The sequence below is a fragment of the Amblyomma americanum genome, chromosome 9, assembly GCF_052857255.1.
Source record: "Amblyomma americanum isolate KBUSLIRL-KWMA chromosome 9, ASM5285725v1, whole genome shotgun sequence".
Taxonomy (NCBI): domain Eukaryota; kingdom Metazoa; phylum Arthropoda; class Arachnida; order Ixodida; family Ixodidae; genus Amblyomma; species Amblyomma americanum.
Genome location: NC_135505.1, coordinates 82,010,432 through 82,082,520, shown reverse-complemented (window position 1 = coordinate 82,082,520; position 72,089 = coordinate 82,010,432). Strand labels below are relative to the sequence as shown.

General features: G+C 47.3%; 2 protein-coding genes across 2 annotated transcripts in view; both read right to left on the bottom strand.

Annotated features, from left to right (window-relative positions):
* The window catches only part of LOC144105089 (uncharacterized), a 1,842-nt gene extending 1,390 nt beyond the window's left edge, over positions 1-452 (bottom strand). The window contains exon 1 of the mRNA XM_077638279.1: positions 1-452. This exon is cut by the window's left edge and continues 1,390 nt beyond it. Coding sequence (XP_077494405.1) covers positions 1-452 — 452 coding nt within the window.
* Positions 453-27,855: 27,403 nt separating this feature from the next.
* LOC144103465 (uncharacterized) lies at positions 27,856-71,661 on the bottom strand. The gene is made up of 9 exons (XM_077636175.1): positions 71,328-71,661; positions 69,512-69,618; positions 67,746-67,919; positions 66,620-66,747; positions 62,448-62,562; positions 52,945-53,221; positions 52,187-52,360; positions 29,779-30,105; positions 27,856-28,391 (listed from the first exon to the last, which is right to left on the bottom strand). The coding sequence occupies exons 1-9, from the start codon at positions 71,659-71,661 to the stop codon at positions 27,880-27,882; spliced, it is 2,148 nt and encodes a 715-aa protein (XP_077492301.1). The 3' UTR covers positions 27,856-27,879.
* Positions 71,662-72,089: the final 428 nt, after the last annotated feature.

Here is a 72,089-nt window from a genome sequence, read left to right as displayed (position 1 = left end):
GCGTCGTCCCCGAGGATGCTGCGGACTGCAGCGCCGGCTCGTCCAGGACCAAAAGTTGCCTTGAGGTCTACCGTGTTTCTTGGTTTCAGCACCACGACGATGTCATCTTTTTCAATGCGCGGAGTGTTCTGCGGCCGCCACCGGAGTTGTTTGGAGCTCTTCGAGGATGCGTTCAGCGCACACCCGCCGTGCGTATGCGCAGAGCTAGCCGGCGCCTGTTGCTGGGTGGCACCAGCACCAGCGTCCCTCGATGCCGCCGCCGCGTTCTTCTTTCCGTGCCAGACGCGGACCATATCTTGGAGGTAATCGTCCTCGGTTGGTAGAGGATCCTCGCCTTGAGTCGTATCCTCTGATTGATGGGTATCCATTGTTACGATCTGCAAGGACTGCGGGTCGTATCCTGTGACTTTATTTGGAGCCGCCAGAGCCGAGGGATCCCCGACCGGGACCATCGCAGGCCCCGGCGCCGTTAGGCTTAGCACCAACGCGGCGTGACGAAAGCTTCAAATGACCGCAAAGTGGCCAAAAATTAGCCCCACCTTAACAAACGTGGTGTAGACGGGTGCCGCTGAGGTTCCTGGAGACGATGATACCAGGCTTGCAGAAAAAAATTGGTGTATCGCAATTGATTGCGATCTGTCATGGAGCCGACGCGGTATGCGACCGCTCCCGTCACCGCTCAGGTTTGTCACCAACTGCATGCGGCTCTCCAGTCGGGTATGAGTGTACCATATAGAGCATCTTGGCCTTAAACCTATTTGGCAAGGATTCAGGAACCCACTATCTGAAATCATTGAAATTATTTCGCCACGCAACACCCGTCCAATTAACCTAAGGAGATTCGGAATTAAAGCAATCGTTGTTTCATTGTCTAACACTTAGCCTTCTCCCTCCTTTTTTTGGCAAAGGGACAACATTCGCTAGACGCCACTTGTTTGAGAACCATGCACCATAAAGAGAGTAATTTATAAGTGCCAGTAAGCCGTAAGAAGTGACACCGTCAGTGCCAGAGTTTGCGAGACCTCACTGAGGGAGACCTCCCTAAATCCAGCTATGTGCTGACAATTCTTGAAAATTTGATCCGTTGTCTTAACTTGGAAGACTGCGTTCATTGCGGTCGTGGTGAGCTTCCTTTTGGTTAGGAAATTCAATAACGGTCGTAGATTAGCTGATATAGAAAGAAATTCAGAGCATTGTGTATCGTACACCTTTCCTGCGCGAGATATGGTGATCTTCAATATAGGCGCAATGAAACTATAATCGAACCTGTCTTTGGGGCATTGGTTACGTAGATTTTTTCCATGCAACCTTCCAGCGCCTATAGTGCCATGTGCAATCCACATTCCACCAAAAGCATGGCGAGGTGCCTGTAATGACCTGGATCAAAACGTTTTTTCAAGCTCCGTCCAAAATTAAACAAATGTGGAAGGCCTTGTCCCCACTGTTTGAATTAGACAATGCTTCAAGATCTGATCCGAAGATGTCTTTAAAGTTGTTGTATTTAAAGGAGGTGTGCCGGTGGCTGTTGGGATGATCAACGGGCACGCAATCTGGAAGCTGATCGGAAAGTAATCCCTATTGGAGGCACCGTCAACTCGAGCCCAAGTAGAAAAATCCATCCTAGTGGAGGAAGACTTTAGCTCTAATGCAGAGGAAGACTAGCCTCGGAGGAATTTGGGGAGCCCAGAATATAGGTTGCGAGGTTATCGTAGCAATCTGTTCTATACTCCCACGGAACATGATGCGACTTAAAGACACCGAGAATTCAAACTTGTGGCCTGCAACTCGATAAAAACGAGTGTAGAGGACGAATATCATGCACACCTGTTGGAAAATGTAGATTAGCTAAGGTGATAGTTGGTATCCAGGACATTCAGAACCACAGCCTGTATTTTCGCACTGACTATCGATGTATTCAAATGATATATGTGCCATGTGGCAACATTGTGAGGGTATGAACCATTCAAAACCACCACCTCTTGATGTACGATAAAGCGTGGAAGAGGTATAACTGTTTGTATCATACCTGTAATCTTGAGTAAGCCACATTTCCAGAAAGCGCAATTACATCTTGAGTTAGACTATTGGCTTAAAAAAATAAATCTTGTGAAGCGGAGAGAATTGACAGGCGGTTCCACTGCGACACTGTGAGCGACTCTGTTTTTTCGGTAGTGCCGCATCGGATACCATCTCTTCCAAAATACTCACTTTAGGTTAGAGCCACTATTTATTTTGTCCACTTCAGAGGACAAGTCGTGCCAGCAACAGCTAATGAATGCCCGCAGTTGTTTTGAGCTCTAATGTCACACTTCATGTCAACGCACTCGCTGACACTTCCGCCAGATTGTGATTTGGATATCTTGTTGAAGTAGACAGAGCTAATGGATTGGTAGCGAATGGAACACATGATTGGGAAGGTGCAGTGAAAGCTGATACCATCGCGCCACAACGAGGAATAGAGGAGGCTTGCAAGAAATTGTACAGATGAGTACTCATCACATGCGAGACGAACACAGATTCCCTACTATGAGATCCTTGGCACTCGCAATTGCGTTCGTGGATCTCTCCGCACCCGCAGCAACCAGGTCCCGATATACAGGTCTTGGCACCATCGCTAGAACTCCATTATTTACGGCACTGTGGAGGCCCAGATGTGAACTGATCAACGAGAGAGACCAATGGCCACACCTTGATTTCAGATGGGCAAGTGGGCCCCGTAAATGTAGCTATGACTATGCCGTTGGGTATCTGCGTCCTATCCGTGACGCGACTACATTGGTGAATAGTTTCTCTACCGTCTCGGAGGCACTAAGCCGTGGGTCTACGCCGTGGACTAACCCTTCTGAAGGCGCCAGCGGAGGAGTTACAAACGCGCTCACCGGGTGATTGGCGAAGGAGGCGAGCGTGAGCAAGACTGCCACACATGCCGGTATGGCGGTCTGCAAACTACTCCGCGAAGGCCGAACTGCCGTCCATCAGTGGTCCCCTGTCGTGCGGCGTGGTGCATCTCAGAGCTGTTTGTACCGCCTCCAAGTAATTTCACCGGAGACGAAAGCAACGGGGATGCAGCTTACTGCGCGACCCAAGAAGCAGCCAAGTAACAACTTATCAGGGGAAAGAGGCCGACCAGGTGAAGCTCCCGTGGCCAGGAGCACTTGTGGACACCAGCCGATGTTCACGCTCTCAGCTAACCCGGAAAACAAGAAGAGAATGCAGGAAACTTACAAGAAATTGAGGAGCTAGTGCAGCAGAAACCGTGTACTGAGCCGGAACCGACGGGCGCGCCGAGATCGCAGAGCAGCTCGAGAGTCAGCACGCGTTCGAAGCGCAGAGAGACGGACAGCGGTTGTACTCCATCTACGTCTTCCCTCCACCTGGTGGCCACGAGCGACTGACAGAAGCACGCGCTCTCTCGGTTTTGCAATACGTAGAAAACGACGATGCGCGGGCAATGCCGTGGGACGGAGCAGATGGAATTATGTTGAGGAAGGCGACGTTCTGAAATGCACGGCGCGAGAGTGTGGTGTAGCCTGACACAAGGCTGAGGACATCAACATCATGTGCGGAGATAGCCTAGTCAAATTTTTGAAGCTGTTCAAATGTTCGGGTGGCCCGTGTACGAACTCACATCAATCGAGCTTTATTTGCACTATGAGGTGTCGCCACGTGGCTACCAAGCGGGTCTCTCAGCTCTACTCTGGTGGCGTCCTGGTGAAGTGCAGATGCGATAGTTAATGAGATTTCAAATCAGTACTCCTTTTTTTTTCTCCCACTGCAAGGCTGGTAGATGGCGTTCATGTTGCGCGGTGGTTGTCAACCGCTATTCCACTTTCTGAATATGAATGCGCCTCAGTAACAGGTCACTAAAGCTTGGGCGAATAAGATGGAATTGAGCGATTGTCACCATCGAAAACCCCGGGACCTTACGGGCTCTCAGGCCAATTATATAATATAAATATTTTTTATTTCCTATTCGCTTAAAATATTGTTGCAACCAGTGTTGATGGCGACGGGATTAGAGGGCAAAACCAATTTTAATGACCGCCGTCTTGGATTCGAGAAACCGAAACTATGCCCTTCTTTAGTCGCCTGACGCCATACTCACATAGTTCCACATATATGCAAAAAGTCGTCGCGACAGTAATAGGCTCAGGCTATAAGGACATAGCTTGGGCGTCGGCACGAGACTGCACGGTAACCGAGGGAGAGGAAATGGCTATTGCTCTAGCGGCCGGGGAGGGTTATCGCGCGAATAAGTCGTTAATAATCCTACCAGATTCGAAAGAGGCACGCCGTAACTACATTAACGGCAGAAAAGGTCATAAAGCGCTTCAAATCCTCCTGCGCGCCGGCTTACCCAAAGATCACGTTAGACACACCATTTATAGGATACCGGGACGCACTGAGATAGAAGGCAACCAAAGGGTCGATAGAGTCGCTTGCGAGTACACTAACTCAGCACTTTCGAACGAATACCCGGAGGACTTCTTGAGGGTAATCTCGACGTACTCCGACATTCTAAATTATTACAGAGGGACGAGACTACATCATCCTCCTCCTCACAAACCAATTAAATCAACAAGAAGCAGTTTACTGGCGGAAGCTGCGAACCGGAACCTTCCCCAATTTACACGTCCTTAGCAAAATTTTCCCGAACCAATACAGGGATTTCTGCCCACGGTGCGGTGCAACACCCACCCTATACAATATTACTTGGGAATGTGTCAGAAATAAAGCCTTCCATGGCTCAGATAATCCGACTGCGGAGCAGTGGGAGAGTGCTGTCCAGCTGCATCCAAATCCTCCAAGAGGATTGGCCATCCATGGCCAGCGAGCGGCCAAACTCAGCGGTGCCCTGGAATAAGAGCGCCGACCTCTGCAAGACGGAGGGAGACATGCTTGAAGAGGAAGACCTCTGTCTGACCGAAAGACCTCGTTAGAGCATTAAAGCGTACCCTATCCTATCCTCTCCTATCAACCTCTATACACCATATTGGACCGCGACGTCAGCAATGCAACGCGGCAGGAGTCTGTTTCTATAATGCTATTTTAGATGGCACTACAAGTCTCAGTGTGAGATGCGCTGCTTTCTAGATGCAGCCACAGATGGCGCTTTGATCTTAGGGTGGTAGGAAACCTAACGAAATCTCGAAACGTGATAAGTAGTTGCTGCCACAGATGGCGTTGTGATCAAGGGTTGTTGCAGACCCCACGAAATCTCGAAACGGGAAGGTTAAGAGCTGACGCTCTTGAAAAATGACAATATACATAGTTTATTGTCACTTCATCTCTTGAAGCGGCATGAGATGAGTGTAGTAGTTAATTAAACCTGTGTGTCTGCGATTCAGTTTTAGATTTTCGTGCCTAGCATGACTTAACCATCAACTACACCTCACAGCCATCATTCGGTTGATGAAACCGAAACTGAGAAACCAGAAGAGATTCGATTACACATTGTTTAGCGTTCACAGGCGAATACGAGGCGCTGAATCAGTGAGGAACGAAAGCTCAGGGAGGGGTCTCGCTATCCGAGAAACGCGCCAAAAAGTGTGTCTGATGTCAAGCGCTTTCGCAAGCAATACTCAAAATGCTTAGCCAAAATTGCGTGCATGGTATGGTTTGTCGGCACACCGAGGCGTCGTCTGAGCTTTAAAGCATTAGTTCTTTTGGCACATGACCGGAGCCGACGGATGTTGTAGACGGAAGTGTAGATGGAAGTTGTCCGCAAAAGAGTCCACACGAATTTCCACATTTGTATTAAATAGTAGTGCTAGTAAATAGTAAAAACATTGACAGATAGTTACATTGTTCGCTACTAATAGTGGAAGTGCTAGAGATAGTGATAGTGATAAAGAACATGATAGCTGCTGAGGGTGAGAGTTAGTGCTAGAGATAGATAATGATAGTGATGATGACGGCGATAGTGATAGCTGGAGAGAGCGGTGACGAAAGCGATTTAGAAATAATTAAAATTAAACTAAAAGGTAAAACTGAAAACATAAATTAAAAACGAATGTAAAAAGAAATAAACACTAGAAATAAAAATAAAAATGTATAAATAATTGTACAGAAAAGGAATAGACATAAAAGAAAAAGAGGAAAAATGTAGGGAGTCAGAGACGAAAGGGAAACGCTTTCGCATTGCCGCTTTTAAGCACACTTAAGTGCATAGCTGTATTGAATTATTTCTTTAAGATATACTTTATGGACCTCAGAAACGCTTGAAAGCTGACGAGTTAAGCGGGTGGTAAATGTTATTGCCAATGTTTTATTTGCCAGCAATATTCAGCGAGCATGGCAGCTACAATCTTGCAACCTCTGCAGTGAATCGCTTTCAGGACCTTGGAAGTGAAAGGAGCACCGCCTTCATATCTGGTCAAATGAAGGGCGTAAACGTATGTATGTAAACGCTGGGACCTATGTGTTAATAACGATTGCTCAGCACACACTACTAACGAAAAGCGCGATACTTTTATGCGTGTATGCTCCTGTAATCGCATGCCTCATTACGGATTGAGTGCAAAGGGACTTTCTAATCAAGAAGAATGCGGGCAGGGTGGTGCGGGGGGGGGGGGGGGGTGAGGGGGCAAAGGGGTAATATAATGAATTAGTTAAGATCAATTTCGCAATGTTTCTCCGTGCACTTCATTGTAATCTCATGTGTTTGCCGTGACTGGAAGTATGACCTCAGAAAGGGGCGCATGGTAAGCATAGATTAGATTACGACGATAAGATTGTATCATTGTGGGCTTTGATTCAATACTTTCCTTCCATCGGCTGCTTACGAAACAAGTTTGAAGCTCTATTAGCTTGGCTTATACCCCAGTCACATGGTAGCTTTGAAAGCCTATTGAACTGAGCTCACAGTGCTTGAAATTATCGATTGCTATCGAACACGAAGAAGCTGTGTCACTGCTAAACAAAGAACCCGATTACCGCCCGGAACCTTCATCTCACACCGCGGTGTTACGGCGCCCCCGACGCAGCCAATAATTTGCAGACATGTAAGCAATCAGCATGTAAGAGTGGAAGTAAGTCAGACCTGGACTGGTTAAAAACGAAGTGTTCATTTGTTACTGTAATATTCTTTACTCTTCAAAATGCTTCTGTTCTTTCGGACAAGCTGTGCACTAGGATTAATGATCTCATGAAGAAATTGGTGCTTATTATTTGAGTTTCGTCGGTAGCAATAATGTTCTGCTTGTTCCAGTGTTATATATGCCGGCCTGTCTTGTTTCCTCAAAAAGAAGTTCTAGATTTTGATGTTTCCAATTCTTCAAACTTGATACTGCTGCGACTCGTTTCCCAGTGCCCCGCTGAGTGTGGCTCTGCGTCCGGGAATGCTCAATAGGCTGCTCGAAGGCCTTCGAAATCAAGATGGCGTTCCAGGCCGGTCCGTTGACGCGACAGACTGCTATCCCGGTGACCGTCGGAGCCGCCCTTGCAGCAGCGCTCGGTTGACCTTTGAGACGACAGACTATCCTTTCGAGGGCATTCGAAATGATCCTGTGATAGGGGGACCACTATGCGAAGCTGCCATAAGAAATTTATTCAGGTTGATAGCGCATGTGGACTGCGTGGTAAATCAGATGTGGCTATAATGGGGCAACACATATCCACATAATGCAGGCACAGTCCCTGTCCCGAGGTCAGTGCTTAAGGAGGGTAATGGCAATATATATTTGCTGCAGATTGTAAACAGCGGTCGAGGGAGTGGTGCCTTAAAAGGAGGGGAGATACTTAATGATAGAAGTTCGCGACATTGAATTGGCAAAGGCTGGACGTGAAAAGTTTTTAGAAATAAATGTTATCATTCCTATTTTTGAATATGCCAGAATAAGTAGAGATATGTTACTAAAACAATAACGTGCATGACAGTGCCCGCCACTGCCTTGTTTCAAAAGCGACACTCCTTACTTCAATCCAACCCCATGCTGCACGATGTGACCACATGGAATAGCCAGGTTTTTCAATAAGAGGTTCTGGACTGGTTTTGTCAAGGAGCTCTTGGTCATTTATCCACAGCGCGGGTGGCTTTCAGCGGGGATGTGCACCGGACAATTCGTGTGAGTAACAACGCTGCAATAATTTCGACCTCCTACATTTCATTTGAAATCTTGATAGAGGGCTTTTTTTTTTGCTGTGTATCCTGGGAAAATACAGGATTTTAAGCAGGAAATTGCCAAAAAATATCTATGATAATTGTAGGGCAAGCTCTTTGTTTTTTGAGGCCAGGACGGGAGTTACTAAGACACAGTCAGGTTCCACGAGATAGACACGTTGCGCGTTGCGAGCGGAGAGAAGGAGGAAACGGTTGAACACTTGATACTTTTCTGTAAAGGGCTTCACCCTATAGTGGAAAGCAGCGGGGCTGATTTATCCAATACATTGGGGTTTAAGGACAGGGAATGGAAAGTAGATTTTAAGTGGGTAGTAGTAGCCGAGCGAAGGTTATCTGATCGGTGGCTAAAATCAAGAGAAGTGCAATATTTCATGTCATGGCTAGGTGGCTTCAGCCACAGCCCGATTTAAAGGGTTCAGCTGTATCCATCCATCCATCTATCCTTTAATCGCTTCTAAAATGGGGCAGTGGCCTGAAAGCAATCAAGAGTGGTTTCAAAAAGCAACGCACAGACACTTTCTCTTACGCGACAGCACAGGATACAGCGCTGGTTTCGGAACAAAAGAACTGCTTCAACATGAGATAACACAGGACACGTCCGTGTGTCATGCTTGTTAGTTTTCTGCCTACATCTTTGTGAAGCTACCATAATACGCATATCTGGCACATAAGTCGCAGATTGCAATTTTACGACATGCTCACAGATTATCCCACGTTCACAGTTATAAACTTGTTTTCAGAACTACGGATAATATATTTACTACATTGGCATCATTGTGAAAGCACGCATTCTGTTGTTGACTCAAGGGGATAATGGAGCGTACCCATTTGGCCAAGACAGAAAGAGGGCCCGAAAAGTGCTCAGAAACTCAAAAAAAAACGAATGCAGATCTGGCGATTTATTTTTGAACAAGTCGAAAACTGTGTGATCTGTGACTGATACTGAGAATGTGGCCTTACTTGTAGTCATTAAAAAACTTATAGTTACCAATAATGAAGAGCACTAGCCGGATGACGGAATTCGGAAAACAACGTGCATGACATGGCAGCGATTTCTTGTCTCAACGAAGCTTTAAATGGCGGAAAACACATTCCTGCTGCTTGTCCCAGAAATAGAAGAAGCAAGAGACAGAAACAACCTCGAAAGAAAAAGTTACACCATTCTGTCGCAACAGGTGCAGGAGCAGGCGCCTCCATATAGAGGAGAAATAGGGGCAGGTCACCAAGAAATGATCGATAATTTCGCGTTAGCGCCCACGGGGCGCAGTGTAGAAACCGCCAGACCAGACCTACGCCGGTAGAACACAGGTAGCGGGTACGTACGTGACAACGCAGACACGTGAAAGAAACCTGAAGCTTGAGCGATCGCCAATCTGTACTGCACCACGGAAAGAGAAGTTACGGGAAATCGGGTTAGAAGGTAAGTGTTGAGGCTAACAATTCCTTCAACAGTAGACACCTGCGAAACTGGCTGCTGTAATATATGCGCAAAGCGGAAGCATAGTCATGACGAGGCCTTGATAAGGGACCCTCGCCAAAGTATCAATAAACACACACGGGGGGGGGGGGGGTGGGGGGGGGTACCAACATTTTGAGCGAGCGGTGTGCCTGTGCCTCCGTAGACGCAGTTAGAGACGAACACAGGGGCAATGAATTCGTCAAAATTACAGCAGAAGAAAGAAAAGCTGTGCAACTTACGCAAAACCAGGACTACTGATAAATATTCGCCCAAATAAATGGGGGAGTCAGGAGGGCGGAGCGAGAAAGACCAATCGAGGCTGAGAAAAATACGGACAGCGGTCTTTTTCACGCAGTGAGAAGTCTTTCGCAAGGAGAACATTAGAGCGAGAGGTCTAGATTTGGAGGCATTGGCACTATGGCTAAGACTCCATTAATTACGGCACTTAGACGCCCAGATGTTGATCAGCGAAAAAGACCAATGGCCACACCTTGGGTCCAGGTGGGCAAGTGGGCCCCGTAAACGCATCGATGACTATGTTGGTGGGTGTGTCCCTCCTATCCTCTACTCGACTGCATCGGTGAATGGCAATTCAAAGTTAGTTTGCCCAGCGCCTCAGACGGCCTCAGTCGTGGGTCTACACCGCGGACTAACCCTTCTGAACGCGCCAGATGAGGAGTTACAATCGCGCTCACCGGGTGATTGGCGAAGGAGGCAGACGTGAGTGAGGCGGCCACACATGCCTGGTCTGGCGATCTGCCAACTATTCTGCGAGTGCCGAACTGCCGTCCATCAGTGGTTCCCATGTAGATCGGGGTGGAGGATATCATAGCTGCCCGTACTGCCTCGTGGTAATTTAGTCTCATGAAGCTCCCATCCCCGGAGACGAAAGCAACGGGGATGCAGCTTACTGCGCAACGCAAGAAGCAGCCAAGTAACAACTGATCAGGGGAAAGAGGACGACCAGGGGGAGCTCTCGTGGTCAGGAGAACTTGTGGACACCAGCCGATGCTCATGCTTTCAGCCACCCCGGAAAACAAGAAGAAAATGCAGGACACGCACCAGAAATTGAAGAGCTAGCGCAGAAGCACCGGGTAGTCAGCCGGAACCAACGGGCGCACCGAGATCGCAGAGCAGCTCGAGAGTCAGCACGCGTTCGAAGCGCAGGAAGACGGGCAACGGTCGTGCTCACTTCATCTACGTCTTCCCTCCACCTGGTGGCCACGAGAGACTGGCAGGAGCACGCGCTATGTCTGATTTGTGCTACATAGAAAACGACGATGCGCGGGCAGTGCCGTGGGACGGAGTAGATGGAAATTTGTTGAGTAAGGCGACGCTCTGCAATGCACGGCGCGAGTGTCGTGTCGCTTACAACAAGGCTGAGGACATCAACATCATCATCTGTGGCCACAGCATAGCCGAATTTTTGAAGCTGATACTTAATATTATCACTTTCAAAAGTTCGGGCGGCCCGTGTACGAAGTCACACCAATCGTGCTTTATTTCCGCTACGAGGTGTCGCCACGTGGCTGCCAAGCGGGACTCTCAGCTTTACTCTGGAGGCGCCCTGGTCAAGTACAGATGCAATAGTTGATGAGTTTGCAAATCAATACGCTTTTATTTTTTCTCCCTATGCAAGCAAGGCTGATAGTCCTCATGTTGCAAGCTGGTTGTCTTTCAGTACTCCACTTTCTGAATATAAATGCACCGGAGTAAATGGTCTTTAAAGCTTTCGTGAAAACGAGAGAATTGACCGATTCCCGCCCTCCAAAACACCGGGACCTGACGGGCTATCAGGGCAATTTTATAAGATGAATATTTTTTTTATTTCCTATCCTCCTAAATTTTTTTTTCAAACCAATAATGATGTGGGATTTTTGCCGCCGACGTTTACCAAGAGTTATATTGTCTTAATACTAAGAACTGATGATAAGAGAAAAACTAAGATTTGTAGGTGGCTAAAGAGCGATGTAGCTTTCTAAAGCTGATCATAAAATTTCCGGTAAAGCACTCTCAAATCGGGTAGAGCTAGCAATCTCTACTTTTATTGAACCTCATCAATTATGTGGTTTGAGGGGATGGTCTGTACAGTCTAATTTACATGTTGAGCGCGGTTTGTTGCAGTATTGCAGTGACACTCAGGAACAGCTAGCACTGCTGCAGATTTACCTGGCAAAGACGTTTGATCGAGTGTGCCTCTAATTTTTTTTTTCTGTTTTAAATCACGCTGACAACGGTCAAATTCTTTCTTCTGGGATGCGCTTTTGTTTCAAAAACGGTTCCAGGCGCTTTATTGTAAGTGGCTGTCTCTCACAACCAGTCAGCCTGAGTCATGTGTGAAACACGGCTGCCCACTGCCCCCGCTCTTCTTCGCAGTTTACTTGGAGCCACTTTGCTTTAATGTTATAAACAGTATAGCCGTCAGCTGTTTCTTTATTATGGGTCAAAAACTGAAGGTATTATTTTATACCGATGACCTCGCGTTATTCTGCACTGATAAGCCAAGCATTGATGTGGTTACTCGTTTAACGGAGAAGTTTGGTTCAGCGTCGGGAGTTCATAATAATTACGCTAAGAGTTGAGATCTCTGGTTTGGAACTCGGGGATCGACACCTTTTGATTATGCTGGCATGCAATGGATACACAAGCCATCCACGTGTCTTGGAGTGTCTATAAGCACTGTGCACAATACTGTAAAGACAGCGTGCCAGCTCTTCAGCGCAATGCTCACACATTTGTACCCATGGTCTCTCCATTTTGTGCAGAGCGATGCATGTAATCCGTTTCTCGCTATTCTACTTCATTACCCACTACAAATTATTCATTGCACAAGAGTCTATATTCAGCGTTTTCACAGCGTTTTCGCCGCTTTTGTGTGGGATTCGTCTTTTGATTCTATTAGGCGTGATAGCATATTCTAACCTGTAAATGCTGGAGGCCTTAGTTTAGTGCACCTTTACGTGCGGCAAATAGTTTCGCGTTTTATGTTTTTCCGTGAGAGCAACACACCCAATAATGCGGGCATCCTCGCCAGGTAATTTTGTTCATGTTTTACTGAACCTCACTGGGCCTTTTAATGGTTATGATCGATAGTGCTTGTATACCTTCAGGCATGAGATGTATTGGGCCTTTTGGTTTCCTGCTTGTTCGTTTTCCTCTAAAGCTAATAATATTAATTTAATAATTGGTTTTGGGCGAAAGGAAATGGCGCATTATCTGTCTCATATATCGTTGGACACCTGAACCGCGCCGTAAGGGAAGGGATAAGGAAGGGAGTGAAAGAAGAAAGGAAGAAGGAGGTGCCGTAGTGGAGGGCTCCGAAATAAATTCGACCACCTGGGGATCTTTAACGTGCACTGACATCGCACAGCACACGGGCGCCTTAGCGTTTTTCCTCCATAAAAACGCAGCCGCCGCGGTCGGGTTCGAACCCGGGAACTCCGGATCAGTAGTCGAGCGCCCTAACCAATGATCCACCGCGGCGGGGACCACTAAAGTTCCTGTTTTCAGATTCGAGGGAACGGTTGTACAAAAACAAAATCTATGCTGTTCCCTCCAGCCATGTTCTGTTCTATGTATTCTCTTTTACCAGGACATGACGTACTCAAAAGAGAACGTAAAATGCCCCGCCCACCGTGCACCACGATATTTCCCTATAGGCCACATAGCGAAACATTGCCTGTTAGAATATAGTTAGAAAAAGTTGCAATTTTTGTGACCGCGGCTTATTTCCGCCATTGTGACGCTCCAGAAACTAGTGAGGATTGTTTCATCGATTGAGAAGATGCAGTGCAATTTGGAGCTATCTCGCAACAGACCGAGAAGAAAACAATTTGACACCGCATTCTGTGCGCTACCTCTCTGCACTGCCCTTTGTTGGTGAATCTTCAGACATACTCTTTCCAATTGGACTACATAGCCTCTGAAAACGCGCTTCATGGACGGACATTGTGAACCTGTTTTTTCTACAAGAAACCACTTCAGCAGAATGACTGTTCAGCTAAAGGAATTGTATGCCCAGACTGAATTTAAACCACAGTCGCAACCACTCCTTGTGCTGTGCTCTTCATTGCCTTGTTTCTTGTGCCCCGTTGCTTAGGTATATGTCGTATTTTGATGTTATTTTGATATGGCCTGAGTCAAGACTTTTCACGCACTTAATTGTTTAGGTGATTCCTATTAGGCATTGTGTTGCTTTGCGGTCGTTTTCTTCATGGCTTGTACATAGGTCATGTTGTTAATAAAATAAGTGGCGTCATACTAGTGGTCTCACGCAGCAGCCTTTGAAGATGACCTGTTCGCGCCATCGCGGGTTTGACTCCCGGTGATGGATATTGATGTGGTTTCATTTTCTACCGCGGGATTGCGCGCCCCTAGGCACATGCACGCACAATATACGCCAGAGGTCATTTTGCCCTGGTTGTGAACGTCCGGATTAGTACTTTCTTTCTGACACGAAAAGAGGATGGTATACACCCTTGTGTTCGTGTACTCACAACCAGATAAGATCAACAGAGTCGTGTGGCCATTGGCAAATGCTTAAAATATTGCAGACATCAACTTTTTGTTCACACGTTGTCTTCTTTCAAATTATGGATTAGGCGTTGGTATGCATGCAACAACGCGTGATATTCGCCTTTGTCCGGAAAATATTTTTATGATAGAATTTGTTCTTGATGCTTAGTTGGGGTAGTTTTGAGCAGCTGAACGATGAGTATGATCTGTAGTTTGTGCTTAGTTGACCTGAAGCACGCAAACAATGACAATAAATACTGTTCATTGGCACTGCAGCTCTAGAAGCGGGATCGCATAAGTGTTGTAGTGAATTATACCTGCGTGTATGGGATTAAGATTTAGATTTTCGTGCCTAACGTGACTTGAAATATCTGTGAGGAACTACACGTCACAGCAATTGTGCGTTTGATGAAACTGAAACTGAAACACAAGAACAGATTCACTTACACGCTGTTTGGTGCTCGCAGGCGAATACCATGTGTTGGATCAATGAGGAACGAACGCTCTTGAGAGGCTCTCGCATTCCGAGATGCACGTGTGTCAAATGTCAAGCGCTTTCGGGAGCACTGCTCGGAGTCTTTGGCCGACGGCGCAGACAATAGAAAAGCTAGGCCCAGCGGCGTAGGCTGGTTCAATGTGTGGTGCGCATGCGCAACCGCGCAGACAACGCGGCTGAGGAAGGCGAAATGGGAAGGGGATAGCAGAGACGGGTTACTGTTCGAGCTAGAGGTCTATCGACCTGGGGTTGCAAAGCGCACAACAAGGAAGGGACACAACACGAGCGCTCTTGCTGAGTTGCTTCCCTCTAGTGCACTATGCAATCCAAGAGTGACGGCAGGGGGAACCTTCACGGCGAGCTTCAGAAACTGTGACATAACCACCTCTCCTAAGTTGTTTCCTTCATCCATATTGGGAACCATGTATTTTAATGGATAACGTGCATCACTGGCAAGAGGAAAAGATTAATGTAAAGTTTATGTTTGTGATCCTTTAACACTACACCGGAAAGAGAAGCTGTCGATAGTGTTTTCAGAGAAGAACGGGAATCTGCTCGCGAGAAGGCAGGCAGGAAGAAAACACTTTATTGTACTCTAGTGCTTCTTCCTTTCTGCGGTTTTTCGGCATCTTCAGAGGTGTTCTCTCCTTGGTTTTATATCCAGGAGTCTTCTCTGTCGACATCGTCCACTTCTAACCAATGGTCGGTTGCTGTAAGACCAGGGCTCCGGTGGCCACTACCGCCCGTGGAGCTCGCTGTACCAGACCTTGGTTTTCGCAGCGGTCGCTGGACAGCACAGTCGCCCACTGCTCTACACTCGGGTTTTGCATATTGGGAACCAAGTGTATTTTTTGACAGGCCCATGTGATGATATAGTGAGGGTTTTTGGTCGCATCCGGGATATTTGACCGGGAATATCGTAGGGTGAAGTTAGTTTAGTGTGACTAGGCTTGAATGTGAACCTGCCTCAAGTTGTTTCGTGCCCATTGCGGGCAAAGAGTTTTAAGATTTTTTCACGAGAATGTTGGACATGAGTCCTGCATTTGTAAGATAATGTGCACAGAGAATAATATTGTTCAAGTTCCTGGAATACCAGAATCGCAAGTTGAGCGCTGTGTCTGCAGCTCGTTATTATTGCGTTGGGACCCGGTGAACCGGGGCATACACGCTCTGCGCACACTTCTGCAGCATCCTTGATAGGTTTTACCTCTCAACAGTCTCTTTTTCTCATTTCCTTTTCGTTTGAAAATGCTGTCTCTCTTCGCGGCTGATGTGCTTAACCGGAATGATGTAATCGCAAACCTGTTTCTTGATTTTATTTGATCCACACTCTGATGTGCACAGACTAATTACGCCGGACGCTCGAGTAAAGATTTTTCGCGAAATCAACACCACACTTCGGCGACGCCGCGAACTAGTTTTTTAGGGTTCGGCCTGGGGAACCGCACCGATTGCTGCGTTGCGTGAATGGCTTCGCCGACACAACGAGGCGTTGTCTGATTTGTCCGGCGTAATTCTTTCTTGGCTGACGAGCGGCGTGGACGGAATTTGGAGACGGAAGTTTTAGATGGAAGTTGTCCGCAAAAATGTCAGCACTCACCGTCAATCGTCAGTTGTGTGGCGAATCAAATAAAATATAAAACTTGACTGAGCAACAGTTGATAAGCAACATAACTGTAATCACAGTAGTGATAGTAAATTGTTATATAGTGATAGATATTGATGTAGCTACTGATAGTGTCAGGGACAGTGCTAGAGATAGTGGTAGTGGTGGTAATGATAGTGAGATACCTGCTTATAGTGATAATGAGAGCTACTGATAGTGAGAGTAAGTGTTAGTTATAGTGACGATGACAGTTATCATGACAGCGACAGTGATAGTTCGTAGTAGCGATGGCGAAGTAATTAAAAATAAAGTAAAATAAAATTTTAAGGTAAAGTCAACTCACAAAATAAAAAAAATATTAAAATGTAATTAGAAATAAAAATATCGAAATAAAAATCAACAAAAATGAATAAAAATGAAAGAAAAATAAATTAGAAATGGGGGGACCCAGAGGAAATGGAATCGCTTTACCGTTTCTGCTCTTAAGCAGACTTAAGAGCAATGCTGTGTTGTATTACTTCCTTGAAAATATACCTTACGAGACCTGTTAGGTGCATGCATGCATGCATGATGACGAGATATAAGGGGTGGTAAATGTTATTGCACAAGTTTTTAGATGCAAGCATTAATGAGAGAGCGTGGGGCTGGAAGCTTTCATGATGTGCATTAAAGCGTTTCCAAGGCCTTGAATGCGCAGCTATAACCAAGCACCACGCCTTTTTATCTGACGAAATGATGGGAATGAACCTATGTTTGTAAATGCTGGGCGCCATGTCTTAACAACTATCGCCGGGCGCACACGACTAACGCAAAGCGTGATGACTTTTATGTATGTATGTATGTATGTATGTATGTATGTATGTATGTATGTATGTATGTATGTATGTATGTATGTATGTATGTATGTATGTATGTATGTATGTATGTATGTATGTATGTATGTATGTATGTATGTATGTATGTATGTATGTTTGTATGTATGTATGTATGTATGTATGTATGTATGTATGTATGTATGTATGTATGTATGTATGTATGTATGTATGTATGTATGTATGTATGTATGTATGTATGTATGTATGTATGTATGTATGTATGTATGTATGTATGTATGTATGTATGTATGTATGTATGTATGTATGCATGCCCGTGTAATCTCAGGGCTCTTTGGAGCTTGTGGTACACTGATTTTCCTACCTAAGATAATGGGGGGGGGAGGAAGGGGGCATACTAAATTACAAGGGGTGATATATTGATTTACTCATGCCTTCACTGGGACTGGAAGCATGCAGTGAGAAACGGTGCGTGGTAATCATCGCTTAGAATGAGACGGAAAGATTACATCATCGTGGCCTTAAATTCATTATTTTCCTTCCATCGGCTGCTTACGAAAATATTAGAGATCACAGCGGCTGCCCGCATTGGAAGAATGCGAAAGCGTTCACGCCTCCTGGACACTGGTCGCCTTTGAAATTTTTGGGCCATGGTTGTTTTCTCGTTCACTTGATTGATTGGCTATTGATTAACTCTGATTACACCCTCGTTTCGTTCTTAACGCGCCCCATGCAGGATGGGGCTACTCAACTATACCAGTAGAACGGGAAGTAAACTCTGGGGGACTGCTCAGGCGCTAGGGCACACCTTACTCATCGACCCTGACAAACCTACGCGCATTGGTAGCACTGTGACCGGGGATCCGTGCCCAGACCTTACCTTTGCAAAAAATATCCCCGATGTGAAAGGGGAGAATCTCAACATTAACATAGGGGGCGATCACCATGTGCTGTGTACCACTTTCTGAAACACGAATTGCAGAATGCGTCGCCGGGAATTGAAGCACACGACTTGGGACGCCTTCAGATTTCTCCGCTCGCAAAGACCGGCAGAGGGCACAGCAGATTTACGACAGCTGGCGAAGCGTTTGCCTCAAGACACCGCCAACACCTCGAAAACTGTTACGCAGCAGGAAAGCGGTCCCAGTCCGGACGCTAAGCTAGTACACATGGTGGAAGCACAACGAAGTATACACGCTCGTTGGCGTAAAAATGAGGCTAAGGGGCGCTAAAAAAATAGGCTAACCCGACTTGAAAAAGATGTCGGGACATACTCGTGGGAGCTTAGCCGACAGCAGTAGCATTAGGCTGGCGACGGCCTTAATATGCAACTGCGCAATAAGAACACATGGTTTCTACCCAAGCATTTACTCGATCCTACGAAATCTAAGACCGAATCTCACAAGATCCTGCAGAGGATCGCGCATGCATTGCAGGGCAGCGACGAAGAGCTCATGATCACATTCAAAAATCAGTACCTAAGCACCTCCAGGATTATATCCACGCCAGGTGGGTATTCAGTGTCGCGTAATGCTCACATGGATATGGTCTTTACCGCAGCGGAGGTCAGAGCTGCTCTTAATCAAATTAACACCACCTCGGCAGCCGGGGATGATCGCATCACCAGTAAGATTTTGCTGAATTAGAGGACAATTCAGTAGGGGCCCTTATGAACCTCCTCAACAGATACTGGACAGAAGGCAGCATCCTCGACGAATGGAAGCACGCTAGAATCATTTGGATTCGTAAACCGGCAAAATGACTCGACGTTGAGAAACTCCACCTAATTTCGCTTACATCATGTCTAGGAAAAGCAATAAAGCACATTGTCTTAAACGGGCTCCAAATGCACACCGACGCAGAAGACACGTTTCCCCGTCGATGATTGGGTTTCGAGCAGGTCTATCGACTCAAGACACCATGTGGCAGGTACACGGCAAGACGTTTTAGATCTAAACCGCATAAGAGCCACGCTTACAATCCTGGGACTCGATGTGAGTAAGGCCTTTGACAATGTGTCATGCGTTTCCATCCTCTCTCACGTGTCACTGACGAACGTGGACAAACGAACATACGACTACATCGCCACCTTGGTCAGCGAGCGCACGGCTACGCTGAATTCCAGGGACAAAAGTAGTGATAAAATTACACTAGCCACATGAGGAACCCCGCAAGGCGCTGCACTTTCCCATTTTCTCCTCAACATTACTATAAGTAGCCTCCCGCGTGTGTTAGACGGTATACCACATATACATCATTCTATATACGCCGACTACGTCACCATATGGACCGACTCCGGATCCGGTGGCGAGATTGCGTAGTCACTGCAACAAGCCATCGGCACGGTACACTCTTTCGTGCAGTGAATAGCCTTGCCTGCTCACCGCAAAAATCGGAACTATTAGTTATCAGGAACAAACAACCCTCAAAGGCAGCAGCCTAGAAATCCCATCGAGTTGCACACTGACAACATCCAAAACCTCCCGTAGCCACGATCAGGGTACCTGACATTTTGATTCAGAATAATACAACACGGAAACGATCCGCCGGCTACGCGTCACGGCGCACCAGTTAGGCGGGCTGGTGAGGCGCATTGCTACCCGATGCAGGGGCATTAAAGAGTCCGACCTATGCAGGATGATGGAATCATTGTTGATAGGTCAAAAACATACGCCTGCCCGTTTTAGCATCTCCATCACACGGACGAAGATGACCTTAATAGCATTATTAGAGCAGCATACAAGGCGCCACATGGTCTACCGGCATACAGTGATTCAGATCGACTGATACAGTGTGAAATTTTTAACACGCACTCTGAGCTAATTGAAGCCCATAAGACGGCACAAGTGACCCCCTTGTCGCGCATTGTTGTGGGACGCGTAATTCTCGACAAACTCCGCATCCACCCCGTAAATGAGGTATGTGCAACATAACATTCTCAGCCCGACATCACTGCTAGTCTAGTTGTTAACCTAGTGTCCGAGAACATGCTGCCGCAGGCGCTTGAGGAACAGTAAGACAACGAACCACGAGCAGAGTACGTCGATGCAGCTCAATACGTCAAAGGCGGAACATACGTGGCATTTGTGGCAACTCCAATGTCCGCCCTGGTTAACGCCACAACCTTCATATTTGAATAGCGCAAAAAAACAACGGAACACAGCGAACACGCTAGCTCTATAAGCGAAGCAGAGGAAGTCGCTATCGCATTGGTCATCGCGGATCCCCGCACCAAAACTATTCTAGGCGACTCTTAGAGCGCCAGTCTAATTTTCGCCAAAACTCGGTAAGCGCTCTTGCAACGGGAATTCTGAGCAACCAAACTCTCGATCACAAGATTCATCTCGTACGGGTTCCGGCTCACGCGGGGAACTCCGGAATCGAGGGGGTCGACCGTCTAGCCCAAGGTTCAACCAACCGGGGGGGGGGGGGGGGGCGGGAGAACTCTGGGGAACGGACGCCCCGCCAATGCGCCTCACTCATAGGCGGAGATTACAAATTGTTGTCGCGAGCTACGATGCACGTATCCCGCCCCTCACACCGACCTGGACAGGGCGCAAGCCGCGACACTCAGACGCCTACAAACAAAGGCCACTCTTCGCCCCTACCGATTATATTTTGTCACTAACGGTGAATATTACCCTGCGTGCCCGCACTGCAGTGACGGGACGCAGGCCACTCAAGACCATATATTATGGGAATATGCTAACAAACCCCCTCCGACGGCACGCTTGCCACCTCCCTCGGTGGAGGAACTGGAAAAACTCTTGGCCAGTTCAAGAAAAACAACGCAGCTGGCCCTCATCAAGCGAACTCAAGAGGTCGTCCCCGACTGGAGGCCACCTTGGACTCACCCCAGCCCCAGCTAATTCCTTCCATTTTGGGCAATAAAGTTGTAACCACCACCACCAGCCTCGTTTCATCCCGACAACCATTTCGAATTTTCAAGTTTTCCTTGTGGCTTCATTCCCGCTCACTCACTATATACGCGTCCAGTCTATTTACCCATCTTTTACCTTTTCTCTTCTCATTAATTATCTAATTGCCTCTAATTGATAATTATTTTTCCTATCTCATGGTTAGGTATCGCTCACTTATCACTGTGGACGTGATTGCCCATTTCGAGTTTTCAAACTTGGCGCCACGCTTTGGCTCCGTCCGATGTTCTGGTGCTTGAAATTTCCGGCGTTTTCAAATTTCACGGCACTTTTGCTCTGGCCGCGCCCACTTTTTGGACATTTTTGGCTCTGATTAACTACTCTGATTTCTAAGTTTTTTTCGGGCAACAACCTCCCATCCTCTTTCATTACAACCACTCGTTCGAAGCTCCCTCTTCTGAGTTGCCCACAACTGCTGCCGAGACGTTTTGCGGACGCGATTCTCGCCGACATACCTTAGCCGACATAGCTTTATAGTTTAACGAGTGAAAATGCAAGGTGCGGTTGTTCGCTGAAAATATTGCACGAAGTATGGCGGGGCTGTACGGACATTTTTACTAATAAGCGCTCACGTGAACAAAGGCTGAAAGAGTCTGTCACACGGGCTCGCGTTCCTATGCAACTGTGGCCTTCTCTTGGTGGTGGTGGTGAAAAGCCATGAATGAATGAAAGAGGTGAGGCTCTTTAAAGAGCCCCGCAATGTGTAGAGTCCTTATCCCGGGACACCACTGGTCGAAGCCGCCAGCTTAGCCCTCTTGACCAGTCTTTTGGGCCTTAATGTCCCAACAGCTAATCAGGGCCGCCGCCCATTCCTCTCTGGTAGGGCTGGGGTGGGGGGAGAGAGCTGAGTAGCGCTGTCAAGGCCAAACCACGTGGATGGTGTCAGCCACCTCCTCACAATGTGTGCACCTGCCAGTGAACGCGGGATCGAAGTGTTTTAGTACTGCCAGGCACAGCACTGTGTTCGTGAATAATTGGAGTAGAGCGTTCGTTTGCTTTCCCCAGTCCCTTTGCAGGGGTCGGGTAGAGTTGATGCCTATCCTTATAATAAGATGTGATATCTTTGAAAAAGAGTAAGCAGCTACCCTCAGGTTCCAGGCGCTCAGGAGCCAATGGGAACGCCCGGTGAATGAGTGCTCTGGTCGCCGCGTCTGCAGCTTCGTTTCCTGCTAGGCCCTAATAGCCCGGAGTCCAAACCAGAATGCGAGGAGTAGGATCGGTATCCCGACTGCATCTCGATAGTATTCGTTCAGCTAGTGGAGTTATCCAGCTAGCCTCATAATTGCGACATGCCAAACGCGAGTCTGTTATTATGTGTTTGGATTTTGAATCAGAAGCAGCTAGGGCGATGGCAACCTCTTCAGCTTGTGTTGTGCCTGGGGCTCGAAAGGAAAAACCCATCCACCTGCGTTTCTTGATGACCGCGGCCGTGTACCATCCTCCGTGGGTCGGCCCAGCTACATCTACGTAAAAGAAACTATGTTTGTAGCCATATTGGTGCGCTAAGGCTTCCTCCGAAGATTGACGACGACCACTATGATCCTCCTTGTCCATCTTAGTGGGGCGGGGTCGAACTCTGACAACGCGTTGTCAAAGCACTGCCGGGCACAGCACTGTGTGCGTGAATAATTTGAGTAGAGCGTTAGTTTGCTTTCCCCAGTCCCTTTGCAGGGGCCGGGTAGAGGCGATGCCTATCCTTATAAGATGTGTTATCTTTTAAGGAGAGTAACCAGCTACCTTCAGGTTCCAGGTGCTCAGGAGCCAATGGGAACGCCCGGTGAATGGGTGCTCTGGTCGCCGCGGCTGCAGCTTCGTTTCCTGCTAGGCCCTGATGTCCCGGAGTCCAAACCGGGATGCAGGATCGGTATCCCGGCTGCAATTCCTTAGTATTCGTTCAGCTAGTGGAGTTATCCAGCCAGCCTCATATTTGCGACGTGCCAAACGCGAGTCAGTTATGTGTTTGGATTTTGAATCAGGAGCAGCTATGGCGATGGCAACCTCTTCAGCTTGTGTTGTGCCTGGGGCTCGAAAGGAAAGCCCATCCATCTGCATTTCTTGATGTATGACCGCGGCCGTGTACAACCCCCCGTGGGTCGGCCCAGCTACATCTACGTAAAAGACACCATGTTTGTTGCCATATTGGTGCGCTAAACCTTCCTCCCTAGATTGGCGACGACCACTATGATCCTCTTTGTCCATCTTATTGGGGAGGGGTCGAACTCTGACAACGCGTCTCCAGAGTTCGGGCACTGGGACCCGCTCCTGCATGTGAAAATCATTTTGGATGTGAAGGCGGGCTAGCAAGTGCCAACCCGACTTCGTTTGGGATAGCCTCGTGTATTGATTTGTGAGATGGGCTCCTTTGAGCTCCTGAAAAGTGTTCACCACTCCCAAATCAAGAAGCCTCGCATTGGAGGTGGAACAGGAAGGTCAAGTGCCCTCTTCATCATTTTTCGGAGTATACCTCAACTTTGTCTTCGTCGTGTTTCCGCAAGGGTAGATAAGAGACCGAATAGAGAATTCGGCTGATTATGAAAGCATTGGCCAGCCGCATGGCATCCCTGCTTCGGAAACCCCCTCTCTTGTTGGAGACGCGACGGACCATACGGCCTACTTGGTCTCCAACTTTGTGGAGTTTGTGCAATGTTGTGTGTACTCTTCTTTGGTTATGAATGAAGAGCTCCAGTATTCGAATCTCTTTGGTCTCTTGTATGATGCCACTTGTTAAGGAGAGATGTAGTTGGGTAGTGTCGTGAGGGGATGCCCTAAGGTGCACAAATTCAGACTTGTCGGGTGCGCATTAGAGACCACAGTGCCCTGCGTAGCGATCCACTACGTGAGCGGCTGTTTCCAGGCGTTCCTCCATGCGCCCTATGTTTCCCTCTGTGGCCCAGATTGTGATATCAGCGGCATACAACGCATGCCGCATGCCTTCGATACCATTCAACTGGTCCGGCAGATGGAGAATCGCCAAATTAAAGAGTAGGGGGATAGCACTGCGCCTTGTGGTGTCCCCCGCGTAACCATTTGATGCGGACCAAATTCTGCCTCTTGGATTCTGATTAGTGCGGCTCCATCGGTCAGGAAGTCTTTGATATAGTTGGAAGTGTTGTGGTTACAGTTGGTTTCATTGAGGTGTGTCAGTATGACAACTCTGTTTGATGTTGTCGAAGGCTCCTTTCAAGTCCAAGGCCAGGGCGACCTTGTTATTATGTGGGTGTGCGACCGGTTGTATTATGTCTCTGTTGAGTTGGAGGAGTACGTCCTGTGCCGACTTATGTGGGCGAAAGCCGAACATAGTGTCTAGAAATGTGTTTCGTTGTCCAAAATATTCGGAGAGCGTATAACACACCATGGTTTCCATCAGCTTGCCCATACACGAGGTGAGCGAGATAGGCCTCAAGTTGTCTGTGTTGATTTCCTTTCCCGCCTTGGGGATGAAGGTTACTAGGGCAGTTTTCCAATCAAGGGGGAGCGGGTTCACGCCTTTCCATATAGTGTTGATGTATTTCAGAAGGGCCTCATACGCCTGGGCAGGGAGATTGGCCATCAGCTTAACTGTGACCTTGTCCCGTCCAGGCGCAGTGCCTCTCCTCATTTTGGTCAGGGCTGCCTTGAGATTAAATAATTGGAACGGTTGGTCCAGCTCAGGATTATCTTTGCCTGCGTAAAGTTACTCCTGACCGCGAGGGTCCTCTTTGCAGCAGAGATTCTTGTCCCTGAGTATCTCTGCAAGTTGTGTTGTGGTGCCCTTGAAATTATGGAGTGCTCGTAAGTGGCGCTGTGTTTCGCCCCGGGTCTATAAGGCTGCGGAAAAACCTCCTGCCGGACATATGTCTGGCAGCCGTATTACAGCGATCTATCCAGTTGACGTCAGCAAGTTGGGAGGCATACTGAGCTGCTTTGCGAGTGAGATCTAGGATGCGCTTTTTGAGTATTCTGTTATGTTTCTCTCTTTTCCAACGTTTGGTGAGGCTGCGGCGGGCTTCCCCGATGTGTAGAAGATGGTTGTTCTCTGCCGGGTAGTCTTCCGTGGTCTGTATCTGTGTTTCGTGTTGCTTGATTGTTGTCATAAGTGTTTGGACCCACTGATCGTATCCATCTTTAATCAGGTTGGCTGAGGGCAGGGACTTCAATGGGTGGAGACCTGTCTTCGGGTTGCTGAATGTCCATTTCAGCCCACGCCATTACAGTGGGATCGTAGTCGCGTTGAGTAGTGGTCGCCATAGTGTTCCGCGGCCTGGCGATGAAGAAAAATTGTCATAGAACAGCCAGTTTCGGGCCTACCTTCTCAGGTGGGACCAGGACCAACAGGTTCCTCTCGATGTTGGGAAAGTGATAGTGACGGCTTCGGTGGGGTCACACGAAAAGTTCCGCGGTTCCTGGAGAAAATACCAGGAGCCGACACGCCGCACGTCTGGCCGCTTCGCGCTCTCGCAGCGCACCCTCCCCCCCCCACCCCCCCTTCTCTTGGACGCACTTTAGACACTTCAAATCAACCTGGACTGCGAACTTTCGGAAAGGAATTAGCAGAACGCATAGCGAAAAAAAAATTGGAAATTGATATTTGAGGAAAGGAAATGGCGCAGCAATTGTCTCACATATCAATGGCCACTTCAAAAGCTGCAAAAGGGAAGGGAAAAAGTAGAGTGAAAAAAAAAAGAAAGAAGTGCCTTAGCGGAGGGCTCCGCGATAATTTCGAACACTTCGGGATCTTTAACGTTCACTGACATCGAACTGTACACGGGCGTCTTTTGCCTTTCGCCTCCGACCTTTAATTTTTTCGACACCGCATGCACTGACCGCCTTTGGTCCGCAAACCATTAATGGGAACAAAACTTTTGAATGCTCCCGCAGCGTTCTAGAGCCTGCAGTGCGATCTTTTTTGAAACGAGATGTTTAATTGCCTCTTTATTTTGTGTTGCTTTTCAAGCGTGGGTGCAATTTTTGAACAAAGGGTGGAGCAGAGAACCACAGAATGACCATCCCCGCCAGGGCGGCACGAGCACTGAAACGTGGAAAATCTCGCAATTCAGCTGCGCGAACGGTGGAATACGCAGTTGATCTAGGTAGCAGCGTCTTCTGAGCATGCTGCCCCATCACCGGACTTTGTTCAGAAGGTAATGAAGACAAAGAGGAAGGAGCCAAGAATATCGTGACGCCTATTGTAAAAATATTCTATAGACTTTCTAAACACTTATGTTGTCCATTGCATCCAGATATATATTTCATTTTGTCTAAACATAGTATACTGACAAAACTTCACTAAATATGTCCACCCATAAAGTTATAGTCTTTGGGATCGATGCCGATTTAGTGGAAAAATCTGTGGATGTTCTCTACGTTCCGTAAGAATGTTTTTGTTATGCTGATGTTATAATGCACGAATGCATTTAACATCTACATTTTCGGACCTCCACCACGACAAAGCTCGAGCAAGTAACACACACTCGAAAAGCTATAGATTTGAGTGGTATTCTTGCACGCGGCTTTTAGACGCAGTTATGGGTACATGAAGCGTTTTGCGCCGATGCAAGCGGACGGCGCTGTTGCTCCTGTGACCTAAGCAAGAGAGAGGAGGAAAGTGCGCGGGCCGGTCGGTCAGCTCCCTACTAGGCAATTAACACTAACGATTTCAGACTAATGATGAGAAAACAGAAAGCACATTTTTACGTTGTACACGTCATCTCATCGATGTGGCCACGTGGGAGCTTAGAAGGAACATAAGGAGAAAAATGCATAAAGTTTTCTTCGGCACAACATTTCTGTTTTTGCACCTTGTGTATGGATGACATAAACACGTTCCTTCAGTGGGCAATCTAAACGCAGAGTGGATTAGCAAACAATTTGTTCGCATTTCTGTGGCTTGCGCTGCGAAGGGATCGCCCGACCGTTTTGACCAATGTATTGCCAAAATATTCAGCTTCAAATTATTTCTAGCCAAAGGACACCACAAGAAAAATTCGCAGTTGGATTAGGAGATATTTGGTTTCTTAAAACTATTCTTCATAACCAAATTTTTCCGAGTTGTGCTCAGTTTCCTTCAAAAAATCTATATTTTGTCAACAAAATTTTATTATGAAAATATAATGCTTTAACGAAGCTTTCCCCACAGAAATGTGTGTTTGACTGGCGGCATTTGCGTGTACTGTATTAAAGTGTAAGCCTATTAGCGTTTGGACTAAAATAACAAATAAATACCCACAAATAAAAAGTGTTAAGGTGGAAGTATTTTTAAATATCACACTGGTAAGTGGTAACTATGGGCTTTATCTCAGTTGCGATTACAGCGAGAACCACAGCCTTCAGATGTTGTGAAGCGGCGGTGGTAGTTGTGCCTTGCACAGCAGTCTTGCGCTAGTCACACATCCACACAACCGACATCGTCACTAACACCGTGCAAAGGCTGATCACGGAAATAACACCTGCCCAAAGCACGACCAGGGTTTGGAACTTCAGGGGGCAGAGGTAAAAGCAGAGCTCTCTTGCGACGTACCTTCAGCACACAGCACACTAGGTAATGGCCATTACAACAGACACGCGCCTAACACAGGATAAGAAAATAATTTACACCACCGCGGAGGCTCAGTAGTTAGGCCGCTCGACTACTGAGCAGGATGTCACGGTACGAACCCACCACGGATTCAAAGGTGGTCAAAATAATTCCGGAGAGTTTTCTCCGGAATAACCTCCGAAATAAATGTATCTCCGGAATAATTTTGATCACCTTTGAATCCGCGGAGGGCTCGTTCGGAAAAACCGACCTCCCTGCAGTCGGCTTCTAGCATTGGCTCTCGCAAACTGGACATTTGGGTGAGGCGTGAGACGGAGCCCAGAGGACTCCTGGACATTTAAGAGCCCTGACAGGGCGCAATAGATTTTTTATTTTTAGTTATTTTTAAAGGAAATTCTAAGACTCCTCCCCTTCCTCGCGATTCAGTATCGCAGACACCGCGACTGCGATGACGATCACGATCGCCGCTGCAATACAGGAAAGTCCAACCCAGAAGAAGGGCGACGCGACGAAATCCGACTCCCGAATACTTTCCTTGGCTGAATCCTCAGCTTGCGTTGTCGTCACCTTTGAAGTCGGGGCCCTGGTCGTTGTGGCTTTCGTGGTGGGAGCTACTGTAGTTATAACAGGCGGAGGGCCGCAGCTCGTTCCTACCACGTTCGAAGTGCTGGTTAGCCCATCGCTGTTAGATACTTGAACTGCCAGGTGAAAGTGCCAGTGCGATGGGTCATATTGCTCAAACGAGCAGAAGGTGCGCGGAATTGCCAGAGTGACGTTTTCCTTGGTACCAGGTGGTTTTGGGCCCAGGTTGCCTTCGACGACATTGGCTTCCGTGATCTCAGCCTGGTTTTCAAAGTCGTTCTTTAGGTCATCGTAGAATTTTGCGGCTCGAATAACCACGGCAGAAACTGCGAAAAAATAACGCCATTGAAGGGGAATCAGGAGACCATCCTTTGTAACGTCGTCCTAAGCTGTGCCAACTATTTGCGCTGATATTCTCTAGTTTCCCTCACCAGGTTCATGTGACCGTTCTGGCGGTATATGTGTTGCACGACGGAACATTAAAAGGGGTCGATCGTGTTCGGGATGCCACGGGCGTCTGCCTGACCCTCTATAGCATCAAGTAGTAGTGATGGGCAAAGACGTGAGCTAACTAAAAAACCCACAAATAAAATAGGACCACCAAGAGTGAATATTAAGGGGAAATTATATTTAATTGGCACGCTGGTAGGTGGTAAATACGGGCTTTTTTTCAGTTGCGCGAAATGATCGGCAATTCCGCCCTCGTTTACGTTCGCACCTTTTCCAGCGATAAGTCTGTTCTACTGAGTGCAAATAGTTGCGAAGCTATAATTCTCTCCGCTGTGCTAGCAGTTTTTCCCACCATGTCTGTTATAGTCTCAAGGTTCAATTCAATTTGATTAACTTACTTTGCTACATATATATACAAAAAGTGTGAAATTCCTAGGGAACCTTTTCGTTACCTCTGGATTTTCCTTGCGCTTTTTATTCAAGAATGATTGATGTAAAAATGGTCTGCGAACATAATATTAATATATACCTACAGCAATACTGTGAAGCTGTCGGGGTCAGTTGCTGTATCTCTTCGTTATAATGTCGGCAACACAAGGCGCAGTACATCAAGAGCCATTTCCACCCCATAACTGCACACATATGCGCCTGTTTGACATGGAAGCTGACCAGTTCAGAGGAAACTGGTCTTTATTCGTAAATTACCCGTGACATTTGGGATTCACTATGATATTCATGTCTGTAGGTTTATATGAGACGGTTCTCTGCCGAGTCCGGAAGGCAACCACAGGTTCTAAAACCTTTATATGTTCTAACGTTTTCCACAGCACTACTGAATAACCGTACTGTGGAGGCAGCGGATAACAATACTGTGGATAAAGCGGTGTGTGTGTTAACCTCAGTAATGTAAAATGGACCATTAGATTTATTCAAAGAAATACAATTGCATTTATAGAACATGTTTCTAGGCGCACAGAAATATTCAGCATCATGCAGAACGCGTGGGATAAAACTCGATTTTATGGAGCAATCATGAATGCTACGGCCACATAGCGCGAACTGTGCCACGAAAATAAAAAAAAAATCTTTACAAATGCTTCCCTTCCTCTTTCATGTGCTGTCGTCACGCCTTCGATTAGACAGTCCCATAAATCGTTGCCAACTTGCGCAGTTTTTCATCCTTGAATACTGCACCTAATAAGTGGATTAAGCGCCTGTAAGCCGCGAACACTTCACAAAACACGTCTGTTCTTTAGTGCTTACCCTTTCCATCCGACAAGTGAGCTCCAGGCCACGTCCAAGTTAGCCGCACCACGGGAGTGTTTTTCTTTCCCAGAGTCGTCTTCGCACGAATGAACGAGACCTTTCCTGGTGGCACTTGGTTTTTCGTAATATCTTCCGTGACAATAAAACTACCACAGTCTGCCACTCTCTGGAAATCTTCCATGGTCTCCGCGGCTGTGCCGGTGGTGTGGTCAGTGGTGTCGTCGTCGGAGGGGTCGTCGATAATCTCGAGCATAGAGATCGGGTACCCGGTCGCCAGTTCGGGAAAATCGTACGCCGGTTCGAAGCTGGTTCCCGGGGCTGCTCCTGCGTGAGTCGCAGTTGGAAAAGGGGCATAAGAAGAACGAAGAGGAGATCTCAGACGACAAATGATTTCGCAAGCTCATTACAAAAATTTTAAGGACGATGCGCTCCTGCCTTTAGAACGATCCACGCAACTTGGGCGACAACTTCCACCATTTTTTCAACTGTGCAATGTAGGTGTTTTGAGTCTGCGATATATAGAGGTGAAGAAATTGAGAGATATGTGTATGCGCGTACAGTTACAAAGCTCTCTGTTTTCCACACCAACGCCGGATTCATAAGCAGACGGTTTTTACAACAGGAAGACAACGCCGTGAGTGGCGGCTGATGCCCCCTGTCTGTCGCACGCAGCACACCTCACAGCACCGCCGCCAGCGGAGAGGAGCGTGGCGCTACTGCCAGGGGAAAGCACACAAACCCCCTCCCCCTTCCAGGCCGCTGTACGATCGCTTTTTTTCCGCATGCGCCCGCGTCGTTGCGGCAGTGCGCAAGGGCTGCGGAAGGGCTGGACCATAGTCGAACTGATTCGAAAAGACCAGCGCGGAAACAGACAGGGACACGAGAAGAAAAAACACTGACGACAGGACGAGCGCTGACTAACAACTCTTTATTGTCAAGGAACGCCCAGCGCAATATATGCTAAAACACCACGTGACAGTCAGGGGGCCAAAGATTACAACCTAATCCACAGTCATCGAGAGGCGGCCAACACATGCTTGAACCAGAAGGAAAAACCACAAAAAGTGAAAAAAGGGGTGAAACTTTATGAATTGAGCATATCAAAAGTACTTTAACCAGCAAAACACCAAGAAAAAAAAACACAAGTCGAACCATGGGGCGCATGAACACATCCGCCTGTGCGCACGAAGTTCATCAACTTCAACTTTTTGCCGAGAAACGCATAATACTGGGCGCATGTAACTATGACGAGTGTTGTCGGCGACTTCGAGGTTCACAGTGTGCCACAGCGGCAAGCGGCAGTTTCCCCCAAGTTGTTTTGTCGCCGTCTACACCGAGCTGACCGAGCGGCCTTCAAACCTACGCTGTCTACGCAAGACGTATACAGTGCCGGTGTCGCGAAGTGTTTATTTGGAACCGTTTGTTATAGCTACAAGTGTTCTTTATTTGCGCGAGGATCTTCACGAACCGCAGCGAGTAGCAGCTCCATATGGAAAATTTCCTTCACAACGCAGTGACAAGTGTCAGTGCAGTGAAAGTGATTGCAGTCGGAACGAGTGATTTTGAGTAAGTGGTGTCGCCTGCAAGTATAATTGCGTCGAAAAAGCTTACCACGCACGTCTTGTTATCGCAATGCTGAAAGGAACTTAGAGCTGTACAGCAGACTGTGTTTCGGGTGCACTCGTGTGTCCCGAGTTTTAGAACAGCCGCGAGTACGACGCGACTAAATGAACTTCGTGCTCTGCAGCCAGTCGCATTCTTTGCAGCGGTTGCAGTGATTGTGAGCACAAGTTGTGCTGCGGCGTAGCCTTCATCGATATCGATCGTAGTTCGTGTGTACTATGTTGGACAAACGCCGTGAGTGCGACGAGACCATTCTGAAACTTGTGTTCTGCGTATCCGAAACAACCTCGGCTGCACGGCCATTGGGCGGTTTTCTGTCAGGACTACCGAAGTGTCGCTAAAATTCTGCGGCATTGTGCTCCATAAAGTGGAATTACCAACTATGAATGGCCGCGTTACGATGGTATGCCGGAGGCACTGTGAAATCTGTGTGAAAACATCGATGTGCATGCAAGCTTTCACATCTAGAGCGTCTTTTTTAATTTCCTGCCGGCTGAGCAGGCCCATATCGGCAATAAACATTTGCGTGACAAATTGAATGAATCTAACTTCTAACTTCCCCTGCAAGTGATCATGGTCTGAGAAAAAGCAGTAGTGTTAAGCTTGGGTTGTAACATGTTATCACCAGATCAGGAACACTTATATAGGAAGAAAAACCATTGTCGCAAATCTTTCACCGGTGTTTCACAATGCAGAAGTCTCTAATACGGGCCCACTGACGCACCTCTCTCTCATGAGAATTGTATTTTATCTGATGCGAAAAAAAGGAAAAAGGACCAAAGCAGATGATTACGCTTCTCAAAGCAAACAAACCATAGCCTATAAAATTGTGCCGTATTAATATTGTCACCAACAAACGTAGCAGGAAGCGGGAAGCACAGTCCTTTACTGGAGCGCGGCTTGCCGAACATCCGCGCTTATTCGAGACAAAGACGACGTTTGGGCAAGCGCTGGGAGACATGTTCGACCAAGATGTGGCCACCAGGTTCGGCCACTCCGATCGACTGTGACGTACTTGCTGGCTCGCGGAAGGATTGTTTATGTGGTCGTCACATACGCGCAAGGATGCCCTGCTGGGCTCGGTGTTGGTGTCAACGGCTCGCTGGGCGGAAAAAGATACCATAAACTCCCGAAGGTCGATGACCGCACCATACTCTTGAAGGAAATTCATGCCCAGAATGAGATCTTTAGAACAGTCACGTAATTCGGCAAAGGATCCAGTGAAAGTAAGACCGGGGATATGGATGCGACTGGTGCACACAACGATCGGCGTCACTACATGGCCACCGGCGGTGCGGATCACGGCTCCACACCAATGAATAAGAACCTTGCGGAGAGTCGTGGCGAGCTGCCTGCTCATCACAGAAAAATCAGCTCCGGTATCGACGAGTGCGGTCACTGCATGACTATCGGCGGTTACTAAAATTTCAGCAGAAACTAATCACTCGCAGCACGTCGGTACGGTCGTCGAATCGGGTCGTTTCCGCTCGGGCCGTCGCATCAGATCTTCGGGTGGAGGCTATTGACACTGTGTAGTGGCGGTGGCCCTACGCTCGGCGGACGCCATCTTCAGTTTTCTCGGTGAGGGCACGTGCCTCTGAACTGACCAGAGGATGAGGACAGACCGGGAGAAGCAAAGCGCCCCGGGGATGGCGATTGCGATTGGCGCCGCTGCGAGGTCGGGGGCAGCACCTGAACGGCCAGGTACTCCTCTATGTCCTGCGGCCTTTCACCCTAGCGCGGTCGAGGCGGGTGAGGTGGGAATCCTCTAAACCCCTCCGTTGGTACAGGCAATTCCGCAGATTATGGCCAGGTTCCCCCGAAGTGGTAGCAGAGCGGGCGATTGTTGTACGTTCGCCATACGTGCGCTTTGCTGAAAGGAGGGCACAGGTCCTGCTGCTGCTGCTCGACGGGACGCAGGTAACGATGCTGTGGTCGTGGTCTGGCAACGAGGTGAAACGCTTACGGCTCGGGGGCAGATCGGCGCAGGGCATCGCTGTCAGACATGACGTGCGGCTCCGATAGTGGTGCATGTGGTGGCTGCGCCCCTCGCCGGATTTCTTCACGGAGGACATCGCCTCTAGAAGGTATGCTTGCCGACGAAGCATCCAAGTGGAGGTGTCGCAGGTCTTCGCGGATAATGCTCCGCACAAGCTCTCGCAGCGCCTCATCCACGGGGGTTCACAAGGACGTGCAGTAGTGAGCTGCCGCTACATTTGCCTGACGGCCGTATAGGGCACTCCGTTCCTGCAATGAACGTTCCATGCCAGTAGCTTCCTTGGCGAAGGCGGTGACGGTTCTCGGAGGGTCGGGCATGACCGAGTCGGCCCGATGTAAGAGGTGAGTCATGTACTCTATGAACTTGGACACGCTCTCGTTGGACTGCTGCGGCATGGAGCAAAGGGCAATTAGAGCATTTTCCTTTCGCTCGCTCGAGATGGATGTGGCGAGCAACTCACGGCGAAAAGCTGCCCATTTGAAGAAGGACGCCTCGAACCAGATTTTCGCGGACGCTTGCAGTGCGAAACACACATTCATCAGCTTCCGCTCGTCGTCCCTTTGGTTGAATGCAGCAACATGGTAAAAACTGGCCAACCAACCTTCAACATCCTGGAACCGGTCGTCATGGAAAGATGACGGCGACCGAGGTGCGGGAAAAACGAACGGCGGGGCACTGCCGGAGTGCTGACCTGTCTGGGTGCCAGTGGTGGAAGTCATACCTCGTACAAGCCTTGTCAGTGGCTCAAACTCGGGTTGCAGGCCTCACAGGCGACGGTTCGCTTTGTGAACAGGTGTGGCCTCCGCGCGTCGGGAACAAGCGTCAACGATATCTTCGGGGTCAGCGTACAAAGGAGGACACCAAGCGCCTCCACCAAATGTCACCGACAAACGTAGCAGGAAGCGGGAAGCACAGCCGTTTACTAGGGCGAGGCTTGCCGAACAGCCGCGCTCATTCGAGACAAAGAAGAGGTTCGGCCACGAGCTGATGATGATGATGATGATGATGGATTTTTATGGCGCAAGGGCATCTATGGCCAAAGAGCGCCATGGCACAAGGTATTTTTCAAATTCTCAAGGTGGGGTCGAAGACCCATTTCCCAAGCATTTCACCCTAACTAAGCTGAGCACCAGACCAGGAAAAAACTTGTACCCATTGTATCACCGGTGGGTACACGGCGGCACTGGGGATCGAACCCCTAACCTCCCGCATGCGATGCGGATGCTCAACCACTTGGCCACCGCTGCGGTGCATCGGCCACGAGCTGGGAGACAGGTTAGGCCACCAGGTGGCGGCGGCAGAATGTCAGCAGTGTGGCAGAATGAACACGTTGGTACTCGATCAGAACTTTACACACAGAGTTTTCCGTAATAGCGAATCGTGGTTAAAAATTAAAAGCATTTTCAATAAACTGCTGTGATTACAATGTGTCTTTTGCTTAGCAGTGTGGAATCAAGTTGGATTTTAGGCAGATGGTTGCAATATTAAGTGCATTATCGTGGTTGCCATTGCTTTTCGTAAAATGCAGTGATCTTGAAATGCTCTTTGAGCCATGACAATCGGTATAGAAACTCTACTCTTTGAATCAGCACTGGATCCCATATTTATTGTTGTTTTCATTACGCTGCTGTTGCTGAGGGGCTCAAAAACTTGGCTTTATTGGTGTCGAACAGTTGTTAACTAGCGTTTACTAAGTAAGCTGTACCAGCCCGTGTAAGGCTTTCTCGAAGCCTTTAGAAGTATATGCCATCAATGCACATGCACGCATGCATATTCTGCGATCATTTACCTGTGACTACCGACAGTGAACATTATTTGCTTGCGGGATGAAGGCGATGGTGGGCCGATGAGAATGTATTTGTCAGAAGTGCAGAGAGCTTCCTAGATTTCCTTCGCCTTCTTTGTGTTTGCTGCACTTCTAAATTTGTTTGCTTGAATGTAGATGCTTGTTTGCACATTCCACAATGCTCAGCTATAGGCTTCCGCGGACACACATCTGTAAACATTTGTCATACGATCGTGACAAGGCCATATTTGTGCATATTGCCAAAACCACGTTAACGAGGTTTATTTGATTTCTCAAAACGTGCTATGCGCTATTGCACTGTGGTTGGCCCTGCAATGCTGACGTTGTGCCGTTTCTGAAAGTCCTACAATGGCGGTGCAGCCATCGAGCTGTCGAGGCTGAAACCGCATTTAATTTCAACCCATTTCCTTACTGCTTGATTTGTATTTGCAGATTCCCTGCTTTGCACCGGCCGAGTTCTCCTCGTGCCCGACATGCTTTAACTCTAGTAGTTTTTTACTTCGTGCCTTGTGCAGTATTATAAAAATACATCAAATTAGTGTTGCAAGTAAACATCTGTGAGATTATAACAAAAACGTTATGCAGTTAGCGAGCGGCTTAATTATTTAATTCGTGCAGTGAACAAAGTGCGCCAGGAAATGAGTCGCCGAGCCTTTCAGTGCCAATGATTTCGACACAAGGAAGAGAAGTGCTTTGTCAGTCAGACAGTGCAAGCGGAGAGAGTTGGCATGCAAGGCAGTTTAAGGCTTAAAAAAAACTTCATTCTATGCTGCAAGTGGTATTAGGGCAATTCCAGGATGCAACAGCCATATTATGCAGCCTGCATTTGTCGCCAAACAGTTCTAACAGTATTTGCGCTATGTAATAGTAACTGGTTACCACAGGCCAGACATTCGAATTGATGTCAATATTACACGACAAAAATATGCGAGTCCCAGTGGTCTTTTTTGCAATTAAACCTTGTCAGTTAACCAAACAGAAAGTTTCCATGTTAAGGCATGCATGCTTTGATAAAAATTCATCCCCAGAAAAACTGTCCATAATTCAAGCCATCACATTACATAGTGGATACTAACGAGGCATGGCTGCACACAGCAGAATGTGGTAATTTTTTTACTTCTGATAATGTCACAAACATCAAATCATTGCACCATTTCAATGAGTAGCGTGGGTTTCTAAGCGTGACAAACACTGTGTGCAAGTCTCACACTGCTAAATTGTTGTGGCCAATTAACTTGGTCTTTCTTAATCGGTACGCTTTTTGAAAAGCATTCCTCTTATAGCATACTTTTCGTTCGTGAAATACACTTGCACCTTAGTCCCTTTGAGAAAGCATAGGATAAAATCCTTTATAAAATAATGCCTTGCAGCCTACTGTTCTGAGCAGGATTTAGGTGATCCTAGCCAGCTAACAGCAGTTGGCCCAGGCTAACTCTTGCTAACTCTCTCTTTTTTCGGAATCTCCGGCAACCCCAAAGGTATCGTACTTGGCCCTTCTCTTTTTCTTACATTCATTAATTGCATTCCTTTCACTGATTCATTTAACTAGTTCATTGATTGCTATATGGTCTGCCATCCTACTATCAATATCGACGTTCCTACCCTCCGGAACAACCATCTGCGGGCTTGAGAATTACCTATTTGCCAATGTTAATAGTACTGCAATAATAGTTTCTACTGTCGGCGATACGCGTCTCCATTACGAACGAGCTGATATGTGTCAGTACTCCCTTTGTGCCTGTATCCTATTCTGTTTCAAGCGAAGCAACACAGGGACTTCCATTATGTGATTTGGTTAAAATGCTAGGTACGTATGTTTACGCAAGTGACTTTTATGTGCGTGTATCATATGATCCTTAACCTCATCTCAAATGGCCAGCCAAGTATGTCATGGGACCAGCATTAAAATATTTTTAAAAGGGTCCGTCCTTCTCTATAATGAAGGTAAATTTCACATACAGTTCTGACGTCATTAATGCAGTCAGATTACAGCTGCTGTGAATCTTCTGAGTGAATGTGATTTTCTTACATTGACGGCAATGAAACGCATGAAAAGGCGCAAACCTGTACTCAATATTATTTATTCATATAGTTGCTGTTTTCCTTACATTAGTAACATGAGTTTTCATATAAGGCCCTAAGGAGGATTGTTATTTTGGTGCATTATATTGAAAAATGGAAGCCAGAAAATACTTTCGTTTGCCCAATGCATGCAGCCCTTATAGCCGTGTTTAAATTGACATACACTCCCTGTATGAAGCCGAAATTAGGCATAGCCTAGGCAAAGATCTTCAGGCAGTTGGGCTAAGAACTAGTTATTTTAACATAAGGTAAGCCTAAACAAAACTTTGGTAGCTTGAAATCGAATCTTGCAAAAAAACAAGCTTCACTTTGCAGAAGACGTTGCTAATAACAACCTCTAGCACGTTTAAAACTTTATGCGTAAATAGTGCTGCAGGCAATGCTCACTTTTATCTGCTGTTTTGGGAACCATAATCACTGTTATGATACCTCATTTTTTTCTGGTCAAGAAAAATTCTTAAATATTACTGTAAAACTATATGTGAGGATATATGTATATATACCCGACTCCGACTTAAATGATTGTTTTTTATTTCATTGTATTTTGCAACAACACAACTTTCACCTTGTAAATATATTTCTACAAATTATGCTTTAGATAACCACTATGCATGGTGAGTGCATCCTGTTACCCTGAATACATGAAGTATTCTTTCCCAACCGCAACGAGGAGCCGCCCAGATGTAAGCCAATTATGCCGTGCAATGTATGATTACGCCGCGCAATGTATGCTTACTTTTATTCTAGCGGAATTTAAATCAGTAGACACGAACATTTGCATGAGCGTACTTTAAGTAACAGTCTGCATGGCAAGGTAAATTTGTCCGAGATGCAATCAGTATTTCTCGAGAGAACTGCTTGGTCGCAGCGTCTGTTGCACGGTGAAGGATTACGCGCTGTGCAATCGCTATTGCTACCTATTCGACCACGGTGATCAGGTAGACAATTCTTTGTCGATAACAGCGTCAATTGAAAATGGAATGCGCGGAAAGTCCAGCATTGACAGACGTTCCGTCGGGATTGTTGTATTCGAAGTTTACCATGACTGTCGCGTTCTCAGTTATGCCAGTGTACAGCACCCACTGTCCCATACAATTTTAACCCAATGTCGAGCGGGAAATACATGTGAATCCGCGTAACATCTCCGACCACAGCAAACCTTGCAAAATAGCTGTGCCTGTCATAATGCGGTGGTTTAATTAATGTTACTTTCCATCAACAAATTCTACACTTTCTCAAATTCCTAATATGAAGACCGCATTTTTAGCTTTATGAAATATTTACGAGGCGCACGTTCAATCGGAGCCGTCTTGCATTTCTAGGCACGGCATCACTCGCCAGCGCCGATCGACGCTCAGCGCGAAATCCTATCTTCTTTCCCAGCCGCAATATGCTCGTACTCACAGAAAATATAGCGCTCCTCAGAATGTATACATTTTGAGGAGCGCTGTATCTGTGTGTGAACTATAGTTCACACACAGAGATAGGTTCTTTTCACTGAGCTTCCTACGGGCTTCGTCCTTAGGAGCACGTACAAAAAGTTTGCGAGTAATATAATAATTGTTAATTCTTCAGTATTTTGCAGTTATTTCCAGCCAGCCTAAGCAATAAAAGTTGGGTTGTGAGCGGGTCTCGCAGTCAAGCTAGAAATATCACCCGCGAAAAATAAATCAGAACGTAGGACCTCCTGGTGACAGTAAACGAATAGCGTTTATACAGTGCAAAATATCAATTATAATATTCATTATGCACGCTCTTATGTACAGGACGCTCCAAAAATAAACTTACAAATACACCCAAATTAACTAATACTTGCTAATACACTGATGCAAGATGCACTTATACATATATTCCACATAAACGACTTGTTAGAGATGCAGTTTTCCCTCTAGTGGGCGTAGGAGTTTCACCTGTTAATTGCTTTTTGTTTCATTTTTATTCCTCAACTTATTAAAACAGGAAGGAATATCTAAGCGCATCGCAGTGCCGGTCCTTCGGCATACTAACCACATCACAAGCACAGCCGCCCTGCGAAGAAATTCCACCCGAAAAACAACGAACGATGCTAACAGGGACCCCGGAACTTTTTTTAGAGTGTGTGGGGGGGGGGGGGGGGAGCAAGTCTTCGAGGTTATTTTGATATTAATTTATTTATTACTCATTTACACAAAAATTATTTTATTGTTTTTTTATATTTCAATGCTGAAAGGTTGATGCAAGCTGCCACGTTATAGTGACGACAGTCCAGTAGTCAGGAAGACAGCGGAAAGGCTTCGAAAAGAAACCATTCGAGTGGACTGACTCGCACCCACTGTGAATGACTCGGCAGCGGCGATAGCCACAAGCGTGCTCAGCGGTCATCGAACTGAACGCTTGCAGTTCTTTCAAGCTGGCAAGGAACCTTCGAGATAAAGAACCAAACAGAACTTCAACAATCTGGAAAAATGTGGAAGCTTTTGCATGCGCCCATGATCAATGGAGTTAAGTCTGGTCACATCTGGCATTACAAAACAAAATGATAAAGCCGTGTGCAGGCGGTTTTGAGTGCGAACGATCAAACGGTGCAAAGATTGACGGCAATATCAAAAGAATTCTAATACGAAGCTTTACACACGAAGAGTCAGACAGTCGACTTGTGTTGGGACATGAGTGGTTTAGGGTACTCATATACGAAATGCTTTACAACTGGCTACGAAGCCAAGTACTAGCTCATCCCCAGTGTGCTTTGTATTAAAAGAGTCCTTGAAATGAAGTGTTTCAATTGTCACAAGTCTGATCTAAGTGGAAGTAATTGGAGACGGGAGGAGGGGGGGGGGGCAGGTGCTGCTCCCTTTGCAAAAATGTTAGAAAATGTTCCGAGGTCTCTGGATGCTACACAATCGTGCGGCCATCTGCCATTCTCTCCGAGTGGGACACGGTGCTCCCAAATCCAGCTCGACCGCAGCGCCCCCGCACCAACTTTTCATGCGCCGTGGGACACGCAAAAGCAAGGGCGGCGGCAGGCGTTCGCGGCACTCACCCTATTGCTAGGGTCCCTACAATTTCTACCACACTCTAATCATAGCGGGCACCACTCTACCGCCATCTATGAGCGAGCGGCGGTAGCTTCGTTCGCTCGATATGGCCGGTATCGAAGGAAATGGACTCGAACTCTCCTTGCTGTCTTCCACTCCATTTCTAAGGCGCCCGTGTGCTGTGCCATGTAAGTGCACGTTAAAGATCCCCAGGTGGTCGAAATTATTCCGGAGCCCTCCACTACGGCACATCTCTCTTCCTTTCTTCTTTCACTCCCTCCTTTATCCCTTCCCTTACGGCGCGGTTCAGGTGTCCAACGATTTACGAGACAGATACTGCCCCATTTCCTTTCCCCCCAAAACCAATTATTATTATTTTCTCCTCCACTTGATATACTTTTGCACTCGGTTGCAGCACTGATGGCGTCGCGGCTCAGCCCGCAAACGGTCGCTTGAGCGGCGCTCTAATAATTCTCGAATTATAACAAGCAGAAATTGGGCCGCTGGACCGTAGTTCTTTATACGACATATGATAACAGAAAACTGCAGCACCGTGCGTAGCACCACTGCAACCCCGCACCGCTACTACCCGTGGTAATGTGCACACGCAGATGGCTCCGACCAGTTATAGGTGCAGAGCAGATCCATGCGAACCTGCCCTCTTTGGACCATCTGCGCATCCTCAATGCGCACAGCTTGCACAGAAGCGGCAATGCAAGTTTACAGGCACACACAAAAGTTTCCCTAATATAGAAATCACGTTTGGCAGTGGCGAGCAACGTTCGCACGCGCCATGCATATCATTTTTTATCACTTTTCTCAGGACACACCAGCCGCTGTCAGTTTGCTCCAACAACCAAGCGCTGCTTCTACCGTCAGCGGTAATCGGCAACGCCCCCGCACTCGACAGTAGCGGAATAGAGCGACGGCACCACCCTTGCACGGCTTGCACTTCCTTCCGCACTTTTCCCAGATTGGTGGATTCTTGCTTCCTGCGTTAGCTTCTGTGTATCGACTCTGCTGCTGGCAAGCTTTTAGTGAAGTGGTTTGCGTACGAAATTGTTGTCTATGGGAGATAGAGATTAGGAAGTTTGCGCTGCTTGCAACAGAACAATTGACACTCCTGAGAGCCTAATCACATGTAAAGAATGTCAGTACCCATAACATGCAGAAGGTTTTCAGGAATTCCTCAGTAGGGCATGCCATTCAGTCCTGGTACTCACAGAGCATTCCACGGTTAAACGAGCAAAACAGGTTCATCTCGCAGCGGGAAAATGGCACTCACAGCCGAGGTTCCTGCTTTTGCCATTGGCTCTGCTTTTCTTCAGCTGTCAAAAACTAGACAGTTTAATGTCACTAATAGAAAAAGTTGACAAAATTGAGGAGTCCGTCCAAGCAATGTCTGGCCACTTTTACGAAGTCATGAAACGTCTGGATAATGAAGACAAGGAAATCGCGCAGGTGCAGAAAACAATGGCCCAAGTCGAGAAAGCGCGCTGCGATCAACAACCCTCTCAGCTTAACCTTGATTTGGACGAGCTAGAATTTCGAGACAGGAAAAAGAACATAGAAATTCAAGGTGTTTCTGAAAGTGAGCAGGGGAATTCCCTATGCAAAGTTAACGAAGTGGATAAGAACATTGATGATGCCGCTCTTAGTAAGAGCGATATTGAGGCACGCGACCGGCTTCCAGCAAAAGCGAACAAGATCAGCCATTATTATGCGCTTCAAGCGAGAAGCCAAGTGAAAGCAATGACGTCAAAACAAGGAGGCTTTGGCAGAGAAGGGGTCAACGCGTGTACCTGTGTGGAAACTGTACCTGGACAAAGAAATCCTTTCTTCTATAAAAGAAAGAAACAATATCAGGTTTGTTTGGTGCGAAAGGTGCTTGTTCGCCGAAGGGAAGGTGACACTGCTCAAATCATTCGAGATGAAAGTGACCTTAATTGTGGACTTGTAAGCAGGTATCCGTTGTGAACGCTGTACACAAAGACACAACAGATATCGTCTCCCATGAGAAATTCATGACATGAACTTGAAATGCCGACAGTAACTAAGTTTTCATCTAAATACTAGATCAGCAAAAATTCGAGATCATTGCGGTATAACCAGCATTGGAGTAACGCGAAAGCATTGGCGCATCCTCGGCACTCGTCGCCTCCATTTGCTCCTATTTGATTCTCTTTACCTCTCTTTGCCCCTCCTGGCACTGGCGGCTTAGACATGCTGCCATACGCCCACACAATGCGCAGTTAAGCACCACGGCATCAGCGCGAGAACACAGTTTCGGTTCACGGCAACGGTGGGGGAGCAACTGGCGTACAAGCGGTGCGCCGAAGCGGAAGAGGCCGTTTACGGATTTCTTTTTTTATTATTTATAAATGTACCGGCAGCATCTGAAGGGCATAATTTCAAGCGGGGGGGGGGGGGGGGGGGGGGGTCAAGATTTGGAAAACGACTTTTTAAATGAGCATGTGACAATAACCTTGAACAGCTAAGCACAGTATGTAGAAGCAAGAAACTAACAAAATACGTAACATCGATACGTCGTCTAGACGGCAAACGGCCTTCAATTGGAAAGGGAAATGGAAAGGGTACATCGCATGAAGCGCATTACGAGCCAAAAAATATGAAAAACGAGATTATATTAATCTACGACAGACTGTGTTACAATAAAGACAGAAACTCTGAACAGGTTTCACATTCACCGGTGCTCTTAGGAAGCCTATTTCAGTGTGCGGAGGCATGCGGAAAAAATGAATTACGGTAGCCTCTTCAGACCCCTTGGCCTCCTACAGGGACACTGGGTCTCAGATCCTGAGGAGAAACTAAGTTTATGTAGAACGTAGACCTACTGTCCCCCTCGGAGGACAATTTTTGTGGCGCCTCCTGTGAAGAGCGGAGAGAGATATCTCGCTCCGTAAAGAAGACATCATGGCGGGATTAAACACGAGAACGTTTTTTATGCGACGGAGAGATAAGTCGCATTTTATCATTGAAAACTTTTGACCGGGATAGTATTCAATATATATAGAATCCCTATCGCCTAAAGAACAATTTTGTACAGTTCATTGCGAAAAAGCATAGTTTTCTGCCACCAGCGGTATAATAAAATAAATGTATGTCCCTGCATGGGGACATTGGGTCCCAGTGCTGGCAGTTCTTGGTTAGTTCCGTGTAATGAAATGTTTTTTGTTCAACGCACGCAGCTTAGAAATTAAAACACTTTTGTTGTTTGTTTATGCCCTGGCTATTAGCAAGGCCGAAGAGATCTCGGGGTCAATTTGTCAGCGTGATAACTCCGATGTATCCGAATCTGTCAGTGAAGAAGATCCTATTGATGCGTAGTCCTGTAATACTGAGGAATACACTGATGCCTCATCTGGCAGTGACCGTTAAGAGCCAACTCCTCAAACTTGGCGGTGACGTGTTTTGTGGAGATGAGCGAGTTCAGCTCCAGAGAATGCTGACCCAGATCTAGAAACCTTGACATACTGCTCATTTGTTAATTATGAATATTAAACATTAGGTTCTTTCAAGTTCTGAATAGGGGGACATTCTTACAGCGTTTGAGGATGCCTATAAGAGCGTGGGAATATTCTGAACTACCTAAGAAATAGACACATAGGAACCCTAGTGTCCCTCTAGAGAGACATGCATTTTCATCCATGGCGAAATTGCGATAACTGGAACTGAAGTATATGCTGATGGGGCCGTATATTCATTTCACGTTGGCGTGGCATCGCTCCGCGTCGCACCGTCACATCATTAATTCGCCTTAGTTAACATTAATTCTCTATTTTCACACTCATTTCCCAATTTATTCACCTTAATTAACGCTTAAAATTTTTCAGTAATCATTGATTCGATTTCAATTAACTGCACATTTTCTCTCGTTTCATCTCAGTATTCATTTCGGGTGTTCAAATCTGGCGCAACTCGTTGGCTTCGCGCACTCTTCCAGGCATGTGGTCCCAAACTTACGGCGTTTTCAAATTTGGCGCCACTTTTGCTCTCGCCCCGCCCACTTTTTCGAACCATTCATCCGATCTCGAAAATATTTGTTTCCTGAGCACCCTCACATTATCCTCCTATGATTACAGCCACTCGTTTGACACTATCGCTTCTGATTTCCCCAGAACAGCTGCGGCCACGTTTTTGCGGACACGACCTCCGCAACGTGGCTTAGTAAAGCTTTCGCTTTCATAATGACTATCAATTCTCTATCTTGTTAAACAGCTTTTGTTTTGCAGCGAAAGCTACTTTGCGCTAAACTAAACAATTTCGCCTGTGATGGCTATCTGTTCTAAATGCGAAAGCGCGAGTTTTGCCTCAGGTGACACGTGCGTGACGTCACTGCTGCGTTGCCGCCGAGACCGCCGCCGACTCCTCCGCGTCACTCCCACCCCCGCTGCGCGTTGACGCCAAGCCTAGCTATATGCGCCTTACTGCGCGTGCGCGAGGGGTCGAATGAATAAGCGAGGCGATGCGCTCGGCCGTCAGTTGCAAGCCATAGAAGAGAAGCCCTGATTGTTGCAGCACCTTTCGCTATGTATACTGGGCACAGCACAGCTAAGCCACCGCTAATTTATTCTTTCGATGCAGTAATGATTCAGAGAGTTGGCTGACTGACAGCGATAACTTTGAGTTGCCCTCCTTTTCAACATTCTCTTTAAACCAGAAATCCTCTGGTGGAGGTGGTGTATGCATGCTTCTTTGAGCGCGGTGTGTGAATCTTTCCAGAATTGTGTTACATGCGGGATGATGTTGAAATTCTGTCAGTTATACCCAGAAACACTTTAAGGCTTGTCGTTTACAGGCCACTGTCTGGTAAACTGAGCTCATCTCTTGTAATCATGCAATCTTATTTAAATTCTGCAATAAGGAATAAGTATGATGTAATCATTGGTTGCGATTTACGCACTTGTGACTGTCGATGTTCGCAAGGCCTTTGACGGTGTTTGCCACGATCACATCCTTTCTCAACTCGCCTCTTTGGATTGTGGCTCCCGCATGTACTCCTATATCCGCTCATTCCTCTCTAAACGTGTGGCTCGCTTTCGAGTAGATACCCACTTGTCTAACCCACACCACCTCACCCGTGGCACACCTCAAGGTGCTGTTCTCTCTCCTGCCCTTTTCGATCTCGCTATGGCCCCTCTCGCCTCCCAGCTAGCTGAAATTCCCGACCTGCATCATATATTTTACGCCGATGACATCACTCTCTGGTGTTCATCTGGCTCTCCCGGTCACGTACAGGACACCCTGCAATGTGGCCTAGATCTCATCGACTCCTTTCTCACCACCGCTGGCCTCTCTCCTGCTCCTGAGAAATCCGAGCTTCTCCTTCTCAACCATTCCTCCTACCAGCGCTCACACAACCACTTCGTCTCTCTCCACCTTTCTGGCTCTCCCATTCCTGTCGTCACACAGTGCAAAGTTCTTGGCTTCCCTTTGCATGCGGCTAAGAATGTGCAAGCCCTCCACCGCGCTGTCACCACCTGCCACTCTGTAACTCACCTCCTGCGGCGCGTGGTCACTCGACGCTCAGGTCTCCACGAGGCTCACGCGTGCCGCGTTGCCCACGCGCTGGCCCTCAACAAAGTCTTGTACTTTGCACCCTACGCTTCCTTCAATCAGACTCAACTTAACGCTCTCGAGACTGCCCTTGTGGGCCTCTACAAGGCAGCTCTCAACCTCCCTATCACTACCTCTACCACTAAGCTCTTTGCCACAGGCCTCTTCCATCCTCTTCGTTCTCTTCTCAGTCTCCATCGTGACTCGCAACTTGCCCGGCTTTCCCTTACCCGTCAGGGTCAGTGGTTATTGACTCAAGTGGGTATCTCGCCCATTCCAATCTCCCCGTTTACCTCTCCTATTCCCACCCCCGCTCCCAATTTTCGTATCCTTCCCCTCCCGACCAACATGTCCCCCGTCCTGCACGCCGGACGTCGTCATGCGGCCGCACAGCACCATTCCCCTCTCTTTGATACCCAGGGTGTAGCTTACACGGATGCCTCCTTTGTGGCTCCTCGAGGTTCCTGCGGCTACGCCCTGTACCATCCACACCTCCCTGCTCTTGAAACCCACACCAGCGGGCCGTATCTACACCCTCCAGACGCATTGTCCCTCGAGGTCCTCGCCATTGCGCATGCCCTCCAGTCATTTGCCCTCCTTCCCTCTCTCCAAGAGTACACAGTCTATTCAGACTCACAAGCCGCTATACACCACATCCAGAAACGCACCCTGACCCCTTCTCTCCAACAGGAGGTCGAACGAGCGGTCTCCGCACTGCAGCCTTCCATCGTTTTCCTCCGCTGGGTCCCTGGGCATTCAGGGATTGACGGCAATGAGCTGGCCCATCAGCTCGCCCGCGACACACTTTTCCGGGCACCGTTGATCCCCTGGCCCAAGCCCTCGGAGGACGGTGGGAGGCTCACCCTTCGCCGCACCATAAAAGAGGTCTACCTTGAGCTCCGCCTCGACAAACGCCTTTACCCTCCTCCTCATCCATCACTCACGGTGCCGGAGTCTCGCCTTCTTCGGCACATTCAGATGAATGCAGTTATCACCCCGTCCCGCCTCTTCCTCTATCGCTATCGATCGGACCCTTCCTGTCCCAACTGCCCCTGCATCTATGCGGACCTTGCCCATTGCCTCTTCTATTGCCCGGCTGCTCAGCAGTCGGGTTCCTTCCCCCCACCCTTTCTATCCATCACCACCTGGCTCGACTGGCTTGGCGCTGAAGGGGAAGAAGAACAGCGGCTTCTGGTCGCCCAGGCGGTCGACATGCTCGGCCTATAAATTATGGTCGAATAAAAGTCTTTACTACTACTACTACTTGGTTGCGATTTAAACATGAGTATGTTACGTGCAACTATGAACAGCGCATCTTTCGATGTTTTACTCAGATGCTTTCGCGTTACAAATATGATTACGAATCCAGTCCGTAAAACCCCCGCCTCTCAAAGATGCATTCATATATTCGTAACTATCATCGACTCTTCACTCATCGCTCAGGAGTTGCATGCTTGGACATGAGTGATCATACGGGTGATCATTTTACTCCAAAGTTAAACAGGGTATCTGAGACCATAAGCAAGCCGGGGAGATCGCGTGAATTGTTAGAGCGTGTTAAAAAAAAGAACAAATTTTGTCTGCTATTTATCGTCAGCAGTGATGTTCTTGTTTTTGAGCACTTCAAGAGGTATGCGAATAAATTAATTCCGATATAGGACAGGCTAAGGACAGATGTTATGCAACTGTCTATCTGCATCTAATCGCCTTAATAAACTACTGGATAAGCTTCAGTTGTTCGACTCTGCCGTCTCCCTGGCTAGAAGCCACAATAATACAACTAATGATGGCATAGATTATTCAAGTAATCACCTCACACTAGAATTTGGCAAATTTTCTACCTATTAATCGAATTCCTCAGCCCATTCATCTGACCTAGCCATTGATAGATGGCCTCCGCCTACGTTTCTAGAACCTGTTCCAAAGCACGCAATTTTGTCAACGTTTAGAGACTTGAACAGCTGCTCTTGTGATGCGGATAATATCCAGATACGTCCAGTTATGCTCGTCATCGATATTGTTGCCGCGCCATTATAACACATTTATAACTCGTGTATAGAAACCCTCACCACCTCCCCTATTTTCGAAGGTTGCTGGAGCTACAATCATATACAAGTATGAGGCAAACACAATTTTAGGAACTATCGCCCAGTAAGTAGTTGGCCGATGTTCTCAAAAATGTTGGAGAATATCATTCTTAAACGAGTTGAAAGCTTTTTATATAAACACAGTATAATTCCCGACTGCCAATATGGCTTCAAGAAAAACCGTACAACAAGAACTTGCTCTTCTACACGTGACGGAATATATATTAAAGACCCTTTAAAATAGGAAACTTGCCTTGGGATTTTTTTTTAGATTACAGCAGAGCATTTCACTGCATAAATCATAGCATATCTTATTTCAATAGCTTGGTTCTTGAGGAACGAGAGCAAAAGCATTAATTTTAACTAAACCTTATTTGTCACTTAGAAAACAAAATTTCCATAGCAATGAATAAAATTCATCGGCGCGAATTGTCTCCAGCGGGGTTCCCTAAAGGAGTATTCTGCGGCCATTGCTATATATACTGTACATTATATGAAATATTAATTGCGGTTACCTGTCCTCAGTTCGGAGTTTGCGGTGATGATACTGCTTTGTTTTTATCTGGCGATAACAGTAATAATTTAATAAGCAGTGCGAACATGTTATTTGGGGAATATAAATATGGCGCTGTAAGAAATCTTCGCACTAAAAATGCTCTAAATTTAGGGCAATACTTGCTCATGCAAGAAACAAAAAGTGCAATGAACTCAAACCACTATTCTAGCACATTAAACAGATTAAAATATTAAGGTTATTTAGGACGCCTGGCATAATATTCACCAAATATATGTTATGGGATGACCACATAAGCGAAGTGCGTGTTTAAGCAAACTCCCCTCAGCAGAACTGCTTTATTAGTGCCGCAATAGCAACCCTTGACGACTAATTGACTTGCGTTGTTGAAAGTAAATTACTGTGCTTGTCTGTAGTGTTTGCATGGTGCTATTCTCTTGTCACCTATAAAAATGAACCATTACTATGTTTTTTTTTCTTGCAGCAACCCTGACCTTTTGCCTTAGAGAAAGCATTACAGGTAAACCTACAATAATGAATATACATTATCAAGTGTGTGATATTTTGTTATTTTGTTGCAGCAGCCTTGTCCCATTGGGGAACGTTGCACCAGACTGACATCTCTCCAGCAATGCGGAACCTGAGTGAGTGCAATACTGAACGAGAAAAATCATTACTCGATAAAAGCTGGGAGGCGTCTTGCATGCGCAAAACTTTAAAGGCATTATGAAGCAAATAAATCTAAATTCCAGACAGATCTTTTCACCACGGTGCTTTCATCTCATGAACGTTCACGGACAGGCTTTGTGAACATGCGGGCACCGCAGCCCATAAAATGCTAGGCACATGAGGAATGAATTTTAAGGGCGACATTGCTCTCTGGCTTTTGGGAACTACACTGCCTGCGAGTACACGACGTGCTTCCTGAAGAGCCAGCAGTGACTTGTTTCAAAAACGAATTTCCAGTTCAAATGGGACCATTTGACAACTGGTTTAAGGAACAAGTTTTCAGTTGAACTGGGACCGGTAGCCAACTGGTTTATGGAACAAGTTTTAAGTTACACTGGGAGGAGTTGTAACTAGACCAGCTGAAGTGGAAAATTGCTCTTTAAACCACTTTTACTGGGACCAAATGGTCCCAGTTAAAAAGTTTCAGCTGCCCATTGGGTTTATGACGCGTTTCATAAGTTGTCTTCCGCAAAAGATAAAACTTGTCTTATTATGCACTGTTTTACTAACATTTGAACTACTGCATGCCCATTAGCGTAGGGCGCCTCTACACACATCAACTCTAAAAACCAGCTGTTGCTGAAAGACGAGCTCTCAGAATTGTGTATGACCTGCCAAATAGACGTACACTCCACTAAAAATTTGTTTTCCAGGAATAAGCTAATCATCGTTTAAAATATTCCTGCTTATAGACTGCTGCACAACACTAAATTACAGCAGCGAGAATGCACAGGCAATATATCGCACTTAGCCAATATACAGCTATTTCATTGTACACTTCGACGCGTTTAGAATCTACACTGGCAATTACCGCTCACGAAAACACACCATGGATGCAAAATGGCTTCATTTCGACTTCCATTCCTACTTAATAGTACTAACTGATGCAAATATAAGCAGAAAGCATTAGCTGCACTAACCTCCTCGACATCTTTATCCCCGCAACTTCCCTTTCTTAGTGTTTTCATGATGCATGTGTAAACGTTCCCTTGTAGCAGTACACTCTGGGGGGCTAGCTGGTGCATGGGTTTTCAAAATCATGCACCAACCATGTCCCATGATGCCGCAAGATGAACTTCTCCAGCACAAGGCGGATTTATGGTCGTTTGACAGCGGAACTCATCTCTGGTCCGTCAAGGCAACGATTTGGTCCAAGACCCTTTTCCCAAGCGTCTCACCCCAGAAGAGCCGAGCACCTGGCCGGAGGAAACCTTGCACTCATAAGAAAACCGGTGGGTCCCCGGCGGCACTGGGGATCGAACCCTGCACCTGCCGAATGCGGGGTGGCTGCTCTACCACGAGTTCAAGCGAAGTGTTTTACAAGCGCTGTTTCAGATGCTATTATTGTTATTTTGATGTTTGTGTTCTTTTTATGACCGAACAGGTTTCTCTTGATTACGACCAAGTCAACTTTGCCGATATATTTTTTTCTTTAGTTACTTGTATGAAATCATGATATAAGTGCTGTCGCATGCCACTGCTCATTTGCTGTAAAAGGGGTGGAAACATTGTCAAGCGTTAATCGCTTTAATTTCCACCCGCTCCGCCAACGTACGGTAATGGAAAAATAATGGTTATTATTATTACAAAGAAGCTAAACTCTTTTACTGCTCCAAGTTGAAACCATGAAATTGAAAGCCTGTTCTCTTATGAGGTCAGCATAACGCACACATGAATTGCAGGACGTACGTGAAGTAAGGCACTGGGAAATTGAACTTCCTCGTGCTTTCTTTGTTCAGAAAACTATGATGAGAACCTCCAAGAATTATACATGGAAGGAACGGGGGCAGTTTCCTTTCTTCGACTTTTTAGCCTAAGTTATGTGGAAAGCATCATTAGCTTTACCGAAAAAAAACGAAGTTGCATATGGATAAGATATTTTTTGGTAGATAGTAGGCTTCAACATTGTGCAACATGCGTTTCATGAAAGTGGAGTTAATGGCGAGTTCATGAATGTCATAGCAGCTGTGCCAGATCGGATATTTCCCTTTCTGGAGCTGCATAACGGCGGTGGCACACTTCTCTTACCCACGCGCGAATACGAGTCCGTATAGAATCTTTCCATCTATATTTTACTGTTATTCATGCTTGGAACAGGCCTCTGCTGTGACGTTACCCCGACTTCTGAGTCCTCGGGGACGCTGTTCAGTCTGCATTCGATTCCAACGCGAAAGTACGTTTGCCACTGGAGGTCGCGGATAGCGCGCGCTGTTTGACCTACTTGGCCCTGCATACATTACGCTCGAGAGCAGATATATATAATTGGCTAGCTGAGGTGTTTTCCAGGATATAGAACCCATGTAACGACACTAAATCGGCCCGCATTAGCGCAGCGCGAGATATCTGCTCCGTTTTATGCTACATAAAATGTCCGGAGCAATTAGTTTGGAAAAGCCAATTTTCAGATGAGCACAAATGGGCTTACACTCACTTTCATGTACAAGCCGGGGCGAGTAACCAGGTGAAGATGGCTGCAGGTACGTACGCAAGTAGGCACGAATGTAACGAAATAATTGTTGCAGGTACGTGGGATTTTACGCCCTAATGCGGCACATGGTTTATATCAGCGGAGCCGCACTGGAGGGCAAAATAATAAATTATACCACGTGGCGTTTCTTAACCCGCCGTCACACCGAACAGCACCCAGGCCTTTTCGCATTTTGCCTCCATCGAAATGCAGCCGCTTCGGCCGAGGTCCGATTTGGCCATTTTGGGATCAGTAGCCGAACACAAAAATATCCGAGCCTCCGCGGTGTATTCAACAGCCCGCCTGAAGACATCGAACTCAAATTATCTGTTATTAACTTGTGCCACAATGCAATTACGAGCATTCGCTCGTAACTGCATTCCGCTCACATGACGGAAATTCTCCATTGCCTTTACTCATAAGCGCGTTCTTTTTCTTATAATTAGTGCGCTTGGTGGTTTTGCGATTGCCTGAGAGGTAAATGGGCCGAGTACATGGAAACTCACCCGTCGTCGAATGAAGGAATGACGTAGTGAGGAAGGAATCCGAGCCACTCAACGCGTAGGCCAGGCGAGTGGAGTTCTGGTTAGAGACCTCCACCATGGCGGTGTATCGTCCCTTGCCTATGAAGTCGACGAAGAAGCCGTGGTACTGGCCATCATTTTGCTGATAATCGGGTTCTGGGAAAAGGTTTAGGAAATGCACATGATGAGAGTAAGCGGGAGAGCGGAAGGAAGTAGGATTGAAAGAAAGCGATACAGTGGATGAAGAACGGAGGGAGAGAAAACAAGAGAGTTTAAGAAAAAAAGACAGAGCGAGCAAGAAGGAAAGGAAAAAAAAGAAAGGCGGGAAGACACCAACACACGAAACACCCACGTAACAGCCGTAACAGTGTGTCTTTGATGGATCAAAAGATTCACTGACTTTGGTTATCTGAAAAATCCACGTGATGTGGGCCTCCAGCTTTCCAGAATCAATTCTTAGACAATTAACAGAAACGTTGGACATCACAGGAGGAAATTCGATAGTCTGACATCCACTCTTAATCGCGCTTTTAATGTTTCGGTAGTAAGATATTCCCCTAGTGGTCTTTATTTAGGGTAGGTTCAGGTGTCTGGTAAGCCGTTCAAATTTCTTGTGTGGCTCACCACACACAAGGAAGACAAAAAGACTCAGGAGAACATCCGAGCACAGCCTTTTTTGATAATGTTAGACTGCGGAAGAGGGCCGAATGCCTATTACCATACCTAGCAACGGATCTTACCCTCCGCGTCGTCATGAAGTGGGAACTTTATCGGCTGCGGATCCTTCTCCGGGCGGTAAACTCTGGCGAGGACAACGGCGTCTAGAACCCGCTTCTTGCCCTTGGTTACCTTGGCCGAGACGACCGCTCTGTCGAACTTGTCCACGATCACGTAGATCATCTCGCAGGTGACTAGTATCGGGTCGTAGTCTTTTGCTCTTGGTTCCGACTCCACCCGGACGCTGACCTTCACTGGGGTCGAGGTGAGACTCGGCATATGAAGTGTCCTGTTTCCAACCTTGTGGGCAGGAAAATACTGTCAGTGAGCCTTGGTAATCTTCAGCCACCAGACAGCCGCCATTCAGTGCATTCAGAAAGTAGCTACGCACTTGCACCAGCACTTGCAAGGTAACTGCACGGGTTAGCAGATGTGGTGCAACAGCAAGAGAGCGCTAAAGGTTGGATATATACACTTAATTTCACTGCGCGTTTCCCCCTGTCAAATGATGAGTTATACATTACAGTACACGAATTACCGGGTAGTATTTGCCTACTACCGATAAATAACTTACAAATGAATTTCTTCTCTCATGGTGCTTCGATTCTGGTTTCATTGACCGAACAAAAACTTCGACGTCAAGTTGATGTTTTGGTCACGTTATCCACAAGAAATTTATAATCGCTGATATGTAGTTTTAATTCACTATAACATTTAATGTGTTCTCTTACAAGACCTTGAATTACGAAAAATGACCTGTCAACAATTACATAGCCGATCTTTTTTTTATGCCGCATGTAACCTAAACAGAAACCACACGTTAGAGTGTTCGTTCCGCTGATGAATCCGAAAACCTAAACAGTGTCAAGAAGAAATTCAAATATAAATTATTTAGCGGTTATTATTTATGCCTGGGGGCTCAAACATGAGAACGTCGTCAGGATATACAGGGTACTTCACGTCAAACTTTACGTGACTTTTGAAATATCGACTTTTTGAGTTAGCAGAGCGATTTTTTCGACATAGCATTGTGAGCGTTATGACGCAAGATATTTTGGCTACATCGCGTCAAAATAAATGCGCTTTTGAAAAGCTTGCAGGCAAAGCAACTTCTTTAGTTGATGCAACTCGTCGAAGTAGTCATAATTTGTTGAGCCAGAGCGCTGAGGGCATCTGCTGTTTCGAAATTCTAAAAACTGATAGGGATATTTACTGTATTTAAGGAGCCTAACCGAAATATTAAGAAGGTTAGCTGCTGAATATTAGTTAATTAGCCTGCTAACTAGCACGTCCTATCTGTATGCTGATGTACTACACGACTGACAATGGTAAATCAAAAAAGCGTTCCTCTAACTCATAAAGCCGGTTTTTAAAAGTTGTCTAGAGTCTTAGGTGAAACCCCCTCTATTATAGAGTTGGTAAAAAGAGACAGGTGAGTACCAGTGGCGATCCTCAAAGAGAAGACAATGAAAGCGATCCTCAGCGATACGAAAAGCAAACTGTCGCAGAATGTGGAAGTTACCGTGGTAATCGTAGCAGGGGGACTGAACAGTGACGCTGCGCTTGTGGTGGAAAGATTAGCTCAAAGAGTTCACGACAGAAACGCAATAGGACAGCAACAGGACAGCGTAGGACAGCATTGACTACGTCCTTATCTCGCAAGGAATCTGTAGCAAGCTTACAAAAATAGAAATAGGCGAGGAATGGGAGACGGCTCTTGGAAGTGATAATAAACATATTCATCTGCAGGTTGGCGCCAGGATCAGTATAGGAACGCAGAAAATACAAAAAGGGAGCGAGAAATGAAGCGAATAAATAGCGCAATAGCACCAAGCGCTGAGAAACCAATACAAAAATTCTTCATGAAATATTGGCATTATAATCATTTAGAACTACTCATGAGTACGACAATCAAACAAGTGAAAGCGGGAACCCACTGAATATGAAAGAGGATGCCACAAAGCTGGTGAAAAAGTAAATCAAGGAGGACATAGGAAAAAAAATGGCCTGACTGGTCGCAACACATAGTTGCAAAGAAGTCGCTGTTATCAAAAAAGGAAAGGGGAGCATAATGGAAATCTTATAGACAAAAGAAAGTGAGGTTGCTGACCCTCGCCTAGGGAAAAGTAAAGCAGTCGACCGATCGCTGGATGGCTGAAGTTGGCGATTCAATTATATGTGCACGGTCATGAAAATTCTGGAACCGTGCAAGCTATCTGGGTAAAAAGAATAAGAGAAAGGAAGAATGATTCAGGATACCGAGAGAAAATGCTTATATGAGAGAAAATGCTTAGAGAAATACGATGCTGGTGATAAGTACATTACCTCAATTATAGCTGAGTCATTTAGTAGCGAGGATAGGGTGATCAGGGATAGGGGTTCAAGCCGATTAATTAACTTGGTTTTAGAAGCAAGAAAACTTCGTTAAATGCATTTGAAATATTCAACACAAATAAGAAAATTCTGAACAGCAGGTGACAGAGAAAACGCAATTTGATTTATGAAGGAAAACGACACCGGATCAACATAACGTTCTTGAGACCGATTAAGAGAGCATCAATTATTTACAGGCTGGCAGTACACGCGGTGAAATTAAAAATGCTGGCATGGATAGCAAGTAATAATAAACACAGAAACACACAATGGGTTCAGGCGGAATAGGCGCTTGAATGATAGCCAGTTTCCGCTTACTGAAATAGCTAGGGCGGAAAAGAGACCTGTGTATTTAGCCTTCGTGCACACAAGCAGTGCATCCGACAACGTGAACAGGGACTGCTGTGAAACAGAAAAAGATAAAGGCATCGGTCATGAGATAACTGATATCGAGCTCGACATATAGTGAGATAATGAAGATGAAAGTGCATTTGAAAGACTTTTGAGGTACACAAATGATTAAGGCAGAGTTGCCTTCAGTCACTGCTGCGGTTCATGCTTTATGTGATAACGTGTCAAAAAGAGGCTACAAGAAACCCGTTTAGGTTATAATTTGTCGTAAAGGTTAACGGAAAATGTCAGAGCAGCGGCTTCCCGGTTTATTACTCTACTATTTAATAGTGTATTATTAGCAGATAAATAGAGGATTTGCAAACTCTGGATAAATCTTGTGGAGCAAAAACAGGTGCTTTAGGGCTCACTTCTGCGCAAATATCCCACTTATGATTTTTAACGATTGAACAGACCAGGTGCTTACACCAAAACGCCTTGAAATAAAAATATTGGAGGAAAACGAACATTTCAGGATATGGGAATGGAATGAAATCTCAAGGGCTTACTTTCAGGAAAGCGGTTTTGCGCGGAAAGGTAGAAGTACACCCAACCCAATGTAGAGAATTATTACTATGTAATAAGAAACGTCTTCAAAAACACAGCGTCACGAACAACCAGCGGAACCGTCCAGGCACAGATCAGAGACCCCGTTCAGTCCAGAGCACGCACGAGCGACCGAGCGTTCAGCGCTCGAGCTTCGCAGTGTTCGGCGCTTCTCGTCGTCTTCTTCGTTGAGCGCCAGCCTCTGAAGATTCTAAAGATCGTGGCAAGTCTTACAATTTTCCCTGGGGGAAAGGGCGCCATTCTGGCGGGCTAGGGCGATGTGACGACGGCGGGGTCGTAGTAAGGTTTGAGGTGGGTCGTGTGGACAATTTCGCATCCTCGGCGGCGATGATCAGGGGATGGCGTAAGGGGTTCGGTGAGGTAACTGACGGGGGATGTCTGCTGAAGAATACGGTAGGGTCCCTGGCACTTGCTAACAAGTTTGGAGGAAAGGCCGGGACCTGAGGAGGGTATACAGAGTCAGACAAAAGAGTCAGGAAGGTAAGCGGGAGTAAGTGCAGGGGATCACGGTTGCTTTTCTGCTGCTGCTGGGCGTGAGAAGTGATGGTCCGGGCCAGCTGTCCGCATTCTTCGGAATAAGTTGCGGCTTGAGAAAGAGTTGTAAATTCGGAAGCATCAGGGCGGTAATGTAGAATGGTGTCCATTGTGCAAGAAGGCTCACGGGTGTACAGGAGCAAGTACGGAGAGAATCCAGTGGTGACAAAAGGGAGAACGCGGTCCCAGTTACAATGGTCGGAAGCAACATACATGGCCAGCATGTCGCCGATTGCTATTAAAACGCTCAACCATGCCATTTGTGTGGGGATGGTATGCGGAGCTGGTGCGGTGAACAACGTTTGCATTCCTGAAGGAGAGCTTCTATAACTTCTGAGAGGAAGGCCGGACCTCTCTCACTGAGCAGCTCTTTGGGCGCACCATGGCGAAGAATGGTGCGATGGAGAATGAAGGATGCAATGTCGTGGGCTGTACCGGATGGTAAATGCGATGTTTCAGCTGGAAAGAGGGCCGTAGAGGTCGATGCCAACACGCTCGAAGGGCTGTACTGGGCAAGGCAGCGGCTGGATAGGAGCGGCGGGTCGGCGAGGTCGATGCTTTCGTCGCTGGCATGCGGTGTAGGACTGAACGAACTGGCGGACGTAACGGGCCATCCCACGCCAGTAGTACCGCTGTCGTAGACGGGTGAAAGTCTTCAAGAATCCGGCATGGCCACACTGGGGACCATCGTGGTAGGAAAAGGAAATAAAGGAGTGCAGATGTGTCGGAATGACGAGAAGCCACTTGCGACCATCCGGAAGATAGTGGCGGCGGTAAAGGAGCTTGTCTCGGATGGCGAAATGGTGGGGCTGACGGCGGAGAGCGCGGGAAGGAGGTCGAGAAGATTGGCCAGATGGAGATCAAAAAGGCAAGTGATCCACGGGTCTTTGCGTTCCTCGGAAACCATATCAGCGAACTCAAACTTCAAAGAAGGCAGGGCGGATATACAAGGCGCTGCCTGAGATGGTACAGGGGAGCGTGAGAGGGCATCAGCATAGCCATGTTTGCGGCCGGAACGATAGATAACGCGAATGTCATACTCTTGGAGTCGCAGGGCCCATCGCGCCAGTCGACCAGAGGGATCTTTCAAAGAGGACAGCCAGCAGAGGGCTTGGTGATCGGTGACAACGTCAAAAGGGCGCCCGTACAGATAGGGGCGAAATTTGACGACCGGCCAAAGGATGGATAAGCACTCCTTCTCGGTGATAGAATAGTTGGTTCAGCTTTTGTGAGTGTCCGGCTAGCGTAAGCGACAACGTATTCGTGAAAGCCTTGCTTGCGTTGAGCGAGTGCTGCACCGAGGCCGACGCCGATGGCATCCCTGTGGAGTTTCGTTGGAGAACGAGGGTCGAAGTGACGCAGAATTGGTGGAGTGGTGAGGAGGCGACGGAGTGTCGTAAACGCTTCATCGCAGGCTTGCGACCAGGCCTAAAGGTCGTGGCTGGAAGGGAGCTTGTTCAGGGGATCGACGATAGTGGCAAAATTGCGGACAAAGCGGCGGAAGTAGGAGCAGAGGCCGACGAAGCTGCGGAGGTCTTTTACAGAAGTGGGCTTCGGAAATTCGGCCACAGCTCGCAACTTGGCCGGGTCCAGGAGAACGCCATCCTTCGACACGACATGCCCTAGAAAGGTGAGCTGCCGAGCTCCAAAACGGCACTTAAATTAAGTGGGAGGCCAGCGTCGGCCAGGCAGCGAAGAACAGTATCGAGGCGCTGGAGGTGAGACGGAAAGCCCGGAGAAAAGATTACAACGTCGCATAGATAACAAAGGCATGTGTGCCATTTGAGCCCTCGGAGTTTGTTGTTTATCATGCGCTCGAATGTGGCGGGTGCATTGCAGAGGCCGAAGGGCATGACATTAAATTCATAGAGCCCGTCGGGTGTGACGAATGCAGTTTTTCGGCGATCGGCCTCCGCCATCGGCATCTGCCAGTAACCGGAGCGCAAGTCCAATGAAGAAAAGAACTCAGAGCCCTTCAGGCTGTCAAGAGCATCGTCGATACGGGGGAGAGGGTAAACATCCTTGCGTGTAATCTTATTTAGACGACGGTAGTCCACGCAGAAACGGATGGATCACGTGACGCTGGAGCATGTTGCTCACCTGGACGTCAATGATGCTGCGCTCAGCGGCTGACACGCGGTACGGACGTTGGCGCAAAAGGGCATGGGTTCCAGTGTCAATACAGTGGGTAACGGTGGTGGTGCGGCCCAAGGAAGGTTGCTGGTAGTCAAACGTAGCTTGAAAACGCTGCAGAACGGCTACAAGCTGGTCTCGTTGGGTAGACGTCAGGGCGGCGTCGACGAAACGGTGCAAAATATCGACAGACGACTGATTCGTGATGGGAACAGGAGTAATGGCGCTGACATGAAGGCCGGCCGCGCTATCGACCAGGTGGTATGCGGAGGCGGGATCGAGAACGGCAACGCTACCAAGCGATTGGCCACGGAGCAAAGTGGTAGGGCAGGAGAATGGGTTGGCCGCATAAATAGCGATGGAGCCACGAACAATTGTCAGCACAGCATGAGGCAGCAAAACGGACTTCTGGTAAGCGCATCATAAAGAGGGGGTATATGTCACAGTTGCATCTGAGAGCGCAGCACAAGAAAGAGGCACCAGAACTGAAGAGAAAGGTGGAACGTCAGTGTCTTCTGAGACGACCACAGTAGCGGCAGCAGCACCCGGTACGTCCAAGGGGGCGTCACTGTAGGGCGACAAGTCAAGCTGAGCACGGGCGCAGTCAATAACGGCGTGATGTGAGGGGAGGAAGTCCCTACCAAGGATAACGTCGTGAGAGGAGCGGGCGAGGACGATGAACTGGATTGTGTAGGGAACGTTCCCGATGAGCAGGCGGGCGGTGCAGGCGGCTAACGGTCGAATGTCCTGAGTGCTGGCCGTGCGGAGAGAAACGGGAGGAAGGGGCGTCGTCACTTTTTTGATTCTGCGACAGAGGGTGTGACTGAGAACCGAAACGGCTGCGCCAGTGTCAACAAGTGCTTCGACGGGGACTCCGTCAACGAAAACTGTAATAATATTGTCAGGCACAGAAACAGGTCTTGAGTGAGCCGCTGTTGACGCAGTTCTTGCCTCCGGAACTGCGGTGGTTAGTTTTCCGCGTGGACGGCGGGTTGGCGACGGATCATGGGAGAACGGGAACGACAGCCAGGAGATGAGGAGCGGTTGGAGCGGGGATGGTAAGTAGGAGAAGAAGAATCCGGATGCGGCAAGTGTGACGCAGGCCAGGACGACGGCGGAAGGTCGTACGTCGGCTCACGCCTATAATCGTAGGGACGGTGGTCACGAATGCGACACAAACGAGCCACGTGACCAGCGACGCCACAGGCGTAGCAAATAGGGCGGTTGTCTTGTGTGCGCCAGGGGTTGAGTGGCTGCGGCTTAGACCAGGGGCGGGCAACCGGACGGTAAGGTGGGGTTGCAGGTCACTGGAGTTCTAAGGGTAGGTGGCCTGTAGACAGGGGCAGAAGGTGAGGACCGCGACCACACCACGGCATCGGCGTACGTCAGAGGAGCCGCGATCAGGGGTGGCTGAGAAGGAGGTGGCAGTAATTCAGCGACCTGCTCCTCGATAACACGCTGTAGGTTGGTAGTGAGCGACGGCGCAGGCGTAGGCGGGCAGGTAGACAAAGATAGCTGGCGTGCGACTTCCTCACGTACAAACTGCGGCTGCCCTAGCGCCCACATCGGGTGGTTGTGGTAGTTACAACTTTTCTGCCACAAAATGAAAGATTAGTTGGGGCTGGGACGAATCCAGGGTTGCCTCCAGTCGGGGGTGACCTCTTGAGGTCGCTTGATGAAGGCCAGTTGCGTTGTTTTTCTTGAACAGTCCAAGAGCTTGTCTCATTCTTCCGTCAAGGAAGCTGGAAAGAGTGTCGTCGGAGGGGTTTGCTGGCGCGTTCCCACAAAATTTGGCCGTGGGTGGCGTGTGTCCAGTCACCGCAGTGCGGGAATGCAGGGACATACTCACCATTTTTGATTAAACATAATCAGTAGGGGCTAAGGATTGTCTTTCTTTGTAGGTGTCTCAGTCGTGTCTCGCTGCCTTTCGAGGTCGGGATGAGGTCGGAAAGCGGGAATGCGGCATCCAGCCACCTAGTGGAGGTCAGTGGTGTGAGCAGCGGAACGGTCGCTTTACATCACGTGTAGAGCTCATACTAAGTGAGGCGTACAAGAGCTCCAGTATAATCGCTCCCTGTCCATGTGGTCGCTATAGCCGGTTCCAGCAGCCGGAAGAAAAATGAGTGAATCAACAGCTTTTGAACAGTTTTACTCACGCGTACCAAAAAGGCTTTGTGCGCGTAGAACTCTTACGAGTTAGGAGTTCGCAAGCGCAGTGCGCAGCGGGTCTACGTGGGTCTCTGGATTTCGAATCTTGCGAGTGTGCCTTTCCCGCGTAGAGGGTTCCGTGGGATGATCTTGCAAGATATCCAACTAGGAAGAGCGCTTAATGCAAGACGACAGCCGATAGCCGCTGATAGGATGCGTTCGGCAGCTCCATGTCTTGACATTCCAAACATGCCGAATTGGCTTCGTTGCGACACGTAAAGGAGTGCAAACCCGCAGAGGCAGGCACGCGAGATGCAGTTGCGGTGGACGGACATTGCAGTGCGCATTTAAGAAATGAAATAGTGTTCAGCATCCGCACCCAGCGCACGGACCTGCAGCTCTTCTGGCCGAAGCGCATCGCTGGAGGACTTGGAGCGTACGTTGGAGGTTGAGGCATTTGCAAGACACGCTGCACGAAGGCATGCTCGGGAGAGAGCTTCGGCAGCACAGCAGAAATAGGCGCAGAATGTCGCCAGATAACGATTACATTAGTCACGAGGCGAGACATGCCCAACAATTCTGAACAAAAGCATTTTTGAGCGGGAAATCTTTGATGAACGCTATTGTCTCATAAAATGAAAGATTTCTCTATAACAATCAATATACCAGCAGATCACCCGACGACGGTCTTAAATTGTTTTCATATAAATGTTTTTCCTATTTTCAGAAGAGTTCCTCATTGGTGTTTTCGGGCAGTCTGTACTTTTCTATGCGATCGATGGAAGCACTTTGATAGAAAGATTTGGCTACGTATCCGAAGAATGGACCGTTTCCTCCAATATTTTCACAACAGTATCTTACAATTGTCCAATTTTCAAAATTTTCCCCTAGAAAGTAGCACTTGGATGACACGGCGCAACGTACTCGAGCAGTACATATTGAGCAGAATACGTCCACATAGTCGCTTTTTGTGTACGCCACGCATGTGTAACTAAAAGCGTTTCAGAAGTCGTGCGGATTGTGCCCGCAGAGTTCTCCCGTTTGTGTCGGTGAAGTCTCTACGAACGTTTACTACAACTGCATTGCACTGTGATTCTTCATGGTCTTGCGTGAAACACTCTGCTTGTGACGGACGTAGCCGCCGTTTGACTGGAGAAATCGAAGCGACAATGGAATTAAATTTAATGTAAATCGTTTGTCAAGCGCAGCCTTATTTCACATCTCAGTGCATGGCTACTTCTTTACGCACCATTCCGAGGAAATAACCCCGCACAAAAAAGTTCCTCTCTGTTCACGTTTAAGGGAGAAAAAGAGCGAGTTGCTTTGGGAGAATGCACGAGGTTTTTGAAAGGGTCAGTGACCGCCAAAAGATTTTGCTCACCCTCATGCTGCTTGAAACGTCCGGCTCAAGCGCCACGCGCTGCGGAAGGTCTTCGTCCTCCTGTGCTTCGTCGAAGGTCACCCCGATTCGCTTGGACATGTCCGGCATGGGCAGGCTGGAATAAGAAATCAATTCGCATTCGTTCTTTCCTTCTTTCGCTTGCACAGGTCGAACAATAATTTGTGCAGATTCTATATTCATTAACCTCCAAAGAATAAAAACAGCCGTAAATTTCTGTTAGGCACGTTTAATAAATAGGTTGTAGTAGCCATTGAACTCGCGTCTGGATTGGTAGTTTCTTTCGCACTGCAGGCTCTTTTTTTAACTCTCCTCGAATATTTATTGCATATCTGCAGGTAGTGCTAGGAAACGGGTATCGCTGAATAAAGGAATTTGTTTTTATCGGCGCAGAATTTTCAAACCACTTAAGGGATCATGATCCAAGAAAAAGTTTACTTAGAGAGATCTTTGCCGTACGCCGCTCGACTGCGTTGGTGGGGAAAAGTAGGTTACGTCTTTGAAGACACAGCTTCACTCAGCTATGTCATTCAGATTTCGTGTTGTATCCGTCTTCTTAAATTTAAGACGCTAACTCGCCGTGTGCGCGGCCAGTCGTTGCGTTGTCGCGCGCTCCCAGCAGCTGGACCAATCGGAAAGCCACGTGCGGCGCGCGTGCTCACATGTGGCCGTTCAGATCATCGGCTTGCAAGTGCTTGCTCGCCGAGCGACAGTCCATTCAGGCCAGCGCTGCTATTCCGAAGTTAAGTAAAAGGCCGAGTCCGAAGACACGCGCCCTCGCTGGCTACCAGACCCACAGAATAGCGTCGACGTTCAGGCGCTAAGTGCCGCCGATTCTCACAGAAGCGGGCGGCGCGAAACAACAGCGCCTACAGCAGATACTGTCAACGTTACAAGGGCTCCGTGTATGCCCAACTTCTATTCACCGATGCGCAGCGAATGCTGAGTAAGAAGGGCGCCTAGAAGAGATGCGGAAGTCGCTCGACAATGCCGTGGTCGCGAAACCACCGATCAACACGAGGGTGGGCTCGAAGAGAGGCGTGAGGTCAGGCGTCGGCATGCGTCAGGAGAATCATTACAGTGGTGTCGATGCCTACTATGCACACCACTTCACGCAGAACAAGTTCGAAGTTTATTACAGCGTGTACGAAAGATGGCGTTTGCGTCGGGCCTCAGTTGTGTCCACGGTCTGTGCGATGAGATACTCTATGCCGTGTTCAAAATGAGTCGCTTCATGAGGTCATGAACAAAGCGATGACTTCTCATCAAATCTTATCATAGCCAGTGTCCATGCAGCTTCTCCGGCCACAGTACGATAGAGCTACGTTATCGCAGCAAACGATCCCGCCTCTTGAACTGCTACACACTCTCGCGCTGTGCACTGCACGTCATTGTTCACAAAATTCCGTCTGCGGCGCGAACAGATCAGACCAGCTTATAACCCCTATCAGAGCTCAACCAGAATCTATTATCGACGTCGGGTGTGCCGACGACCCAGCGAAGCAAAACCTTCAGCCAACCAGGCTAAACACGCGCCTTCGCACTTATACTCGGTTTAGCTTCAGGTTAAAACCCTAGCACTTTTTCTTGCCGAAGTCGTGAGCTTAAATTAACAGTTGGGACGCGTGGAATTTGGTATGTATCTTTGTACTAATCAACGCGTTCAAAAGCCAAACATGCTATTCACTTAAAGTAAGCTTAAACAAGGCCCAAAAGTTATAGCAATACCACAATATTGGTACGTAAACCGCGGTTCATCGACAGAGTTGGATGGGTGCGAATACCTTTGGGCTCAATTACATCGTGATTCATTAAAAAATCCCTTTAAACTGTGCTCACGGAGTCCTTTGCGCGCAGACCTCATAGTCAGGAAAATTCTAAAGGAATTTTTTAACCAATAAACACGCCTTTTGCAACAAGATAAATATCAAAATTCAAGAGAGAGGCATAAAAGCGATTTTTAATAAGGATAAATCAGGACGGAATTGCTGTTAATGCTATTTAAGGTCCCAGATTAGCAATGTTAAACTTGTTTCGATGTTCCTTGTTTCAGCCAAACGTCTCCAGACGAGCAGTCTGAGTGAAGGCACTAAATAAGTGGTGTATGTGGCTCCCAGCGGTATTTAACTACGCGCTCATATACTCTTCGAATTCTTTGTTGTTGTTAGTTGCACACTATAGTAGAATACAACTTAAAAAAACTGCAGTTGCTAACACTGAGCTTCGTTTGTGGCGTACTGTATTGCTCGCCAGCCAGAAGTTTCGAAAACGGATGACGTTTTATCGTGGAGGAATACTGTGCGCCGTTGCTTAATGTGGGTGGAGCTTCACTGCAGACTTACGTTTTATCCGACTATAGGAGCGCAGTTTAACAGTCTTGTTTTCCTATGAGGCTGTTTATTCCAGCTTTGTGTTGTCAACCAGTATACTTGCCGAGTACATATGGCATGCATACTCAGGATGTATCCTTCTTTTGTACTATGGTTTTTCACTTTATTTTTGTAATAAGTGTCCTTCAATGTATTGTCTACTGAACAAAATCTCTGTATAATATCCTTGCATTTTTTTTGTACTTATCATATTGTGTTAATGTTGTGGTTATAATAGCATAATTTACCCACATTTGTTTTAATTATGTGAATTACCTTCTTGTTATGCTCAAATTTGTATTGCACTTCCGTCGGCTGCAGAGGGACAGAGGCCTCGTCAGGCGCCACAGCCTTTAGCCTCTGCCCCTGCAGCAGATGCTGTAACTGCTCTGCTGAAATAAATCTTTCTTTCTTTCTTTCTTTCTTTCTTTCTTTCTTTCTTTCTTTCTTTCTTTCTTTCTTTCTTTCTTTCTTCTTTCTTTCTCAACATTGTCTGAAGTTGCACTGCTTCGGTCAGGAGTCCCTATGTCTTGAAAAATTGAAAATCTGTTTTTAAGGAAAGGAAATTGCGCAGTATCTCTCTCACATCTTGGCCCCCAACGAAACTGCGCCGCCGTAAGGAAAGGGACAAAAGAGGGACTGAGAGAAGAAAGGAAGAAATGAGGTGCCCTAGTGGAGGGCTCCGGAATAATTTCGACCACCTGGGGATCTTTGTGCGAATCTTTGCGCTCATATATTTTTCAATTGTTTGTGTTAGTCAGTTACACACTAGGAGTGCAATTTAGCAGCCTTGTCTTCCCCTGAGGCTGTTTTACACTATAGCGTTGTTTTGTTAATCAGCTTACTTGCTGACTGTCAACACGATGTGAACTTGCGCTGTTCCGGCCGTGAGTCCCCGTGTCTCCCTTCATTCCTTTCGTTTTCGAATCGCAACGAATGTCTTACATGGCGAGTTGTCACCGCAGTAGTTTAGAAATAACCCTACTCTCCCTACCGTAGTTTTAAGATGCTTTGTCGTTTACTCCAGTTATTGGCTTTTGTACACCAAAGCATGTAGGTATTTCTCAACCAGAAACTAGTCTGTGCAAAAAAAACGTATTCCGAACCTGTTTCGTCGCACAATATTAAAATTATTAAATATAAATAGGTGTTAAAAGCTATTAAATTATAAAAACTATTAAAAGCTCAAGAAAATTATTTGACAACATAGCGAACAGGCGGCAACGCCAGCTCACTCGGTTTTTAAACCCAAAGCGCACTAAAACTTTATCTATTGGGAAACAAGCCTTGCGGTAATTTAGTGCGCGAATGAATTTGGAAACTATATATTTCTTCTCTAGGTGACGCTGTGATTTATACATTTCTCAGTCTATTTGAACTTGTTTAAAGCTCTGAAACATGTGTTCAGTAAGTTTTTACACCTGGGTGACTTTTATAATTAAAAACATTGATTTTAATCCAAGAAAAGATGTAAACATTATAAATAAGTTTTTCTTTTTTATAGGAATAACGTCGCTGGAACGAAACAGTGCGTAAAAACCAATACCGAAGTTTCTGTACCCATCACCACGTTTCTAAATTTTACAACTAGCCTTGGCACCTTCCACAGTAGCTGCGTTGAGGTGCGCAATGCTTCTGCAGACCCATCCTGGCTCTTTCTGAATTATGATGGGAATTTTTTGAAGCAGGTGAGGATATTATTGCTATTATTCAGATAGTTCACTACTACGACATGTCCCAGTGATATTACTTATAAGCTGCAGCTGCTAGGACTATCCCACTCACTTCTTGAAGTCCTCGTGTTTGCTGATAACATCCCAAGTCGAGCGTTGATCGCAGTACTCGTTCTGCTTGTTCGGGGCGTACGGGATGTGGGGGCAGGGTCCTTTCCGGCTGTCCCTGAACTGGCTGACCTGCAACGGCGGAGAATGCGTTGATGCACAGCAGCGTGGGGTGCGATGTTTCTAAGGTGAGGAGGAGGAGGAGCAGGTAGAACTTTATGGCCTCGAGGACAGCGGGAAGCGTTAATCGCCGAGAGATAAAGACAAACACGGAAAGAAAAGTAGGTAGGTTAACATGTAAAGAGCAAGAGGCTAAGGAGGTGCGTGTGGCATATATTCACAATTTTATCAGGCAGGCCCGACTCCCTCAGGAATCGATACAGTATTTTGTATCACTGGCACGCCATCAATAAGAAAGTACAAACAGACATCTAATTCCATTATGAGTAAGCAGCTTTTGGTGCCTTTACCGGAAGTGCCACAATTTCCGTCGTGCTGACGTAACTTCCAGTCTGGTAAGAAACATTTTTCTTTTGTCCTCATCTGCAGCGCTCTTAGTTTTTAACACGTCTTACTTTCCTTTCAGCCATTGGGAAGTCCTCCGTCCGGAGACGCAGCATCCCTCGAGACAATAGGCGAATTTAATGACTGAAAACGCATTCCGGCGCCTTGGGCTTCACTAATATCAGTAATATATGAATTCGGGCGGGAGTTCATTCCGCTGTCATAATACAGGTTGCTTGGCACAAACTGCAGTTCGATCACGAATAAATGCAAGAAAAATGGCAGACCTACCGCCTGGTACTATATGTATATTTTGACATCATAATCACCCTTTTCTTGAAAGTAACAGGCGCTGCATAGTTAGACGAATACACATAAAGGCATGACAGGACGGGGCGGTGTATTCGTCTAAATATGCAGTGATGTTTAATTTCAAGAAAAGAAAAATCCATCACCAACTAGCCGTGCGAATAGTTTTATTAAATAGTTAACGAGCAGGCCTCTTAGCCGCTGGCCCCTGGCTTGCTCTGCTTCACACACTAAACCAGCTTTTGTTAACGCTCAGCCCCTTCAAACCGTCCGGGTGATGACGCACTTCCTCACCAGAGTAAGCGAATACTTCTTACATTGGCGACGTAGGGCATGAACATGATAGAAGACTGGACTGGGTCATGTTCCAGCTGCTTGATGATGACTTTGCAGTTGCGATGTAAGCGGCACTTTTTGTTGATTGAGCACAGTCTTCCTTCTGCGGTTATCGGGCTGAAGACAATTCGGCTCGAGCAGGCGTTCAGGCGTACCTGAGAAAATAACTCGCGCGCACATATACCTAGTGATGAGCACATCTTGTACGTCAACGATGCAATGCAAATAAAAGCATTGGTGTTGGGTTTTTTTTTTTTGCTATTCGCCTTATTAGCCATCAACAAATTATGTAAAGCTCTGCTGATACTTATTTCGTTAGAACTTGTCCATGGCCAAAGTATTCGCTAAACTCTTTCGATTGTTAGGAGGGTTTATTTCCATTAGATTATATTCAACCCACACATTTGATATCCAGCGTTTATGGCTATGCAATATAGGCTATTAATTTTTACTGATCTGACTGACAACTGAACTCGTTCTTCGCTGCGACTAAACATCCGTGAACTGTTTTCGTGGCCGTTATCAACGACGCCACTTCGAGCTTGCCAGCTGCACTGTCATCATCATCATCATCAGCAGCAGCAGCAGTAACCTGAATACGCCTTGTGCTGCTGCTAGTGTTAAAGCTAAGCGGGATTAGAAATTATTCTTTTCATATAGACTATATTTGCATTCCATAGAGTAGATTCGAACGCCCCTTCTCAGGGCATTATGCGTAGCTTCATGTCACAAGCCTTTTCCCCTGACTCACGTCTCGAGAAAACGTAGCAAGAAAACTGGCCAAGTGATCTTTTCATCACCGCTGCTGTTAAAGAGTACTAGAAGCACTCAAACTGAGTCATGATAGGGAGCTATCGACGCACAAATTCTCGCTCCTTGAGTGGCGGCCACGAGCGCCGACGCCCCGGTGCTCTTGAAACTCTTGCAAACCTCTTGATGCGCTAATACAGATTGCCGTGCTTCAAGCGAACGACTAATGCTCCTGTATATGCTAAAGAAACACTAAAGAGCTCTAAAGCGTTTGTTAGACAGCACTTCTCTAAGCGTCCTTGGGTTTTATTTACGGCGTTAAAACTTATCCCTGGCTTGCGATCGGAAACACGAAGCGATGGTTGTGACAACCGGCGAAACCAGCCAACCCACATTATCATATGTGCCATCGAGTGCTTAAATTCCAGCCGCACTACGACCTGTTACATGCAGCCGGTGTTAGCAAGTTCTAAGCGTTGGCTACTAACAGTTTAGGGTGAGTCTCAAGTGCTCTATAAATGTTTTGAACGCGAACATCTTTAACTAAAGTTTGTCTGGTTTGGTTCGGAGCATTGAAGGTTTGTAACATTGAAGGTTCGTAACACTGAAGGCGCCAATCAAACACCGAAACGTAGATCCAACCCTTAGGAATTAACTTCGTCTTTCACAAAAGAAATCATGAACATACACTAGGGCCTCTGCTCTTCCCATACGTAAAATGGCTAAGTCAAACCACGGAGAAAAATGGCGGTCTGCTGCCTGCTAGGTGCGGGCAAATTTAGCCGCCTTTCAAGATTTAAGGAACGGTGTACGTCACAGAACATTGGGTTTTGATTTCGACTCTTGGTAGACCGCACAGTCTCCTTGTATATGTATAGTTATTTTCTAGATGCTCTTATCATCTCCTTGTAATGTGTTTTTTTTACAACTCTCTGCCGGAAACTGTGCATCCCTCCCATCGTTTTTCGTGTCGTGCAATGTTTCCCGTGTGGCTCACCGTGTTGTTGTAGCAGAAGGTCAGGGGGTATCTGCTGTCGTTGAGGCTGCCGTAGTCGTCGAACACGCCGTACCTGAAGTGGGCCCACTCGTGCACGAACACGTACGCTGGGAAGGTGGGTTTTTATTAAACTCACTTTTAAGCGCGAAATGCCTTTAACATCCCGCTGTCTGTGCCGCGGGTGGCCTTGGTGCCAGAATGGAGCAGAACACAGAGCCGAACCTCAACTAATGCCGGTGTTGCCTCTTTCATTTCACTTCTTCAAACGGCCCGCTATCCTTTGTTTCCGCTGCCAAAGCTCAGGTGCCGCCGCAGTAGTGATGGCAAATTCTGTGGTTAGAAGAAACCTCTTACCTTCATTTTTGCTTTTATTTTACATTAGGCACTTAATACTACTACTACAACGGCGAAACTGTCAGTTCACCCGCCCCTGGTGCCTACGTGCTGCGCGGCCACGGGAGCTGCGCATGCGTCAACAACAGCGTCGTTATTGTCTCTTGGTGCTAAAAGCCAGCGTCGGCCCGGAGGAAATTCTGCCCTGCAGTCCGATAGGCGCGCGCGCAATCCTGGTGGCAATCGCTGAACGAGGCAAGCGGCTGCGAGTGGGGCGGCAGTCCCTGGAGAGTTTCCGTCATTACACAATGCGTGCGCATGCGTCACGGATACCCGTGGCGCCATTAATTAGCACGGCCAGTAATCAGCTGTGGTTAATCAGGTCCCCTTATATAAGCCAATTTTTAACAAGTTTTGCTTTATGAGAAAAATTCTCGCTTCCTTGCCGTATTCTGGAGAGGAAAAGAGACGACACCTGATGTTCTGCTGGCTGCGCTGCACACTCTCATAGCACACATCCTGTAGCACTATTCGAAATATTTCACGGTGGGGCATTGCAACCGCTGCAGCAGCGTCGTGCTTTCCAGCTACTTTCTGTTGTGCCTTAGTTTGAGTGCCGCGTCGCACTCTGTCTCGACCGCTGCACCGTTCCTTTCGCCACATCGCTCCGCGCATCAATTCACCGTTTTCTGCTGCTCTGTTTGCTCCGCCCAGCGCTTCTTTTTTTCAGCCCGTTTGCGAGCGAACTGTTCCTCGCAGTGTAGCACTCGTTCCGGCGGCATGACGGCTGTATCCCGACAGCAGCTTCCTACTCTGCCCGACTGCATGAACACAAGAGCGCGCCACGAGAAACGCATCGACGACCCGCCTCCTGTCAGCAGAGCTGTAAGCTGGCCAAGGCCAACGCAACAAAGGCAGACCCGCACAATGCGCGAACCTTTCTCTATCCTCGTGTTCCTTAAATCCCGACGGTCTCGAGGTTGTAGGGGTTGTAGGTTGTAGGGAGATTGATAGTGAAAGAAGGGAAATAGAGGGGCGCCAATACGCATGCGCCGAACACTCAACCTAGGCAGTGGGCGGACTCTTGGTTAGTGCTCTTGGCCCGGGGGGGGGGGGGGGTTGCACTCTGCACACAAGTACTGACGCCCCAATTTTGCCTATCCCTCATACCAAGGCGGTTAAGGGGATAGGGAAGCACCGTGGTATAGCCACATTTGCCATCTGTTCTAAATGCCTCCTTGCCACATCCGTAGGAGCATATTCTGCTCTTGCCTTATTGTTTTCTCTGCAGACTCTCTCCCCTTTCTCCCTACCACCATGATAAAGTCGTTTTCACTCTTCCTTCTTCAAACCTGTCCCTCTCGCAAGCCCCGGGTGCTGCGAAGGCGAACATACGTGCTTCCGCTGGTCTTCCTCGGTAATAAAAGCTATCGCCGTAAAGAACTTAAAGCGAAATTATCGTCCAGAAAACAACTTCATTTACCTGGGTTAATAAACTTCTTAGCCGTAGAGTTGGTAAGTGTGGCCAGAAATCCGGCAGTGAGGTGGATGTACTCCCCCGGCTCGCCGCACGGCTTCACCTGTGTTGTGAACGGCCTGTCGTCGTACGGCGGCGTGGGCATGTCGATAAGCACGTCGCTCTTTTCGGAGGCGTTGGACGACGGTTCCCAGGAGCTATTTCTCTTCGGCCACGTCTTGGGAACCTCGATGATGACGTGTTTGAAGTACACTCGTCCATTGGTAGCCTTGTAAAGGAACTCTGTTGACGATCGGAACAGTGCCTGCACATTTTCATCGTTCGCACAATCTGTACTCATTGCGCCGCAAGAAATTCAACTTTAGGTTGTCCGCTTTTGCTAAGCATATAGCTTTTACTGTGTTTCGCTTTATAGGGGATGCCTCTGAATAATCCTTATATTTCCTCCTTTTTTTTTCTATCACTCGCTTTTGAACCTAGGTAGCCTGGCTTGTAGCGCATATTACCTCGACCAGTATTCTTGAGGACGTGACAACCCGCTGGCAACGTTGACTTCGGGAGGCTCAATACAGATGGGCTGTGCAAAAGCTGACAGGGGGGATCTGCCCCCGTGATATGCATGGGCAGAGGCCGCCTATTCTCGTTAACAGGACATCGAATGCTATTCGATTAATAACATTTTTACAAAAACAGGAACGCATCACGCCTTGGCGCGAAACGAGCATGCCAAAAAGAGCTGAAGACTTATAAACAAACAATGAGGGTTGT

Excerpts from the sequence above, each read along its gene's own strand:
- LOC144103465 (XM_077636175.1), bottom strand. The coding sequence starts at position 71,661 with ATGAGTACAGATTGTGCGAACGATGAAAATGTGCAGGCACTGTTCCGA. Across the intron at positions 67,920-69,511 it reads CCTTCTGCTACAACAACACG|GTACGCCTGAACGCCTGCTC; the intron begins GTGAGCCACACG and ends TTATTTTCTCAG. Across the intron at positions 30,106-52,186 it reads ATTCCTTCATTCGACGACGG|GAGCAGCCCCGGGAACCAGC; the intron begins GTGAGTTTCCAT and ends CGACTCACGCAG.